Source organism: Ischnura elegans, chromosome 9 (genome assembly GCF_921293095.1).
Source record: "Ischnura elegans chromosome 9, ioIscEleg1.1, whole genome shotgun sequence".
Classification (NCBI taxonomy): Eukaryota; Metazoa; Arthropoda; class Insecta; order Odonata; family Coenagrionidae; genus Ischnura; species Ischnura elegans.
Window position 1 is genome coordinate 40,024,840 of NC_060254.1, and position 72,089 is coordinate 40,096,928.

Below are 72,089 nucleotides of genomic sequence, written 5' to 3' on the forward strand. Positions count from 1 at the left end.
CGCATCAGCGGTTGCTGAACATTATGCCTCCAACCCTGGGCATAAAATGATGTTTAGCTGTACACGGGTAATGGCCAAGACGGAAGGTTACCATTCACGCCTTATACTCGAGGCCGTCGAAATAGCGAAGACGCCAAGCTAATGCCCAAAGGCTATCGCTTTCCGTAGAAATTTCATATGGGACCAACAATGGGAAAGCGAATCCTACATAAGATCGGGATGAGAACGTTTCTCTCTCAGTATCTTGAAAACGCTCCCAGTAGGAGAGTGAGAAGCTGAGCGTAAAATGTTTTCAACGCAGCATTTTCCGAGAGGAACTTACAAGATAGAGAAAAGAAGCTGCGAAAATCTTCAGCTAAAAATCAATGTTAGGATTGTTGAAGCACTGCATGAAACAAGTGACTTTGTGCGCAGCCACCTGTTTCACGCAGTGCTCTGAAATTCGTCGTCGCCGACCAGAGACAAAATAAGGGGCTTTTCTCTCCAACAGTGGCGTAGGAAGCACGACCACATGCGCCAGTGTATGGACTTGTAACGTCAACACCTTGTTCGATTAAACCCATCCCGAAGTTCACTCTGACAAAATGGCTAGGTGGTCTAACTGGCGAACACGCCTGACTGGCAATCGGGAGATCTGGGTTCGGATCCCGGCTAAATTAAATATTTTCACATGTTGAACTTCATCCTTTGATGTATTTAACTTAGTATTGTTGACCCATGATGATGATGAAGTTCGTCTACTCCCCGCACTTAAAATCGGTACAAACTCGACCAGTTTCAAAACTCCATAGTCATTATCAAGAGGAGATAATCCACTTAAATTCCCCCATCCTTCTTTCTGTACCTTCAAAGCCACTTAAAATTCCCTCTTCTTCCTTGGTTTGAAATTCAGCAACATGATTTCGACCACCAACTTGCCAAGTAGGTACTCAGGCTACTCCCCATAACTTTATTCTGTAAAACCGCTACCGGTTTTGTGAAGCTTACTGTGGGAAGATTTACGGATAAAAAAAAGTAAAATAAAGGTGTTATTTCGCACTCGTCTGGCCACAAAGTGAGACGCGTATGACTGCGCCTAGAATACTTGATAGCATATGGTTTCGAGCGCAGAAATATTTATTCCGTTGAAACAATACGATTCGAAAGGAGAGCGGCGCGATTCGACACATACTGCTACAAGTGAAGAAAGAGAATTACAAAACTTTTACAGGTTGGGATCCAATAGAGACACGGTGGCTATGCGCTAGGCTTACATTCCTTAAGCGATTAGGAAAAGATAACTTTCAGAGTAATACGAAGAACATCATCTTAGAATCGCACTATATTTCGAGATCCAGCATAAACGATAAAATGAGAGAGGTACATTGTCTAACTGAGAGGTATAAGAATTCGTTTTCTCTACGAATAATAAAGATTTCAAAAAATTCTAAGTCGAAACCTGGCTTTCTAATCTCTCACAAAGCGCACCTATATTTTTTAGTATTCTAGCTTAGGTTATATCTGGTAACCCTTTACCTCAGACTATAAGCCTACCGAGTCGGCTTCCGTGATAGTAAAATGTATATAATGATTAATACTTCGCTCTTTGTCGATAGATGAGGGTGTCTAGTCTCTTGCTTCAGGAGAACAATATCACGATTTCTAGGTGAAGAAGAAGAACAGTTTACTCCATAGTTTACTTGTGAAGCGAAAATTTGTTTTCGATTAGGGTTTCAAAAGGCTTCATCAAGATATGAACCTATCACCCTTCCATCAGTATTGTCATAACGCTTCCGCTTCATTAAACAGAGTATTCGAGAGCTCTGGAAATATTTAAAAAAATTAATTTATAAAAACAATTTATAAAAAAAGTTAAAAAGTGTTCGATATTTTTACCTAACAAGGTTTTCCAAGGGATTTGATTGTTCATAAGGGTTAAAAATACCTACCGCTTGGCGCAGTGGCGCATCTATTGGAGGTAGTCATGGTACCATGTCATTGAGTCATGATTTACGCATCACAAAATCGAAAGCTTATGAGGATGTCACTTCATAATACTTAATAATTCTATTATTCGGAAAATAAATCTATGAGAATGAATAACAGTAGAAATACATTTTCGAACTTATATATTTTTTATTTTTATAACTTTATTCTTTTATGGTTGGGGCCTATTTTTAATGCATGTAGACACATGTATACAATTATTCTATGTATCATCATAAAAGTTGAAATTCATAAATCTAGGCCAATCATGACCTCTTCAAATCTTTTACTAATGATAAAGCTTTTTTTACACTGTGATCTTTAAACGCATTATTAAATAAAAAATTAGCCTAAAAACAGCAATATCAAACATTTTAAAGGTAAAAAATATTATACAATTAAGAGAAAAAATAGGTGAAAACAAAAGAAAAGAAGCCAGATCCCAAAGCCAAATGGATTTAATAAAACATAAGGCATGGATGATTTTGGCTGTAAAAGCCTATTTGGTTTCCAAACTCGAGCTTAGATTAGTTAGCATTTTTATGTTTCGGCCATTGTTTTCAATGCCTGGGTTATAATTTGTGTACAAGGAAAGAAATAAAGTAATTAACAAAGTTCCATAAGCAACACTTACAGCCCAACAGATTTGTAATCAGTTGATAATTAAAACGTATTAAAATGATTAATTTATGTAACAGGTGTTACTATCAGATTTTACGAAAGGTGATTGATGTTTTTCAACTAAAGTCACATCTCTCTACATGTTGCCTTCAGCCTATTTCTCAAGAAAGAGCCATTTCCTCAGCTTTAACGAAAGAGTGAAACGTTTCCTATCGCTAGAGAGATTACTAACATCCCATGAAATCTCTGACGGAATGAGATATTCTTCCTCTGGGGCAGGAGACCACCTTCAAGATTTCCAATAATTTTTAAGGCCATAATTCGTTTCTCAGATGACTCAAGGTCTTAAGTCCGGCTTAGGAAGTATGTTTTCGGTCCACCCCTTCCAGCAAACTGCACCAGCCCTCTCTCCGTTCCCATGCCTCCGTCAATTCGGGGATGAAATCACTCGCGGACTGTCCTCGGTGGATTTAATGGTTGCCCGGAGAAAGATTTGGGTACGAAAGGGAAAGGGTCCCTTAGATGGCAGATGACTGACCGTGGGAAGGGAACTAGTAAGGTGGATTAGAATCAGAGGAATGAGAGCGGGCGGTAGGGGAAGAAAAGAAATAAATTCCCCAATATTTGTTTCGTTTAATTCGACGATTAGGAATGAAAAAAATGAGTTTCCGAAATGCTGTGCCTTCTAAATACTCTATGGAAATCTTAATGGGTAGAATAGCTAAATAATAATAACTAGGTAACCAGGGTGAAAATTTCACGCTATCACGGAATAATTATGTTAAAGAAACGGCTGTTGGTGACAGACAAGAAGTTGCTGAGATGGCACTCATTAGAATCAAAAGTTTGTGGTATATCTGTTTATGTACGGGAAAGTCCATAATAAAATAATGAGGGATATTTGCGAAATATTGCCTTAAACTGGCAAGGCGGCTGGGAATCTCTCGTACCAACATCGCAAAACGAAAGTCACTACACCGACATCGCCTAACTTACGCAAATATATGTAGTTTCCAGGCTTTTAAATTCATCTTACATGTATTTTGTTTATTAACAAATATATTTATTTAGGATTTACCACTTAGACAGTGAATATTTAAGTGTCGTCAACAGTTCAGTGCGCCACGGTTCGAAGCAGTGTTGAAGCTAGGAAAGTTGACTAATATAAATACCTTTAAAAAATCATTTTTGACGCTTGCATTGTGCTTAGGTGCGAAATTGCACTCACATTTCATTCCTAACTATGTTTTCTTTTAATTTTCTTTTGAAGACTCTTTGACGTAAATAATAGGTAGCCCATGTACATCTCATGACTTCAACCGATGCCTCTCTAAGTACCTTAATGATAACAATAATAATAACTAGGTTTTAACGAAGAGCGCAACTTAAAGGGTACATAATAAGACATTAATCATTCTGTAGGAGCAAGTTAAGGGAATACGGCTCAGAGGAAGATCATGTCTCCAGTTATTAGACCGGATAGTGAATGATACCGGACGCTGGAGCTACGAGGAAATGAAAGTAAAGGCAGAAATACTTCAGGAATGGAAAGTACCAATCAGTTTCGCTCTCGCCAACTAATCTTCAGATTGACTACCACTGAAGGAGACACACGTTATCGTCTTTTTGTCCGATAAATCTAGCCACATTTTTTCTCCAAAAATGTCCGATAATCTTTTAATGATAAGTAGAAGGCTAAAAAAGTCAATATCAAACGAAAAAATTCAGCAAGAAACTTGTAAATATAAAATATCTTGAATAAAAAATGACAATATGGATGATTGTGAAATAATGATGTCTGTATTAATATGTCCTCTGATAATATTCATGATAAAAGATTCTTTGGTTTTGAATCAATTTCTTAATTTTTTACCCCAATACGTTTTTTCATATTGAGTTCCACAGATTCTTCATTAAAGAATGGAGTGGGCTTTGATCTAAACTGTGGTATTGACCAAAATTCATCGGCATCCACCTGAATTGCACAGCTGGCGCCGCGAGCTGATCAGCGACACCGATATGCCTATTACGATTCACACTATTCAAATGCATATCACGCGAATTACTCGATCCAGAATTACGAGATGGGAAAAACTAGGATTAGCCTAGAGAACCGAACGTTTCACGATCCAAATAGCAGCATTGAAATTGCTTTTTTTCGATTAATCGCAAAAGTTGATCGATCTCGTCCAACCCCAAACAACTTCTTCCATCCCTGTATAACGTAGTAGCGCCAATCCGGACCTGGACTGTAAAAAGTGTCTGGACGATCGAGCAATTTACTATCGGGGGTGATTCGGACATAAGACATAGGGGAAGGGGATTTGAGTATAGGGAAGAAAGGACATTGGGGGTGAATCCAAGGGAGGAGGGTCCAAGGGGTTGGGGTTCTTTCTTGGCGGGGGTTGATGATCCAGTCCGATGGGCGAATCGTTAAAGCAGGCGTAAAAAAGCCACCCTTCCCCCGTAAACCCTGCACCGCATTCCGGTTCACTCCACCCTATATCACCCACGTACTCCGCAAAGGACTCTTCCCCGACATTTTTTCGGATCCCCATGATCATAGAATGGGTGCATAGTGGACAGCCAATGGACCAAGAAGGATTCGAACTGAGGATTATATTGAATCTCGAGTTGTTTCCAAAGCAGACAAGATAATTTCCTATATTGTATAAAATATGCAGCAAAAATTATTTATATTTAGCTAATAATAATTGATTACCTTTACCATATAATGTTTTATTTTCAATCATCATCATCATAATTAGTCAACATTCCTAAGATTGATTTGACGCAGCTCTCCATTTAGCTCTCCTATCCGCTAATCTCTTCATAGCTACATATTTATTCTCTTTTACATCCTTTATAACCTGTCCGATATAACTCATTCGGGGCCGTCCCTTGCCCTTTTTCCCTTCCACTTGTCCTTCAACGATTGTCTTCATCAGACATTCGTGCCTCAAAATGTGGCCAACTAAGTTGTCCCTTCTTCTGCTTAATGTTTTTAGGAGGCTTCTCTTTTCTCCCACTCTTCTTTGCACTTTCTCGTTACTCACACGGTCAATCCATTTTATCTTCATCATTCTTCGGTAGCACCACATTTCGAATGCTTCCACTCTCGACTTCTCTGCTGCTGTCAACGTCCAAGCCTCGCTTCCATAGAGAAACATACTCCATATGTAGCATCTGATGAATTGTTTCCTTACTTCTATGCTGGTATTTTCCGCTGTAAGAAGATTCTTCTTTTTGTAGAAAGCCCTCTTAGTTTATTGACTTTACTAACGCAATGCTCTCTACAAAATGCAATTCGTCACCTCTCAAATTGGATCATTCACGAATGTGCCGATTTTAAATTAGATTGGGTTGGCAAATATGGCTAAAACTAGCCGTTATAATAAAATTTCATACGTGAATTAAAATCAGACGATTGGCGACAGTGGCTATGGTTGTAAAGCCTTTATTATGTAGTGAAATGTCGTTATTACAACTAGTTCAGAGCGTCCTGACAGATGACAGCATCATATAGAGGCATGATTCACATATTGTTTCCTAACATTTAATTAACTCGAAAACATGAAATTCGGACCAAAAATAGCGGTAGTCATATCCCGGGACTAAGGAGGTTTAACGAGAGCCACCTACGATGAAGCCATTTTCGCGTTTCGGACCTCGAGATATCCGTGTCGAAGGTCAGGAAGAAGCAAGGGCACCGGAGAAAGAGAATGACGCGGAAGAAAGCGAGGGAGAAGTGGGAGGGATCCAGAAAGAGGAAGAAGGAAGAGAGGGTCCTTAGAAAGGAAGTGGCGGAGGTATAGGATAAGGGGGTGTGGCAGGGATTGCTGTTAGCGTGGATGAGGGGCAGATTGGCGATAACGGAGGTAGGAGGTCGCACGGAGGGTGGCCGCATACTCGGGGAAAACGAGAGAAAACCCTGGAATTAGAAATTGAGAAAATAATTTTCATCTTGGGATATGACTTAACCTTAGGCAGGAAAAACATTTGCAGCATGTCATTTGGTGGTAGGGTGCACTAGGAAGGAGATCACCTTTACAGCGCATTGCGAAAGACAGCACCTCCAAGAAAAATGTAAAAATTGCAAAGGTACCCTTATATCCTTCATAGCCCTCCCAATTTCCCAGAGCCCTTCTGCCATAGAAAGCGAACCAGAGCATTTCATCTATCACAGAAAAAATATAACAGGGAAATTTATCATGATTTTACGGAACGAGACGTGAAATGATAAATTTGTTCTCCGGAAACTTCAAGTTTTACTTTGTTTCCCCCAAATTCTATCACTATTGAGGATAATGTGAGTTAAACACACGAATTTAAATCAGTTGGGGAAAATGGAGGTGAAAATCAGAAATCATAGTAGGCCCGACGGAAGGAAAATTCGAATCCCATATTAGGATGAAAAAAATTCACCAACTCATGTTTAACTACGTGGTATTTCATTTTAAGGTTTCTTGGATGAATATCTATTTCATATACCACCTATTTAAAAAAAGGAACCTGAGTTTCGATGAATATGCATGATTTTCAGGCGTAAATTATTATCCGATTATTAAATAACTGTAATTCACTGACTAATGTTAATTATAAGGTTTATAAACATTTTAAGGTTTCTTGGATGATTATCTATTGCTTATATCACTGTTTTTTTTTTAATAAAAGGATCCGGGTTTCGACATCATCAGTTGTAAATTACTAGCCATTCCTCTTATTATTGTAAACTTATTTACGTAAAGGAAGAAGAAATTAATTTTGAAACGGACGCCAGAATAGGGGAAAAGGATGAGAAAATGTATTCGTTTATGAGATTGTTGACCTGGTTATTATTTTTTTCAAATTTCTTTCTACATTCTAGGATCTAATTAGAGGCGGTTGTGGCATTATTTCAGTACATTCATATTAAAACACTCCTAAGGCAGTTACATATTGAGAGCATAGCAAAATTACACTCATATTTGCGGTTTCTGTAAGCACACAAATGTTCTTTCTTCCCCGCACCGAAGTTTTTTCCTGTCTGATACTTTTTTCCTTCTTCAAGATAGAATAAATGGATCTATCCGAAATCGGTCATTCGATTTACTTAGATACCATCTATAGGCTTAAACCCACTAAGGGATAGGCTGAGAACAAAGGTCTCTTACTCTGGCCCTAGGTAAGTTTACGCTAATTATCATCCTAGTAGCTAATTGCTAACCCACACACGTAAAAATATCCATTGTATGTGTAATGGATATCCATATGTCCACCACATATCCATATCAGTGGGAGAATTTTTTTGTATATATATTGGTTATATATGGCTGGATTTCCACTGTATATACATAAGACAGTTATGTATATCCAATGGATATCATGGATATCTACCATGGACATTAATTGCATGTCAAATGGATATATTTGTGATATGTGGGCAATTCAATCAAAAAATCGAATTCGCAGACATTAACTGACTAATTAACGACAGTTCTTAATATTTCACCCATTTAGGCGAAAAATAGTGCTATAACCGGAGCTGATAAATTAAACTGACGAGAAGTACTACAACTTTGTGAGAGTTAAAACAACAGAAAAAGTCAAAACTTGCGAATATGAATTTGAAAATTTTTCAGTGTAACACGATCCACGGTTTCAATGCTTGGTATCATCTTCAAGTGATTTCAATACGTGTAAAAAAATTAGTCACTTTGTACTGAAACAGGTTGTGATGGAAAAATTTCGGTTGAAATCGATTTTTCGAGCAATCGATTTATAAACAAAATAAAAAGCTTTAGTTTCCAACAAAAATCAAAGTTTGAACCAAAAGATCGATTTGTCGAAACAAGTTACAGGTTATTTAAAAATAAAATTGGACAAAAACATGAATGTGATTCATTCTTAAAACACTAAAAATACACATATGATTACTAGCAAAAAATATACTTGGAGTACATGCTTTGATTTGTAGCAGTAGAAATATAAAAATGCACGCGCATAAAAGTTTTGAGATCACAGCATTGAACCACTCGGCTTTCGTGTTATTTTTAAGAAAGAACAACTGATTGAGATGCATTCTTTATGATTAAGAACAAACCTTTCCAATTTTACCAGCCTTATGGAAAATTGTTGTCATTGAACGGATGACGTTATCATTGGCCGGCAGTGACGCCGCTTAAATCAAACGAAATGGCAAAGATCAAAATTAAAAAATTGAGTTTGGATCGAAACTCGAAGATCATGAATCGATCTCGATTTCTTCGATCTTTAACTATTTAACCTAAGTTTTCGATTTTTATTGAAATCGATATTTTCATAACTAAACCCAGGGCACCTTATTATTTAAAATTTTTTGAGTGAAATTCGCAAGTTTTATTTTATTTTCCCCATGGAAATAGTTCATACATTCACCCTTCAATTTGTTCACCGTGCTAACTTCTAACAGAGGAATTTACACAAAAATGTCTTTGAAATAACCAGAAAAAAATACGAAAACGATCGGGATTTTGGTAAATTTGATATTCCCGAGGTTTTTTTTCGGAAAATTCGGAGAAAAATGTAGGGAACATCTCCGCAGATACTGAGTTGCTACCCTGTAGGCGAAATTCCAGGATGAGACGTAGTAGATGAACCAAGCAGCTCGCAGAATGGGTGCCGGGTGGGGTGGGGAGAAGGGGAAGGTGGTATTGGGGACACCCGATGTAGCAGTGACGGAGGGAAGAAGAGGAAAGGAAGGCCATAAATAGGGGAATAAGATGAAGCTCCAGTTTGTTGCGGGTGATTGCGGGGCCCATGGGTGCCGGGGGCGGTAAATAGCCCATGGGCGTGGCCGGCAGTTTTTTTTTGAGACTTTTCCACAAAAACTCCCCTTTTTTTCTCACAGGAACCACCCCCTCATGAGGAGAAGGAGGTTAGGCGGTGCTTTTTTTTATATCTCCTATAGTATGCGATCTTTGAGGGGGGATGGAATGGACAGTGTTATGGCCTAGGAGTATGCGAAAGTATTAAGGGGTTTTGGGAGGGGTGTGCGGAGGTCACCGGATGCCTAACTACCGGTCATTTGTGCCACTTGCCTCCTCCTTTGGCAGAGAATAGGGGAGGGACAAGATGACTATAGTCGGAGCGCAGTGATATTGCCATGCATCGAGTTGGGTAGGCGATGCGATGTAAGGGAAACCTCAACTGGATAATTAAGTACTGGCTCCTGATCGAGAGGCCCTCTGCGATACTTTTTACCCGAATGCCTTTTGTTTCTTTCCTTGGTTTTCAAAAAACCTGCAAAAATTCAAAACTGACTAATGAATTTTCAATTAATAAAATAATTAAGCAAGAATTTTCCTTTTCGATTATATGTATATATGATCTCTCACAATTCAAATATCGAGTTTCTTTAGTTAACGCTTGCATGCTCATTTATTTATAAACGGCAAGCAGTTACAGCGCAAACGGCGATTGAAAAAAATAACCAAAAAAGAAGACAAGGCATGAAATTTATAGACAAAAAAAAAACGAAATCGACAAAAAAACTACTTAGTATGAATATCAGAAGGATGTATACAAGGGATTCAAAACCAACAAAAATGGCATGCAACTTAACTGTAATAAATATGATTAGTTAAAGGGAAGGGGATTTTGGCTAATTAGAGTAGAAGGGATGGTGTGACTGTAGTCAGGGCCTAATGAGATTGCAATGAATTGAGCTGGGAAGAAGATACACGAAGGAAATTTCGCTTGGCTGAGTGATGTCCACTGATCCAGAGGTCATCTGTATTATTATTTTTCGCAATCATTTAGAGGTCGGCACAGCAATCAAATTCTCTAACTTTAATTTTTACAGAAATTTAACCTTTGTCTTCGGTTGTTTTCTATCAACCTTGAGTTAAAGGTAGTTTTTTGCTTCATTTCGCTGAAGAGGGCCACATTGTGGCTGAAACACGCGTATTCCACGCACTCTCCCATCTGAACTTTCACCTTAGTCTTTTTTACAGGTTGTGATTGGAAATTGTTCCAATCAAACCAAAACAACATATTTGTACGACATAATTTGCTACAAATTATTACGGTTAATGGATAAGTTCAACTGATTCAGGCTTCAATTGGTGTAAGTTAGACATATTTAAATAAATAAAAGATCGTAGCACTTTTCCACAAGAATTTTTAATGCGTACAACGCGTTTCGGCTTATGGTTAATGGATTTACTCCATACCCCTTAAATTTTAGTATAAAAATCAGTTCGCTGAACGGAAAAGTTTTTAGTCGCGCGGAACTTCCTCCTAAGCCTATCGCCACTCATCCTATCAGTGTGTCCGTCCCAGTGGGCGTCTAAGCAGGGGAGGGGAGGGAAAGAGGCCGTCCCCATCCCTCGGTCCGTCCCCAGAATGGCTCGCCCGTTTATTTCTTACTGCGGAAGTGTTCGGAAGCCGACGACGGACCCTCCTCCTCCTTGGATTAAACTTGGAGATGAGATGTTTGGCGTATGCGACGAAAGGGGGCGTGGGAGGGTCTCAGGGTCCGAGGAAGAGAAGAGGGGGTGGGAGGGCTCGTAGTGTGTAGTAGTCACCCCATTCATCTTACCCCACACGTCCTCCCATACTGGCCTCCATGCCAACCCAGTCGATTTATACCAACTGGCAGCGTCGTGAATGCTAGTTATCAACAATATGTCCGAAGATAGGGAATCTTAATGCTAATTAAAGCTGGAAGGAAAAATTTTCTCCTTTGAAGCATGTCTTTCGATTCCCTAAGACAATCGCCAACACGGAGGATAACATAAGGAATGGATCACATTCAAAAATACAGAGTGGGTATTTTCGAAGACAGGAAATTCAAATGGTACTCTTTATTGGAAAAAAATATCAGCTTGGAAAACGGTTTTTCGATTGCCTCTGACAATCATCACCGGGGTCGTTCATATGTGGGATGGATCATTACCAACAATACAGAGTTGATATTTTCGAAGACAGGGTATCCAAATGCCATTTCCAGTTTGAGGAAAAATTATCTCCTTCGAATTCGGTTTTTTTGATTGCCTTAAGAAATCGTCAACGGGGAGGGCAACATGTGGGATGACTCCTTACTAACAATACCGAGTAGAGATGATATTTCCGTATAGAGAGAAAATCTAAATGCCGCATCTAGTCGCTGGAAAAAAATATTACCTTTGGATCCAAGTTTTCGTTTGCCTTAGGCAATCATCAATTGGGAAGATAACTGGTGGAATGGGTACTTACCAACGATACAGATTTGAGATTTTCGAAGACACGAAATCCAAATGCCGCTTCTAATTGGAGGAAAAAATATTACCTTAAGAACCGGTTTTTCGATTGCCTTAGGCAATTGATAATTTCGAAGTCAGGAAATCCAAGTGACATTTCTATTTGGAGGAAAAATATCAACTTTGGACCTGGGTTTTGGAATAAACCCTACGTTATTATCTTCAGCGAAAATTCGGTGCCTCAGTCAGTTCTGTTGTTGCTGTGCTAGCCTGATAAACCGTGAAGATTGCAGTTAAAGGCCTAGATGAGAGTCTCAGAGAATATTTTTTTACTTAGAGTATACCCAAATATAAACACGATCGCTCACGGTGGCTTCGCAGTACCTAAAAGCTGAGGTCGACGCTGAAACCCCTTACTTCAATACTGCTGTCGTAAATGGACAAAGTCATAAAGTGTAATTGTTATAAAAAATTGTGATGATGAGATGTCATTTTCCAAAGATTATAACTTTTTTCGACAGAGGTTTCAACGTTACTATCATGAAGGCCGTGCGATTCAAATAATCCATTTTCAAGTTATCCATACGCTCTGCTCCTTTTATCCCCATTAGCCATTAATCAACACTTCCCTGACCCATTCCCCACTGTTATCACTTCTCTCGGTAAATGCCAAATTAAACCCAATACCGACAATTTTTCTAATTTGGATGCAACGATAGCCAGCAAATTATGAAATTTTTCGACGAAACGCAAACATTACCAAATCAATAAATCATTATAAGCAGTACTATGGTATTATTATCCTCGTTAACATGAAAAATTGCTGGACTGAACAAAAGAGTGCCTCAAACAATGATGAAAAGTGAGCATTTTTTTATTGTTTGTTTTGACTCACAGATTCAACGCTGGAACCCTTACCTGATGAAAAGCAAACAGTGAGCATTCACTATTTGCTCTTCAAGCATGAACAACCGATAACCCGGATACCAGGGTGCCTGAAGCGGAGATCTACGCAGGGAAATAATAATAAAAATACGTATATATATCACGATGTTTTATTTGCTGTTCGGAAATAAAACCGAACGGTATTTTTCGAATGGTATTCTTTTTTTTCTCTCCATTTCACTCCTCCCTTCCCGAATGGAGCCAGTAGATCACGCCTAATTTATCGCGATGTTTACGTCCATTACCGGTCAAACTGACCGTTTCCTCTAATTCATGTAAATAACAACGGAAGCTCCGGCTCCGATTCCCATTCTTTTTTTTTTTCCTTCGCTGCACCCAATCAGATAGGACGGCGTCCCGAGTCGACTACCCCTTCAATCATTGAATCCACACCCCCTCCGTCAACAATCTAACCAGCCTAAAAAAACCTCTAACCACCCTCCCTACTTCCCTCGACGTATATAAGTCACCCAAAATGCCCTCTCTGCCCCTCTTGCCGGCCGTCATTCCTAGGTGACTTTTTAAGTTAAGAAGCTGCTAGAATTACATGTGAATAGTTTCATACTGAGCAGTAAGAAATCCCCCTGTCATAAATAATTATTACCGCTGCGACCACGTGATTCAAAAATAATTGTTAGACTTCATCAAAGTTTTTCGTACATATATTTCTAAAAATAGTTAATTATAATAAAGGCATGAAATCGTGAAAAATTTAAATGATCAGAAATACATTTTATGCATTAAACAAATAATTAAATTTTTCTATTTTCACTACCCTTAAATTTTCATTTTAATTGCGCTCAATATTATGATGATATATCGCATGATCCTAATTGCTTTATAATGTTTGCATTGCCTTTGCATGAACAGCTATTTTCATACAATATGAAAATTTGCTTGGTATTGTAATTCTATACACTAGAGGGTCGTATGGGCGATTGCACTCGTGTATATCTATTGAATGCTCATATAAGGCTAAGCAATCTCCATACATATTTTTAAATTATATATTTAATATCCTCGTATATTTAATTCACTAACCGGTACTGCTTAGTCCTATGTTTGTATTATTTATGAGAAAATAATTCTCGATATCATTTTATTTTAGAATAAAAATTAAATTATTTTAGAGAATGATTCAAGAAATAGCATAAATTCAAGTTTCAACAAAAATACAATTATTTACTTAATTATCGTATTATGGATCAGAAACGATTCACTAGATGAGGTGCGAGGCTAGGAATTAAGGCTGGGGGGGTTTTGGTGCAGCTAATACCGGGGTGTATAGGGGTATGGGATACCCACCAGGATAAGCGGTAGGTGTGAGATTAATAAATTGCGGAATTTAAGATAAATGCCTCAAAATGGTGAGTTTTACGGCTTTCTGATGAGTATTTTATTAATCCTTGCACTATTCTATAAGTAATATCAATCCCATTCAGTAAAATGGATTAAATTTAAAAATTTCTCTGAGCTCTGTGGGGGGGGGGGTTATCCCCCCCACAGAGGGGGGTTATCCCCTAAAACCCCCCTCGCTGCGCCACTGTACTAGATGAAGACTTTTTGTGAAGTAAATGCAGAATACGGTAAATGAAGAGACCCTCGCCAAAAATCTAGACACCGTTGTACAATTCAATCCGGCCCCATTCAACACCCCAAAAAGCCCGATTCAACCCCATACTAACTCGCCTTCTTTCTGCTACATTGCGTCATCGATTTCACAACCCACATGTACACATGCATCGGTCTTCTTCTTTTTTGTGTAATTTCCCAGCATTTCCTCCTCCCTTTCTTTAGCTCTTTCCTATATCCTATAGTCCTTTTTAAATATCTAAACGCAGGTCACGAATTATTACAGAAAACCTTCGATAAAATAACTTTGAAAAAGCGCAATGAAGAAAAGTTGCAGTCCACATATACGCCGTATGTATGGATGGGATCATAGTTAGGATATTTCCACCCACCGTTTCCAGGTCCATGATGAAAGGGATGAAGGGGTAGATATCATTACTACACCCGCGCATCATACGTAGAATCTCCAACGCCTGAAATAGAATTAATAGAATTACATATTCGACCAAAGGGTTGATGAAAATAAAATTGATTATTTTCATAGACAGAGTGAGAACTAAAGATGGAACATTACTCTGGAATACGGCCCTAAGTCATCATCAATAGGTCAAGCTCACAATAAGTCGAGTTACGCTAATTTAAGTTGTGAACGGCGCATCTCAAGTCGTAAACGAATAATTTGTGGCAATGTTATAGCTTTCGAATGAAAATTGTACGTTCTCTATGATGCTTGACACATAAATGGAGTGGACTTAAGGATGAAGTGTAACCCTATCATTTTGCAAGCAAGATGGTGGACAAATTTGGAGAGAGAATTAGCAGAGGAAAAGGGAAATTGTGAAGAAAAAGACGCTCTTGGGTGATTGAAAAATTGTAGGCAGTAGGTATTGACTTATTTAATCACTCACGACTCTTTTTTAGGTTAAGTGACGTTTAGTATGTATCAGCATCAACTTTTGCAGTTTTAAACCCTTTAGTTGGGAATTTTGTAGCCTCTACTCATTAAACTTGACCTCTGTGACATTTCCAGTGATAGTGTTTTGAATATGCCAATTTAAACCAACAAGGGAAAGAGTTGGATTCATAAATTAGTTAGAAATGTTACTTTAAATTGAGAAAAAAGACTAGTGATAAGATTTGTCATGGAGATCAAGTTTGTTTACTAGAGACTAAATGATTCATAATAATAGGACTCGCATATTTTGTTAGCAATATAAAATTTGTTTTTCTCTTTCTGCGAATGATCGCAGCGCTACCAATGGATTTTGGTGGCCATTTTTTGAACTAATGCCCAAATTCCATTTTAAACTAATAGATAGATTTTAAAAATGAAAAATTAGTGTTTTGATACTTTTCCCTAGTGTTTCAGACGATGCGAGGCTACGAGCGCCGATACGATGCAGGCTGCTAGCAGGTAGCGGAGTACCCTGCTGGCAGGTTGCGCTTGGCTTAAATAAGGATTATTTATACCCTATCAAACGAAGGAAACTTTCCGACCCTAGGCAATTTTAACAGGTGGTTATTAAGAAATGTTTCCCTGAGCTTTGTGCCACATGCATACATTGGTAATCTCAGCCAATGTAAAACTCCTGACTGCCCATATAGAATCTAGGTCCCTGTGACGTCACGTGGAGTGGCATATCATAGGCGCCAATCTGCCTCTTTCAAATGAGGTTAAAATTGACCATTGACATTCGTCTAAACTGGGATATCTAAAAATAAATAATTTTTATATTACGAATACACTAATGGTGGGTAACGAATCGCAATCAATGCTTTTCGTTTTCTTTGATGAAGGAAACTACCCTATTGTATGAATTATACACCAAATGCGAATCATGCATACTCAAGCATATCCCAAGGTTATTAAGTCGGTGAAGTTTGGACACGGGCTTGGGTTTTTAGCATGTTCTCTCACTTGGAAATGATGTTCCGTGTTTTCGTCGCAGCAAACCATATAATAACTGTAACTTCAAGAAGAAACAAATTTTTGAGGATTGGGAAAGTAGACGTTGGCTGGTTGATCGAAGTCATTTTCAATATAAAAATAATTTAGAAATAAAAGGCATTGTTTTGTCATTTATGTAATGTCTATTTAGAGTTACCTATGAGCTCTCTGAAATTTATACTGAATGATAAAAAATTCGCTGCGGACAGGATTCGAACCTGCGCGGGTAGAACCCATTGGATTTCAAGTCCAACTCCTTAACCACTCGGACACCACAGCTCGTGTGTTCAGAAGGTCAATTTTAGGGTCAAACTTTACAAAAACTACAGGCAAACAAATGGAAGGGACTTATGAAGGACAGTTTGAAATGTGAAAACGGAGATTTCCGCGTTGGGCGATGGAATTTATTCATTTTCTGGTGAAATGCTATCGGGCTTCCTACCGTATGAGTTGCTTGCAGGCCGATGTGAGTAAACTTCTCTCGGGTTTCCCACCGGGTTAAAGGCTTTTGGCCATTATGAAGCCTTTAACCCGGTGGGAAACCCGAGAGAAGTTTACTCACATCATTCGCCGGGAAAGCATCAAATCTTTCTTTTTGCAGGCCGATGTTTCGATAGCTACATCTGCCATCGCCCCAGTATCGAAGCTTATCTATCGAAACGTCGTCCTACAAGCAACTCACTCGGTGGAAAAACCGAGAAGATTTCACCAGTATCATACGCTAGGAAAGAAAAAAATCATATAATTCATCATTTTCGGCAAGTACCGCGTGGATTACTACTACTGTGACAAGGACAACAGAAGGCTACCTGTTGTCTTCGCTACAGCAACCTACACGGTAGTAACCGAAAATGAAGAATTTGATAGTTTCTAATATAGACAATGGGCAGAAACTTACGCCAGTGGTTGGTTTTATATCTAATGATTTGGCACAATATCTTTGCTTCCGCCATTGAATACAACCATAAAGATTGAAGAATTGCGTAGAAGGTTCTCAGGGTTAAATATATACCAGAGCCGTCAAGGTGACAGCGCAATAATCCAAATCTGAGGGCAAGAGGGTTAATAAATTAGTTGCATGTTTATATATTTTTGCATCTCAAGCTTGAAAATTGACCTTAATATTTTCTTATAGTTAAATATTTCAAGCTCGACAGTGAAAAATTTCAAGCGGTAAATTAGGAGAATGGTACTCCTAGTCCCCTGAAAATTTCAAGGGCCAGCGTTAAGTTTTAAATTAGTAGCACATAAGGAAGTAAGGGGCCAACATTTGAACCCCCAATTTCGGTATAGTTACGGGAAATGGAAAATGTTTGCAAATGAAATATTTGACATAATTTCGTTTTGTTGATGTTGAAATGTTGATCGCTCTCCCTATTGAGTATTAAATTGAATGAGTGCATGTTTATAAGAATGAGTTATTTGAACGCAACATTAATTCGTGTTTTGATATTCATCCACCCATTCATGGAACTAATTTATCAACCCAACATTGTTAATTGAACTGCTATTGAACTAATTTAGTAACCCAACTTGGTAACTTCAACTTGAGGGTTACTTGAACGCAACATTCATTCATATTGACTTAGTAAATTAGTTCCACGAATGGATGAATTTCAAAACATGAATGAATGTTGCGCTGGGTTAATAAATTAGTTCCATGAATGGATGAATTTCAAAAGATGAATGAATGTTGCGTTCAAGTAATTCATTCATGTAAACATACACTATGTCCGTATTTAGATATTTATTTAATGAAATTTACACCGGAGGAAAAAATTCGCTGCGGACAGGATTCGAACCTGCGCGGGTAGAACCCATTGGATTTCGAGTCCAACTCCTTAACCACTCGGACACCACAGCTTGATAATCAAGGGGACTGCATAGAGGAGGCCCAATTCCTTCCCTTAGAAGGCTGATTTCTGTTGCCTCTTCGGTGGAATTTTTATCGGTTCTCAAAAATGAGTGCAATGCGATTCACTTTTTTCCAACATCTTGCAGAATAGCTTTTGCAAATGCAAGCATTGGAGAGTTATGAATTTGATAAATAAAATCATTGTGATCGTAAATTTCTGTTTACACATCTATTCATGCCTTGTTTCTCCGTGAAACTCGGAACAATTTATCCGTCAGCGACGCGAGTGGCGACTTTCTTAAACCTATAAAAATGCGCAGTGGATGAGAAAGCATTTGGAGGCCTATTTGAGGATCCTCTTTTGTAATATTCGTGGTTTTAATATTGTCAATGAGCAGAAAGTTTCGTTAGCTCATTCCACTTAATGGTTTGCATATTTAATGATTGTGCTTAATTTATTTGCTGCTGCCATAGAGTACGACCACAAATATTGAAAAATTGCGGAGTGGGATCTCTGAGTTACGAATACACCGGAATCCTCAAGATGACGCGCCATGGCGGCCATCCTCTTGCGTGCCATGGCGGCGCAATGAGCCAAAGCGGAGACCAAGATGGTATTTTATTCGTTCAATGGTATAAGGTACTTGATAATGACCTCTTTGGCATTTTATGCTCATGGTAAAGGCCAAAATTTGAACACTCAACTTCGGTGTAATTATGGAAAATGGAAAAATTCAGCAAATGAAATATTTACCATAAATTGATTTTTGATAATGGTTATCGTTCCCTTTTTTGTGTATTTTAATTAATGGGAAAAATATCAAAACGAAACATAAGCATGGAAACAAACACTACGGTCGTAGTCAGCCATTCAAGCCCATCGCATGATCTCGGAATATCTCAATTTGGGTTTCTAGTGCAGAATTCGATTTCTCACTCGCTCATATTTGCTCGGAAAGTGATCTAGGACGCATGAAATTTTCGGAAAATAGCCCTATTCGTTGATGGGGATTAACGGAAAGGAATTAGTGTATTTACATGTCATGTAACCCATTATTGGTAGGAGTATGAAGTAGTACACAGCCAACATATTTTTTCTCTATATAACCGCTTTGATTCGGACAGTTAATGTAATGTCAAACTACTCTCTTACCGGACTCCAAGGAGGTCCGATAGGAAAATTTAAAATTGCACTTCATCAAAAGATCCAACAAAAACAATATCATAGGGGCCAATAGATTCAATTTTCAGATGATATACAAAAAAATCTTTTTCCATAAACAACACATGAACATGATAAACACCAGGAAACACTCGCCCAAGGTGCAGATGGGATCAAATGTAATAGCTGCACGAAAGCATAATTTCTTGATTTAAAAAAAAAAATTTCTAAAGTCTCTTAAAATTGGATTTGTGATTGATGCGTTATCCTATCCGTGATTGGAGAAATTGGCCTTGGTTACAATAAGCCATGCTAGGCCAGGTTGAGTAGTTTCGAATGGTACGCCTACGCTACGCATCCGACTCCTAATTCCTCTTTAAACTAAAGCCTACATTAAATCTAAAGGTACAACGTTATACCGCATTCAACATAAAAAATATATGCATGTTCTTACTTATAGCCACACGGTCTTAATCTGGTTGTAATAATATTTCACCAGAATTTATCATAAAAGGATAATAATAATTACCCTAATTCTTCACTTGATTATATCAAATATGCGAATGTTATTTCGCGGCACTGAGTAACCAGCCCCTTTCCTCTTCATATTAAAACTAGATGTGTAAGGAAGTGGGAAAGTTGGGGGAATATCATCGGCTGGCTTAATGGTCTACGCCAAAGATGGTATAACATTTGGAGGAGGCGACTGACAGCTGAGGTCACTTGCTCCATAAAGGGAGGATAAGGAAGGGAGGATATAGGAAGGGTGGAGAGAAACTCGCCGTCGGCATTAGCGGCTCACCCGCACTCCGCACATTTTACCTGTCTCGGTAAATAAGAAATTCCATTTTCCGCAGAATACCCAAAGCTGCCTCGACAGAAACTGTCCGTATTCCATCTAACGATTTGATCGTTGGATTATTCTTCCTCATAGAATGATCCTCCAAAATTGTTAGAACATTAATAGCTTTGCTTTGTTTCGCTATTTAGTGGGCCTTCATCGCTTCTATAGCATTGAAGTGTTTTTCCCCGTCCCATCCCTTCCGAACCTATCCCTTCCCAAAGGCGTCGACGGGCTCCTATCGCGGCGGTGCCTCTTTCCTTTCTCCTTCCTCTCCAGCCCCTCCCCGGGTGTTCGGGCGTATAAGCCACGGGCTTGGTTCCCGGCCCCGGTGTGTTGTATCCCTGAAGGGTTCACCTTGAACCCTCATACTTTCGTGTCCGTATTCCGCTCATAACCAAAAACCCAACTTTCCTGACCGCGAGCATTCAAATTTCTCGCATGGCTGCTTATCCAACGGCTGTAGGCCATCTCTCGGATTTTATGTAGGTCTATGGTGCGGTAAACATATGCAGAAAACATCTTGACTTTTTGCGAAAAAAAGTTAAAAAAGGAAAATAAGAAATATAACTCACCAAAAGCCAAAATTTTCACATTCAAGTTTCAGTGAAATTTTAATGTGTTGCACAGCAATATTACGAAATCTCAACTTCGCACTATGTGATACACCCAGAATACATTGCACCTACCAGGATTATCCCACACACAGCCCTCACACCCGCTCGGCACAACTAGCTACAGGTCTTTTGCGGAATACAGACGTACGCATCAGTGGATCTTTTTTCGAACCTTTTTGACGATCATAAAATGTGCCAATACAGATGTCATCGGCATTAGCCTGCACTTAACGAACGACGGCTTAGCGTCCGTTTCGACGGAAGGACTGCTATATCCACAGAGATCCCATGCAGGGTTCGGGCAGTCTCTGAAAAACCTCTACCATCCCTGGGACTAGAACCCGGACCCAAGGGGTGGGAAGGCGGAACTCTGGCCACCACCCCAACTCGACCCCGATGCACGTTCTAACTGCATGTTTAAAGGCCGTTTTATAAGGGGCACGTCATTACGCAATCTGACATACATACGAAGGCGTAGTGAAAACTACGTCTTGTAAAGAGTTGAATTGCCAGAACGCATGCGAAAATGCATGGATGCGAGATGGCCAGTGCTCTAATTCCGTGCTTGCATTCTCGAAATTTCAAAATTAATTTCAGTGCTCACCAGCGAAATGACATGCCTCGCGTAAAACGGCATTAAGGAATATAGGAAGGTGGGATGAATTCCCTGCCTGCCACACAAGAGGTCGTGGATTCGAGTCCCATCTGGGTAGGTTGCCCCTATCCAGATCATGGATGTTCGTTTGCGCCTGATTGCTAAGTTAAAAACCCAGATGTAAAAGGCCAAGGGTACTTTTTTCGGTGGTGCAGGAATAAATAATTAAATAAATGTCATCGGCTGCCTTGATGATCGAAGCCAAATATTATGCCTTGCGAACTGGAGAGGGTGTGCGCCATTTCTCAGATTTAGTATCTCCTATTGGTGGACATGATCATACAGCGATTTGATCGTTGGATTATTCTTCCTCATAGGATAATCCTCCAAAATCGCAAGAAAAGTAATGGCTTTGCCTGGTTTCGCTATTTAGTCGGGCCCTTTTCGCTTCTTTAGCGTTGAGAGGTTTACCCCGTCCCATCCCTTACGAACCTGTCCTTTTCCCAGAGGCGTCGACGGTCTCCTATCGCGGCGGCGCCTCTTTCCTTTTTCCTTCCTCTCCAGCCCCTCCCCGTGTGATCGGGCGTATACGTCTCTGACTTACTTCCCGGCCCCGGTGTGTTGCATCACTGAAGGGCTCTCCTTGAGCCCTCATTCTCTTTGGTGGACATGATCAGCGACTGATTTTACTGGACAGGCGAAGAAATAAGTGTGGGGGTTCGAGGCACTTTTTCGCACGCCGGTCCCGAAAAAGAAGAATGGGTCACGTGAGATGGGTTTGGACGTCGGCCGCAGAATCAGCCAGGGTATAGGCCGTTCGGACTCTCTTCGTGGAGGGGGTAGGGAGAGACTGTAAAGGGTGTGAGGGATGGGGACGATGGGACTTAAGGGTATGGGAAACTCCTCGTTTGGAGAAGATAAGTCTCCATGTCGGCGATTGGGGGGTGGTTTTTTTTCAGGGGAACTGTGAGGAAAGGGACCGTCAACTGTCCCTCGGTATCTGCGAAAGAAAAAGGATTCCCCCCCCCCATCCCGAGGAGGATGGACCGACCTAAAAAAAGAAATACGCATAAAAATTGCGTCGAGAGAGAATGGTTCCGTGCGTGCATGTGAGGAAGTATGGGGTGTTTCTTGGCTGGGTAAGGGTCGTTTATGCATCTGGGGTGGACAAAGGACAAGGGAGGGGGGGGGGGGAGAAAAAAGGGAATGTTAGGTTTGAAAGGAGGGGTTGACCCTGGCTGTGTTGGTCAGGGTGTCTGGGAAGGGTATGGGAGATGAGAGGAGCATGATAGGCAGGCTGCAGTTTGTTGGGGGAAGGAATTATTCCGCTGCGTGTCGGGGCACTTATTATGTCCGTTTTCTCCTCAGCATCCTCTTTCTTCGTCCCCTTGTCTCCCCTCTCCGGCCTTTCTTTACCGTTTTACGCATCGCGCTCAATCGGAGATCGGGGACCACTGTGATACTTTTCAAATATCTTTGTGACTGGCCCAGTCGTGCAAGCTCGGAATTTTTCGTGCGGCGTCGCGGAAGGAGGTGGGACTTGCGACAATAGGGATTTATAATGGAGGGAGGGAGAAAGAGGTGGGTGTTGCCATTTTTTCTCTAATGACTTAGTCAGTGAGTGGAAGCGAGAGACTTAGTCAAATCAAATACCTTTTTCCCACTTGGCAACACAACAAACTTACTCACGAAGCGTACACCACAGAGGTCTGAAATAGACTGAATTTCCCGGAGGCAAGGCTCCACCTATGTCATTTTGGTTGGTTTTCAGGAAGTCACGTGCCCTCAGCTCTCACCCCTAACAAAATTGGGTCTGCTTCTCAGTCGCAAAGATGTTTGGAATGAACTCTAGTATAGTAGTTTTAGTGGAACATTTGGGGGATTAGGTTAGTAAGGTGGCTTTACACCCCCTTAGACCCGGGTTCGATTTCCGCCGTGCAGTGTGCTGAAATAATAAAAAAAACGCGCCGGGCAAAAGTCATATCTTCTGTGAATTAGTACGTTTTTCAGACTAAACATATGAAAATTTCTCATTTTAATGCTTTTAACATCCAAAATCAAAGATTGCGACACATAGGAGCAATCACAGAGCACTAGAAATCAAGTTGACGACAGCCCGATTCGTTAGGGGTCAAAACCAATGGTAAAACAATACAATGCCTACGAAAAATTAATTTTGAAGAAATGGAGCAATTTTAGGAGCGAAAATTAATATCGATTTTCACAAACTTACCACATAATGGGGTAAATACTGTTCAGAGGTTACTCGCACCCTGCTTGATTCCTTACCTTGAGCGCAAATGATGTTAACTGGGGATGGCTGGTTCGTGTAATTGAGAGTTGATTCCTAGAGAAAAAGGCCATTCTGTTTTTTTCTATTCCGTTTTACAAATTGAAAGAAATATGTAAATTGTTGACGATATTTTAGACAGTTACTTGCGTCACAATATATTTTAAATTACACTTATTATTCTGGGTCGTTATAACCTAAGTTTCGAAAATTTAAGCTTTTGGTGATTTTCCATAAGCGGGGTTTGGAGCATCCAAGGTTTTAAGCATGAAATTTTATTCAGGTTTATAATTCTGGGAAATATCGACGCCGTGAAGAATAGCTTTCTTAGCCTTCGTCTATGTCCCTTTCTCTGGAGTATTTCTCTGTAACGTATTCTCATTTAAAAACCAATGAGGTTACGGGTCCTGAGGAGTTACTGAGAGCTAGAGTTAAACTCAAATGAACGTTGAGATCCAGTAAACCAGCTACGATGCTAGAAATTATTCTGCAGATTTTCGTGACGTTTCGAAATCGTCTGGAAATTCAAGTTTCAAAAAAACTCAATCGTTTTAGAGATTTAAATTCGATAGAATGAAGTGAGTTCTGACGCATATACCATCGGAGAGTTGTACCTACCATGGAAGGAGAGTGGTGAAGGAAGCACCCTGGGGGGGGGGGGGGGGGAAGGGACTCAGGATGGTGCGGATAGATAAGGCACGTCCCTGGCGTCAATTGTGGAACCCTGTCCGAGGGGTGCGAGGCGGGCGACAAGCCAGGAAGGGGACATTCCGTATTCTTAAGGCAAGAGGGGGTGGCTTGCAGATTCTCCCCCTAAACAGTTTTCTATATTTCCGTTCCCGATTCGTCTGTGCTGCGTGAGGACTGGGGAGACTGTGTGTGCATATGAGAGGATATGGCGTTACGGAGCCGTTTCCTTTGGTGGACGGCGTTAACCTTAAAATCCCCATGTTTGTTCGTCCAGGGACGAACTGTTTGCTTTTCATCTCTTGACCTTTTTTGAGGATGAGTGGGGCTTTTCAATTATCTGTATGGGGAACGCGGTTTCATTTCATGGTATACGCTAGTATCAACCATTACTTAATAGTGGTTGATTATGAGACATTCGTACTGAATTAAATTTCGTTAATGATGAGAATAAGTATCGTCAACTAATTATGTGCTGTAAGTTGACGAAAATATTTAGAACTGGTGAAGCTAGTGTTTTAACTTGCAGAGCAGAAAACAGAAAATTGTCTGCTTAAGAATAATATCCTTGATATTGACTTCACTTTATACATCATTATTGTTTACGTCAACACATTGTGTAAATTCTTAATAATGATTGAAAAGAGACAATCAGTAATGTATCTCTTAATAATTTATTTGTCAGTGATTATTCAATTTATTGGAGAATTGTGCGATTTCTTACATAATTAATATTTCATGTTTTGTTGCCTCTCGTCAATCCATTCGTTTTCAGCTAAATTCGTGCTTACGAACAGAACTTATTCTCCTTCCGCCAATACCCCAATTGAACAAGTTTTACCTTTTAGACTGACAGAAAACAAGGGTGTTTCCGTAGTAGTTACTCGCTCAGAATGTCTTACTTCAATGAAAATTCCCTCACTCTCTCTGCTTTTCTAGGATAGATATCTTCGTGAATATCTGAACGATTCTCAAACTATTCATAATAGTTTCTTTTATTTTTGAACCGTGATTGGGTTGCATTTTGCTTCCTCAAACTCATCTCAGAAAGCTTTTTCGTGGGCAGTTATCATTATTCTGGGCAGCCCAGTGCATAAGACGTTGGGTTACGAATCTAAAGGTAACGGGTTCAAATATCGGGTGATTGTTCGAACATTCCCTATCCAAATTCCTTTATGTGCATGATGATAAGCGAAAGGAACTGGCCCTGGATGCACGAAATTCTCAATTCTCTTCATTAGTCTGAGTTCTATACATCTACATTTTTACATTTTTATTGCATTTAAAATCAGTTTTATGTACCTGAGTATTTATTTTATGACAACATATGCTTAGTTATGTAATTTTTTATAACAAAACTTTATATTGTTAGAATCAATTTATTTCCAAATGTCCTTTTTTGACTTCTTTTAAATTTTCATTCTGATTACCAGAATGTTATAATGTTTTAACGTTTTGTGACGAAACCATGCAATGTATATTGCCAGTTCGGTGAATAAAAATTATTATTATTATTATTATAACTTTTAAGCATCTGATTTTTGTTCATGTCCTTCACTGATTGGTGAGAATGCCGCCTATACTTTTATGTATATTCAAGGCATTTGTTTTTTTATATTGATTCAATTAATTATTTATTTATTTTATATACATATCGTATATACTGGATTTCCTGAGATGAACTCGAATGAAGCAAAGAAAAGACTTGAACAGCCCGACATCCAATGACCATTGAATGCCCTCGAAGCTGAACCAAATGAACTAACAATAAATGAAGAAAATAATACATACTTACCGATATCACATTTTGCACTGTAAGAATGAACTTAAATACCTATGTAAATGAGCCCTGGCTCGGGGGAAGAGGGGGCCAGATTGTGGCCTCACCCGAGCCAGGTAAAATAAAACAAAAGTCAAGTCAAGTTGAGATTTATTTTTAGTGATGCCTATCCTGTCGATAACGCCATTACATTGTTTTAGTCGATGAGAGGTTGTCAGTGGCGCGTCGAATCACGGAGATCGTAATGTTTTACTTGGACGAACACTTAAAAAAAACATTCCTCCATGAGATAGAATGGTAGTGCGACAGAAAACATTAATGATGACCATAATCGCCCTCGGTCGATGGTAATTGATGATCTTGTATGCCCTGCTAACTATGATGATTACTCCCTTTCATCTGCTCGATACCGAATTATGTTCGGTCAATTGATTGTAAATATTCGCTCGTCACACTTTCCGCATTTTCTTAGGACCTCCGGGTGATGTTAGGATATGAAATCACTGGTAGATGGCCCGTCATATTCTCAGTCGATAAAACCTCACTGCTCTGGTAACGTCAGTGTAGGAGGATAACCGTAAAGGAGGAGAAAGGGACTAGAAGAATGGGAGGAGACGCCTGTAAATAGCACGTTCCCCGTCGCCTGTCTTTGTATCGAGGAATGACTGCGGGAATAGTTAGTAGGAAGACTTTAATGGAACGATACCGAGTGTGAATAAAAGATATGTCCTCATTGGCGGGGATTATGGGGGAGGGTTCGCGTCTGTACGATTTATAGCCCTTAATATTTGTGAATTTTACTTTATAAATATGTTTGTCTTCATAGGCAATATCCGTATGTTCTGGAAAAATACGAGCATAATAATGGTAGATAATAGCAGAAAATAATCACTAAGAAAACTACGATATTAGTATGAAGAAGAAGTCCAGACTGGCATTAAGAGAAGGAAATTAAAACTGGAAGAAATGGATGAATTCTGTTATTTTGCGACGCAAGAAATACATCCTGAGCAGAAAAGCCAAAATAAAGAGAGCATGCCATGTAGAGATGTAGATTTGGAGAAATGAAATACTTAGACGTGAAAAGATAGGGTGATAGGAGAATTGAGTGGAGATCTGCATCAAACCAATCTTAAGATTGTTGACCAGTGATGAAAATGAGCTAATATCCATAGGGATCAGAAATTAAAATTATGCTGCAGAGTGAGCTGACAATTCAATCCATATATTTTTAAGTGTATACCTTTTCCGCTATTTCAGCTAAAAGTGGAGCCATTTTCATTCAATTAATGCGAGCCGTTAAACATGATATATTCACGCGTAGGTAATGCAAACGACTGCATTTCAGCTTGCATTTCTGATAATCAATAAGTACATCCAATATTCTGATTGAATGTTGATTTATTGATATTTACGCTGGAAATTGTGCGAACTTCCGTAACGCTGATTTTGACCCTTCGCATTGAAGTAACCTATCAAAAAAACATGAAAGTGCTTGCAGTGAAACTAAAATAAATATCTTTATAGATAGCTGTGATCGTAGGTTTAAATTATGAAGTGCCAATTTGTGATAATCCAAGTGCTATTGGAGACATTATTATTATTAAAGTATTCTACCAATTAAGGTTGGTTTGCATGGAGTATTGAAGAAGTATTCTGGCAGCCTCCCCTTCCTTCAACGAGTTCTCTCTTCAATTCATAATAAGGCCTTCTCCCTTTCATTCAATGTAAAAATCTATTCTCTTCTTTCCTCTCCCTTGTTTACTCAACATTCTACCCTCTAATTCCGTTTTCAACATCCTCTCCCCACTCAGTACTCCCTTGATCTATACCTTCTGTCTCCACCATATCTCATCTAGAAGATTCCTCTATTCACCCACCAGGTCCAGCATTTCATTGTTCCTCCTCCTCTCCGTCCAATTTTCCTGCTTCATTCTTATCCACGTACACTCCTAAACGCCTCCAGTCTTCTCTCGTCCTCCTTCCCAAGTGTCCACACTTCCGCACCGTAAAGCGCTCTTCTCCAGATGAAACTCTCCAATAACCTTTTCTTTAAAATTTTTCATAGCCATCCTCTCATAAGCTACTTCTTGTTCATGAACGTCTCCTCCGCTTACGCAGTTCATAGAAGACAAATTTTGAAATTTTCTTTATGATAATGTAGCGGAGCGCTGTCCGCTACTCAGGACATGGTCTCTTGGGGGAAACCCAGGAGGTGGGGGCGTGAAGACCTCGACGGGAGAAGGGCTTTTGGGGCCCGTTGTAAAAGAGAGAGAATAAAGGAGTTGTGGTTTGAACCTCGAAGTGAGCGAACGTTATTTTGAATATCCTTCTCCAGCGAACCGGCGCTACATTGGCGCAGTCGGTAGGATGTGTTCTCGTTCCTGAGATTTTGCGTGCGGTTCGGCGGCGGCAGCCATGGCGGGTATGGTGATGCCGGAGAAGTTTAGTGGTGCGGAGGAGTGGGAAGACTGGGTCTTCCAATTTGAGACAGTGGCGGAAATAAATAAATGGCCTGAGGAGCAGAAGACGCTCTACCTGAGACTCTGCCTCACAGGAAACGCTCTCTCGGCGTTTCGTGATCTGCCGGAGGAAAACAGAGGGAGCTATGAAAAGGCGCGGGAGGCGTTGGGGCGGCGCTTCAACCCAAGGGAAGCGAGCGAGAAGGAGAAGGCGCGATTCGTCCAAAGGGCGCGCAACCCCGGAGAAGACATCGCCGCCTTTGCCACGGACCTCGGGCGCCTTGCTCGGCGCGCATACCCTTCCTGGCCCGAGGATGCGAGAAAGACCGTAGTGCGCGACCGCTTCCTCGATGGGCTCGACGGGAACATTCGGGTGTGGGTGAAGCAGGCGAGACCTGCTAGCCTCGAGGAAGCAATCGGCGTTGCAATCGAGATGGAGGCAATCCATTTCGCCGAGTCATCCACCAGGGGAGTGAATGCGTTGGCGCCGGCGACGCTCGTCAGGTCACAGGATATCGGTGTGGGGAGTCGAGGGTGTGGTCGCGAGGACAGAGTGGAGGCCGCGTTGACTCAGAACTCAGAGACAATGAGAGAGGTGTTGCAATTTCTACGAGGGATGGTTATGTCGAGTGGTGAGGACCACGACCCCGCTCCCGCTCCGGAGAGGCGGCGCCCTAATTCCAGTGTGAGGCGCAGAGATCGGCCGCGCTGTTGGATGTGCGGCGAGGAGGGCCATCTGAGGGCCGAATGCCCACGGCTTTCCTTCTCGGGAAACGATGGGAGGCCGAGGAGACGGTAACCTTCTCGGCCGCAGACGGAAAAGGAAACCGAGACACTACTTCACCGCTCGAGGGCGTCGGAGGACGCGGAGTAAAGGAAATTTGGACAATTTTGTCCGAGTCAGTGCCCCTGGTGCGCGGATCCGTTTCGGGGATCCCCGTCGAGATACTAATAGACACGGGAGCGGCAGTGTCACTGATATCGGAAGAAATATGGAGCCGCACCGAAAATTCGGGGAAAATCATAACAGACAATGTGACACTAATAACGGCGAATGGGGAGCCATTACGGGTGCTTGGGAAGGGTGAAGTGATACTTCAGATCGGAGGGGAAGAGTTCTCTCATGATGTGCTCATCGCCCCGCGCCTATCGAAGGGATGCCTCCTGGGTGCCGATTTTCTGCGAGCACATCAGTGTGACGTGGCTTTTTCCCGGAATTGCATTCTTCTCCGCGGAAAAGCGGTGCCTTTTCTCTCAAGTGAGGGAAAGTGCGAGTGGGGCTGCGCAGTGACGTTGAAGGAGAACGTTGTTCTTCCTCCTCACCACGAAGTGGTAGTGGAGTGTTTGGTGAGCTCGGACCCGGGGTTCAAAGAAAAAGTGGGGATAATCGAGCCAAACCCAAAACTTTTAGAGCGTTATGGCGTTTTCGGTGCGCGGATTTTGCATAACGTGAAGGATACGGTGAATATGCTTTTCCTGAATCCCTTGGGAGAGACAGTGACTCTATACAAAGACACGAAAGTGGGCGTATTGCACGAGTGTTGTGGAGAACAAGTGGAACCATGTCAAAAGCCCGTTTTTAGTCTGGAGAACGCGCATCTCCCCCCAGCATCTTCCCTCTTTGACTTAAACTGTGCCGATATTAGTGAAGCGGAAATAGAGGAACTCAAAACAGTGTTGAATGAGTTTTCAGATGTGTGCTCTCGAGGACCCTACGACTTAGGGCGTACAAACATTCTTAAGCACACAATAGAGACTAGGGATGTGTCCCCGATTCGGCAACCTCCCAGGAGATTGCCAATCCACAGACGCGGAGAAGTGCGACGAATCGTAGAGGAAATGATGAGGGACGATATAATCGAAGAATCATCATCTCCTTGGAGTTCACCGATCGTTCTTGTGACAAAGAAAGACGGATCGACGCGATTTTGTGTTGATTATAGGCGTCTGAATTCCGTGACTCACAAAGATGCTTATCCCCTCCCCCGCATGGACGACATTCTCGATTCGCTCGCCGGCGCAACAGCTTTCTCCACAATAGATATGGCGTCAGGATACTGGCAGTGCGAGGTCGCGGAAGCTGATCGAGAAAAGACAGCCTTTACCACTGGTGACGGTCTATATCAGTTTAAAGTGCTGCCTTTCGGATTGTGCAACGGACCCAGTACATTCCAAAGACTAATGGACCTAGTGCTCGCGGGTGCACAGTGGAGGTCTTGTTTGGTGTACTTGGATGACGTCATAATTTTTGGAAGGGATTTTAGGGAGCACGTAGAAAGGCTAACAGATGTGTTGATACGCCTAAGGAAGGCGGGACTGAAAATTAAGCCTGAGAAGTGCCAAATCATGAAACCATCTGTGAAATTTTTAGGCCATATAGTCTCCAAAAATGGTGTCGCGACGGATCCTAATAAAATTGCCGCGATCACACAATGGCGATCTCCAGCATCCCTTGAGGAGCTTAGGGCGTTCCTAGGAACTGTGTCTTACTACAGGCGGTTCATTAGAGACTTTTCACAGATAGCCTGCCCCCTTCACAGGTTGACCGAAAAGCATGCCTTATTTAAATGGAGTGCAGAATGTGAAGACGCCTTTCAGACTCTTAAGCGAAAGCTAACGTGTTCACCGATTTTGGCCTTCCCGCGGATGGACTGCGAATTTACGCTCGACTGTGACGCTAGCGGGATGGGTATCGGGGCCGTACTCAGCCAGAGACAGGAAGGCGAGGAAAGGGTTGTGGCCTATTATAGTCGGACGCTCTCACGTGCCGAAAAACAATATTGTGTGACGAGGCGTGAACTTTTGGCGGTAGTAAATTCTACCCGCCATTTTCGCCAATATTTATTAGGCAAACGGTTTGTGGTGCGCACCGATCATAATTCCCTACAGTGGTTGAGATCGTTTCGAGAACCGGAAGGACAAGTTGCTCGCTGGCTTGAGCAATTGTCGGAGTATGACTTTTTAGTGGTGCATCGGCCGGGAAACAAACATGGAAATGCCGACGGTTTATCCCGGTCTGTTTGTAAACAGTGCGCTCGGGGAGAGGGGGAGCTGATTTCAGCGGAAATCGACGCCGTCTTAGAGGCCCCCAGTGAAAGCGTGAGAGACAGACAAAGCAAAGACCCCGTGCTGAGAAGGGTAATGGAAGCACTCGAAGCAGGAATTCGGCCGTCCGAGGGAGAGAGGAGGGGTGACTGCCCGAGGGCGAAGGCTTTGTGGACACAATGGGATAGACTAGTGTTTAAGGATGGGGCTCTCTTTCGAAGGTGGGAAGAAGAAGGAAGGGACGCCTTCCGTCTCCAGATAATTGTGCCTGCTGAGGCTAGGGACGAAATTCTTCGGGCTTTGCACGATTCGCCCGTCGGAGGCCATTTAGGGTATGAGAAAACTCTAGGTAAAGTGAGAGAGCGCTACTATTGGCCCGGATACACAAAAGACGTGGAAATTTGGTGCCGCACGTGTGAAGATTGTTCGCGTCGGAAATCCCCGCCTCACCAGCAACGAGCACCACTGGGTCATTGCCCGACGGGAGGACCGATGGAAAGGATTTCCATGGACATTTTAGGACCACTTCCTCAAACAAAGTTGGGAAATAAATATATATTGGTGGTCGCTGATGAGTTCACCAAGTGGACCGAAGCGTATGCCATGCATAACCAAGAGGCGGAAACAGTGGCGCATCATGTTAAGGGCTTCGTGTGCAGGTGGGGAGTGCCACGGGAAATCCATACTGATCAAGGACGCCAATTCGAATCCCGCCTCTTCCAAGAGATGTGTAAAGTGATTGGGGCGGTAAAAACAAGAACATCACCCTACCACCCACAGTCGGACGGCCAAGTCGAGCGGTTCAATAGAACATTATTAGCTATGTTGAGCCAGTGGACGGATATGGAATCCGAATGGGATGAGCATTTGGATTCCGTCATGCTAGCCTATCGGTCGGCCAAACACAGCAGCACAGGATTTACACCTTATTTTCTTATGTTTGGCAGAGAAGTGCGCCTTCCCATTGAGTTAGAGTGGGGGATCCCTGACGTGCAGAGGGGGGTGGCGAAAGAAGGCGACTTTGTGAGACGCTTGCGAGAGAGCCTCGAGAAAGCCCATGATCTCGCACGGCAGAGGCTTGGGTCGGCCCACCTCCGGCAAAAAGAACAATACGACCGCCGTTGTCACGGTGCACCCTTTGAGGAAGGGGAAAGGGTATGGCTCCACGATCCCGCTACGGCAAGAGGGAAGTGTCGCAAATTCCATCGCCCCTGGACGGGTCCTTTCCAAATCATACGGAAATTGTCCGAGGTCACGTACCGAGTGAAGAAGGTGGATAATCCTCGCCGCCGCCTAGTGGTACACTTCAACCGACTCAAAAGGTGGGAGGAAAGACCGGGAGGAGACACGGAAAAGGAATGTGAGAATACGGACGGAGTTGAAGAGACAAAAGATGGGCCAAGAGAGGGCGAGACAGCGAGGGAAAAACCGGTCGTCCGCGGAGGGGGTGGATGGAAGTTTTTCTCCATTCCACCAACACAGGAGGGCCAAGCGACTCCGGCAGCGAGAGAGGAGCCACCAGCTGAAGCGGTTATTGAGCCGACCATGCGATATCCCAGACGGGTGACAAGGGAGCCAGAAAGGTTTCAAGCCGGGCTCTGAGGAAGGAGTAATTCCGGGGGGGTGGTCTCTTTTCTTTTCGTTTCAGAGGTAAGGAGATAAAGGCGCCAACTTTCCGAGATCCGAGGACAGCGAAGGTTCCAGCTATGCTGACCGTCGCGAGGGCGCGACGCCTTTGAAAGGAGGGGGCAGTGTAGCGGAGCGCTGTCCGCTACTCAGGACATGGTCTCTTGGGGGAAACCCAGGAGGTGGGGGCGTGAAGACCTCGACGGGAGAAGGGCTTTTGGGGCCCGTTGTAAAAGAGAGAGAATAAAGGAGTTGTGGTTTGAACCTCGAAGTGAGCGAACGTTATTTTGAATATCCTTCTCCAGCGAACCGGCGCTACAATAACACTTTCCTCGTTTCTCGGGCCAGTGTTCTTAGTTGAGCGATTCCAGATTTGTGTGAAAGAGAACGTTGTATATGAAAAATAAGAGGTCATGGATGTAGGGTGGGGATTAATGGGGAAGGAGCTGTTGGATTGGCTGGAGGTTACGAAGCTGCCTCGCGAAGTATCCAGGGGATGGCGCATAGCTGTTGTGTCCGCTTGACCGGAACCCTGGCGATAACCCGAACCCTACGCAAGGGTGGAACGATGGCGGAGTAATCAAGTGGGGATGGGATTTCTTTGCGAAGATATTGAGCTCGGAACGTGTCAAGGTTAAGACTCATTTAAGGTTAGGCTGTTAATCAGTGATTCAATCCGATGGTTTGTTTGGATAGGTGTGCCTTTTCCGGGGGGGAATAGGGAGGAGGCCCCACCGGCAATATTATAGGAATGTGGGACTATGTGTAAACGTTAAAGAAATATTACTCAATCAACTTTGGTTGAAAAGTTTTTCTAATGTCACCAAAAAGGTGAAAAACGAAAGCGTGTCCTTATCTTATAACATATTTTGAGCCTAGGGTCACCAGTACATTCATGGCATTTAGGCAGTTTTTACGGGGCACTTACTTGCACAATCTGTCGTGCATATGAAGGCGCAGTCAAAATTGCGACGTGTAAGGCGTTGAATTGCTAGAACACATGCGAGAATGCGTGGACGTGAGATGGCAAAATAGTCGTTCGTGCATTCGCGCTATTCTACGACATAAAAGATTGGTAAAGACAGTTCCAACCTGCGCAATTTCGTTCCCCGTGTAAAACGGACTTTATACAAAAGAATGCTCTCTTTTCGAAAGGTTGGATTGATGAGAGAGTGAGGTGAGGTTTGAGAGGAGAGGAGAGCAGGAAGCCTTGACCCTGGATGCCTTTTCACGGCCCTTTTGCAGCTCCCCTTCTCCTCCTTATGAACCCAACTACCCCTTACGCCCTCCTTTTCTCTCCCCATTGTCTGCCTCACGTCCCGAGAGACGGTAATCCGCCAAAGGGAGCACTCTTCCATTGGCGAGATGTGACACGCCTATCTCCTTTTTTTCATTGAACACTTTTCTGTTAAGTTTTCGTTTTAAACTCAATAACTCATTACACCAAAGGATGAAGTTCGCCATGAAAAAATATTTGACTTAGCTGGGGTTTTCATGGCGAACTTTATTCTTTGGTGTATTTAACTTTGCACCCGTGCGCGTGACTGCGTACAAAGTCACTTGTTCCTGCAGTGCTTTAATAACTCAACTCAAGAATCTTATTTAAAACGTTAAAATTTCAGCATTTTTATGCATCGTTTTTCAAATTTCACCGTGAATCACGTGGAAAACGTACGTTGAATGCAACGAAGTCAAAGAATAAGAATTTGCATTTATTTTTCTTTCCAATGATATATGTCTCATTTAAATTTGACCATTATAGCTTATTTAAATATGCAAAGGAAGAAAGGTCTGTAGGCGTAAATAACGAACTTCACATTTTTTTTGTTATGGAAAGGATTCAGGTCCCAAGCCCTGCGGAAGGATAAAAAGTTGTTTACATCCTATTCTCAGACCTACTGAATTTACACACCAAATTTCATAGGAATCGGACCAGCCGTTTTGGAGGAAAAACCGTGACACGAAAATTTAATTATTAGATAATATCCACTTCTGACCACTCACTCACTCATACAAATTTTTGGGGTGAACGAGACGAGATACGACAAAAAGTCATTCAGTACACCACCCGTAAAAATTGAAATCTGATCCAAAATAGTTGCTTTAAAGAGTAGAGGAAAAGTGAAAGAATATAGAGTTAGTCCATAAACTTTGCGAATATTCAGTCGGTCAGAAAAAGTTAGTCATGACGCACTGGAACAAAAATTATGCCCCGGGTGAGGATCGAACTCACGACCTTAAGATTATGAGACTTACGCGCTGCCTACTGCGCTACCGAGGCTTATTGATTGAATGTGTGGAGTAGCAACTGAACACCCTTATCCTATAAGCCATCCTCTGCAAATAACATGATCACTTTTTCGAAGTCAAAATATAAAATAATTTTTTCGAGAAATTATTTTATATTTTGACTTCGAAAAAGAGATCATGTTAATTGCAGAGGATGGCTTATAGGATAAGCGTGTTCAGTTGCTTTTACTCGTGCAACGCACTACCTCGGTTTTCCATTTCATTATATTTAGATTTCTATAATGCCGTATATTATATTAAGGTCATTGATTCAAGTATACCGTGTTAGATATTATTCCACCAGAAAATCAATCGATAATCTTGACTTCATATTTTGTATATATCAAGGCGATAATTTAGTAACACTTCATGCCAACATGCCATCGAACCAACGGGAACAATGAATTGCTAAAATAATATATAGCATAAATAGCAAACTACAAAGAAAAGGGAGAAATTTAGGCATGATTTACAAAACACTCATTTACAATGCATCAAACATTTACATTATTTACAGTTGGTTTAACTAGAGATACGACACAATAATATGCAACAAGAGGTGCATAGATCAAAAGGGGTATATACACTGGTGGAAAGAGACATGCAAGTTCGATCCTCACCCAGGGCACAAGTTTTGTTCCAGCGCGTCATGACTAACTTTTTCTGACCGACTGAATATTAGCAAAGTTCATTTATGGACTCTTAACTCAATATCCTCCTCGGTCTTGGCGTATTGTATACAATACACCGGCGTTTGAATTTTTCATCCCTAGGGTGAGTAAAATGTCACCATTGCATCTAGTTCAGTGAGTCCTTACAGATGACAGCCTCGCACAGAAGTCGCAAATGTTGTTTGTTGACGATTAATTAACCAGAACACATTAAATTCAGGCCAAAAATCACGGTAGATATGTCCCGGGACTGAGGAGGATATTGTTTCACTTTTCCTATAGTCTTTAAATAAACTGTATTGGATCAGATTGCAATTTTCACAGGTGGTGTATTAAATGAATTTTTGTCGTATTTTGTCTCGTTCATCCCAAAAATTTGTATGAGTAAGCGAGTGAGTGAGTGGTCAGAAGTGGATTTTATAATTCTAAAGGCCTGTTTACACGATAAATTAACACGTACGAGTTAATGTACGTTTGCGTGAATGATTTTTGTGGACCGGAACGGAACATGTACGAATGCATGAACCAAATTAGAACAGGTTCTATTTTCTGTGCATGCATTCGCACAAGTTGGGTGGTTACACGGTGCATTTTGGCGTTCATTCTCGCGTTCATACATTTAAACATTAACCCGTATGTGTTAATGTACCGTGTAAACAGGCCTTAAGACATGCAAGGGCGGATAAAGAATTTTTTCAGGGGAGGGCACAAGGTTCTGACAGGCAAACGATCTTTCATATTTAATGCAGAGCGCAATTCGATCCACTCTTTTCCAATATTTTGCAATGCAATGTTTGTAATTGCAAGGGATTGCATTGAAAAGTTATGAATTTGATGGATCACATCATCATGTTTTTATCATGTCATCATCATATAAATTTAGGTTAAAATCGCTATTTGTACCTTATGTATTGAAACTCGGATAAATTTGTCTGTCAGCGACGCCAGTGGCGACTTCTGTAAACCCAATTAAATGCGCGGTGGTTGACAACACATTTAGAGGACGACTTGAGGATCCTCTTTTGCAATATTCGTGTGATGCCTCATTCACATTACGATTGTTCCAGCGATTGTCGGAACTATCGTGCATTAACACGACGATTGTTAAAACCTGAGCTGCCCTCTAGTGCTGACATCGAAAGCGAACGGGAAATCGACGGTTAGCAAAGCTGTTGAGGTATGCAGGGTCAAGATATTTCTTTGTTCAACGTGTATTTACCGAATAATTTTTCTTCCGCCCATATTCTCCTTTCCTAGGACAAATCCATGAAAAAAATAGAGCTTCACGAGCTATTCGTCTTTCTCTTGTCGCTTCCGTTTCCGGTCTCCCAGCGCCTAACCATCGTAAAGTGGCAACCGTGGCAACGTTCGGAACTACGTGAACTATTGTCAGGACATGCATTCAAACGGGTAGTTCGGCCAACTATCGTTAGCACGATCGCTCGGACAATCGTAATGTGAACGAGGCATGAAGGATGCCGCGGGATCGAAGACGGAAGGAGACATGAGAGCATCGACTGGCGCAACTTTTGAGAATGAAGGGTGGAAGCGAGGCGCCAGGGCGATGGGTGGAGGGATTGGCTTTCTGCAGGGGATCGCATCCATACGCAATACGGGGTATAAATGGAGATCCAGTGATAAGCAAGTGCGATGCTCCTCCCCCTCTCTCGGCTGGCTTTCATATATCGCCAAATATCCATTTCCCTGTTTCCTTCCGCTCCCGTTATTCCATCCACAAGCGATAAAATACGGGGGTTCGGGGTGAGGGAGAGGTAGGGTAAAGATTGCTGCAGAGGAATCAGGAAGGGAGCGAGCGATCGAAGACAATTGCATCTGAGGTTCCGCAACTTCCGTAGCCAAACAATAACATCCTTAAGCCCGAATCCGCTACTTAAACAATTTCAAGCTTATTAGTGAAATTGGAAATTGCAATATTTCCGCTGAGTTTTAATTTGACACAACGCCTTTCGTTGTTAAAAACAACATTATAACATTCCAATTACCAATTTTACTAATATTAAGAACTTCCACCACATCATGCCTCACATCAAATAAGAATTTCAAGCTTGGCTGCCGATGACGGAAGGTTAATATCACCATTCTGGTTTCGCTTGTATTACACATGCATTTAATTTACCGACAGTAAGCGTCCATATTGGAATTCCGTTTTAAACTTGTCTTAAGCACGGGGGGACGTGCGCCCCTCTAAATCGACAAAAAATAGGCAATATATTGAATACGGTTATCATCGTGCTCGATTTGTTTTGTGCATTTCGAAGTCTCAATCATTTTATTTCACATTATTAACTTTCGTATTAAAATAAAGAGAATATTTCATTTAGTAATTGATGTATGCTATTTAAATATCCCAATATAAAACGGCCAATATGAGCTGTATTCGGTGGTTCGGGAATAATATAAATAAATAAAAATAAAAAATAAATATGAGAATACCGGTTGCCTGTAAGGACCTTGTACCCTGCCCACATAAAATCCTGGATCCGCCCTAGCGTGTCTCTTTCCACCAATCGGTGTAATTTTTTAAAATCCATACATATCTCGTTGTATATTAATATGTCGTATCTCTAGTTAAACCAACTGTAAATCATGCAAATTTTTATGCATTGTAAATGACCATATTTTAAATCGTGCCTAAATTTCTCAATATTCTTTGTAGTCCACTGTTTATGTTATACACTAATTTGTCAATTCATTTTTCCCGTTGGTTCGATGGCATGATGTGTTACCATATTATTGCCTCGATATATACAAAATATCAAATCAATTTTATCGGTTGATTTTCTGGTGAAATAATATCTAACACGGTATACTTAAATCAATCACCTTCATATAATACACGGCATTATAGAAACTAAATATAATGAAATGGAAAACCCTGGTAGCTCGTTGCTCGACGAAAAGCACCTACTGAACACGAAAATCCAACAACCCAACCACTTCAATTAACATTTGCTCTTTTTTCGAAGTCAAAATACAAAATATAACTCTCCACGTCCTCAGGCCTCGGTAGCGCAGAAGGCAGCGCGTAAGTCTCATAATCTTAAGGTCGTGAGTTCGATCCTCACCCGGGGCACAAGTTTTGTTCCTGTATGTCATAACTAACTTTTTCTGACTGACTTAAATTCGCAAAGTTTATGAACCTAGTTCTTTCCCTTTTCCTCTACTCTTTACATCAACTGTATTGCATCAGATTTCCAATTCCACTGAATGTTAACCGCTGCAATAAATAACATTAAATATATTTCACAAGACATCCCTCTACCAGATAAAAAATATATCTGCTTCCTGGTTTATTGTGAAGTTTTCTTAATATGATGGATCATTCCTTTCGCCTTGAAATAATGGCAAGATATTAAAACAAACGGTTCCGTAGAATAATCGCCGTGAAACCTATCCCCGATGACATGGAAATTCTATAGGAGAGCTCTCTCGGCCGAATTGGAATGCAAGCGTCGATCGTTTTTTCGTAAGCATAGAATTTTTAATTCCAAATTATTAACTAAATTGTATCTATTGCCCCTACTGCGAATCCTAATCTTGGAAACATGTTTTTTTTTTAAGATTCTTCTCATTTGCGATAAAAATGGCGCAAATATTTAAGAGGAGGTACACCGACTGGATTATTACCTTGTCTCTTGCCTGGTGTTTTACGAAGTTTACGTAACGCTAAAATGGATTGACGGACTAAGCAATGTGAAAGTGGTAAAAAAGTAAAAGAAAGGTGAAGTCTTCTTAAAACACTAATGAGGAATCGATTATTTGAAAATATTCATCATTTTTGTCTTTAAAATTATGCAGTAACAGTCGGAACCACAGGAGAGTAATTCCTGAATGTTATTCGTGCATAATTATGCTATCTGGTAATTACCAAAAAAACTCTATGAAATTTAATCTTTAAAGTTCTCATACATCTACTTCGATAAGAAGCTATTTACCAATATAAAAACGTAAACTTTTATTTTTAGCGAATATTTAATAGAGCATAGGGATTCGCAGAAATCACATGCGAAAGGTGAAGGTAGTTCCTAGGATATCAAATTGAATGCCCATTCAAGATTATCGATTACTTTGGTACATGCATTATACGCAAAAAAGTATAATTGATTCAACCACCTTAATCTTAATCTTAATATAATGACATGAAAAACCATGGTAGGGACCAAAACACCTATAGCCTTGCATACACTACGCACATTCTATAATCCATCCACTTAGCATTAGTTCATTTTTGAAGTCAAAATAGAAAAAAGATACCACCCCCTTATAACAAGGCCTCGGTAGCGCAGTAGGCAGCGCGTAAGTCTCATAATCTTAAGGTCGTGAGTTCGATCCTCACCCGGGGCATAATTTTGCTCCCTGCCTGTCATGACTGACCAGGTTCGCCAAGCTTACGAACCTACTCTTTCCATTTTTCTCAACTGAAACCCAGCTTAATATTAACTGCTGTAACAAATAGCTTCCTCGAAAGTGACAGCGAAATTAACCATCACAGAAGATATTTTCGCGGCTATCCTCGAAAATTTTCTCGGTGAAATTCGTCGGCCGTTATGCGGCCTGATGAAGACAGTCAAAGAAGTACAAGTTGAAAGGGCGAAATGCAAAGGGCGGCGCCGAAATAAATACTTAGGAAAGATTAATAAGAATGCAAAAAATAATAAATATGTCACTATGAAAAGGCTGCCTGATAGGAATGCGTAATGTGGAGCTGCTTCAAATCAACTCTCGGATTGCCCATTTATGATGATTACGATGACATAATAATGTGGAGTTTTCCTCCGAAAACGAAATATTTTCAAGATTTAAAAACAAAAGACTTCATGGAATAGCGGCAGGGCTACTTATTCCCACTAGTGAAACGGCTATTTATCAGCGATAATATTCCATTGGATATTTCATAGAAGAATTTTCCAACCATACTGCATTTTATTTTGTGAATATTATTTCTATTCCCTCGTTTTCTTTACTGTAACATTGATGCATAATACTTATGTAGCAACAGCTTCATTAAGAAGACATTTTTTATTCAATAATCCGCACAGTGTTATTTTCCGAAGGTGAACTCACCAACCGTATTTGAATCTATGTCATCGTAAAAATGTTAATGCAGATATATCTATTACATTATTTAATTATATTATAAATATAGAAAAAATTCAATTATACACAAAAATAAAAAAATCACGATGTATCGATTCGATGCATAAAGCAATCTTTCCCGCGGAATCCAAGGTGGCAATGACTACTTACATTACATTACACTTAACTTTTTTGTAAGATACGCCAATTTTTAGAAGTTAAATTGCTTACATCAAATTACTTCTACTACGAATCACCAATTTTGTACACATCAATTTATTATGATTCTCGGCATTCATAAATGAAAATGGCATGAATAAAAAAATACGCCGACAGTCGGAATATATTTACGACGAGATTCTCCTTCTAAATTACAACTGAATCTCATTCCCGCCTTATTATGAATTTTTCGGAACATGGAGCGTTCTCGCTGGAACATGAAATATTTTCAAGATTTCAAAACAAACGACTTCACGGTGGCAGGGCAACTTGTTCCCAATAACAAGGTAATGCTTTCAGAAAGCTCTCCCTACACAGGCTACCAAGTGGGGATGGCTCCATACATTTATGTACACATTTCACGGGCGGCTGCCTCAAACATCTGATACGGGAGAAGGGAGGGGGATCTACTCCTTAGGGTTTCCCCAGATCCTATACTCCCCATACTACCCGTCTCTTGGCATCTCTCATTTAACCGCTGGGAAGTAGAAACACCAAGACGAAGGAGAAGAAGGTATCCTTAACAGCTTGTGTCTTAACGGAGCTGGGGGGAAGGGACCCTGAGGATCCCTTTCTTACCCTACCCTGCATCCCAGGCCAAATTCAGGGTACGCACACATTCCTCACTCCAACTCACCCCCCTCACCCTTTGTCAGGGTACATAAAAGGGACCAGTGTCTTCATCTCCCCCATACTGAGAGAATTCCGTCGCCTTGAAAATTAGCAGATTGTCTCCCCTGGCTCTTTAACGTAAGGGGAGCTGAATCGGAACAATTTCCTCGGGGAAAAAGTAAGAAATAAATTTTTGATCAATTTCCTAAACATTGGCATTTCAATGAAGACGTTTTCTCTTTCCATATTCTCCACACTCAATTTGATTTTTTTTTCGATTGCCAAGGGATACAGCTCATTCGTTTCAGGATAATGATTCCGCAAGGGTACGTAAACCCACAAGTGAACGCTTTGAGCTAAACTTTGAAAAGGAGAGAGAACTCTACGGTACCTGTTGATCCGGTATGGCTTTAAGCGGTAAAAATCTTAGCCAGGGAACGACAAAGGAAATAAAACTGATCTGGATAAATTGATTTCTTGACGCAATATTAGAAATTTCGAAATGAACATTTTTAAACAATACACGGAGATATTTATCGCCGTTAATAATTATACTAGTCAGTACTAGTACCAGTATGGTATTTGAAGTAGGCGACCAACAGCTTAGGTCATTTGCGACATGAGGGAAGGGTATGGAAGGAAAGAAACTCGGCGTCGGCATTAGCCTGCCCTTAGCGAAAGGCGCCAAGGGGACCACGCTTAACGTCCCAACCGACGGACGGACTGTTGCGCTTGAAATGTCATCCAAAGAACGTTCAAGGAGGGATCGGACAGTCTCTGAAAATTCTCTGCCACCGCCGGGATTTGAATCCAAGCCCACGGGGTGGGAAGCGTACACTCTAGCCACCACACCAACCCCATCTCCAGAAATAGTACTGATAAAATATTAGTAGTAAATTTATAATACTTACATTTACTTGAAGTAGACTGGGCCGCAACACTACGAACTTACATAAACTATGCAAATAGCAATAAAATATTGTATCAAAAAAATAATCGATTCAGATTCATAACAGCTAATGGTGTAGCTCTTAAAATTGATTATAAAATTACTACCTAATAACATTTCTATCGCTTCAATTACGTAAATAAAATAGCACAACAAGTTTCCTATTACATGAAGGAATAAATAAAATATTCAAAACATGTATGATCACATTTCATGTTCTCATAAAGCAAAAATGGATTAATGAATTTCGACACCAGAAAGCATAAATATATATCCAGTTCTTACCAACAAATGTATCGGACTGCATATTCGTTCGTGACGTTTTTTCTGAGGCGTGGTATTCAAAATAGTTTAATAGCGTGGTTTCCTATTATTTTTTATTGCTCTAATCGAAAGATTATTACTCCTGTAGTGTGTATTTCACGCTTTTAGATTTTTTAATGATGATATATATTTTTCGCGATTAAGAGAAAATTGAAAATTTTCAAGCGCGTGAAAACTCGACGGCTAAGTATGAATGCTGGGAAAAGCCCTTTCGACGTCATTCTGGTTCCGTCTGCCGCCGTTTGAGGCCACCTTGGTGCGAGGCTATGAGCGCCGCTACGATGCAGGCTGCTGGCAGGTAGCCGAATACACTGCTAGCAGGTAGCGCTTGGCTTAAATAAGGATTATTGATATCCTATCAAACGAAGGAAACTTTCCGACATAAGGCAATTTTAATTAGCGATTATTAAGAGATGTTTCCCTGAGCTCTGTGCCTCATCCATGCATTGGTAATCTCAGACGATGTAAAACTCCGGACTACTCAGATAGCATCTAGGTCCCTGTGACGTCACGAGGAGTGGCATCGCATGGGCGCCAATCTGGCCTTTTTCAAATGAGGTCAAAATTGACCATTAACATTCGTCTGAACTGGGATTTCTAAAACCAAATAATTTGTATATTATGAATACCCTGATGGTGGGTAAAGAATCGCAATAAATGCCTTTCGTTTTCTTTGATGAAGGATACTACCGTATTAAAAAATTGGACTTAGCTGTCATTTTAAAATTATTTTTCTTAAATTACCGGAGTATATTTCCAGTGGGACGCGGATGACATTATTGCTGACTAGGGGAAATACGAGCATATTGAATGTGAGAGAAAATTTATTTTATAGGCGAATGTTGTCATAAAAATGGACCATAAATTTGCATGCGTTGGCGTTTCACTATAGCCTGAATGTCGAATTAACTGCGCAGTGTTTACTTATCTTTCTGTACACAATATTTATAAACATGAATACGTCAATAAACTATACGTATACGTTTACCAAAAAACAATGAAACGGCTTAACAAAATATTATTCATTCTATTGGTTTTTTTTAATTTTTTACATATCTTGCTGAAGGAGGTGAAACGCTGACCAACAAAAATATTACAGGAGATATTTCATCGAAGTATTTTTAGACCATATTCCTATTCATTCGTTAATTAAATTATAATTTTAGAATTGAACTCTATTTGCGAATGTCCGCAAAAATGAGTCCACGCGGTCTTAATCCGGAAAATATTTATGTATTTTATTATACTTCTCATTTGCTGAACTAAATTACGCGGAAAAAGTTTTTTATTCACGAAATATTCCTTCTGGATTACGAACAAAACCATTATTTGAGATAAGTTTTCAGTTTTAGAGGGCGTAACCTATACAGCCTTCGTCCCTCCGACATCACCCCATCGCAGTGTCTCAAACTGTCCCGCGGAATCCATCAGATTTCATAGCACACTCCCCCATACCCCAATTCATATCGCTCCCCGATCCTTCCCTGCCCCTTCGATCCTATTCCGAGTCCCTTCCACCCACGTCCTCCCCGAATAACGGCTCCACGGGCAATAGACTTGAGAAATGTGTCGCACACATCGAAGGCGACCGAGATTTCATCTCTAGACGATTTCATTTTCCCGAAACACTGCTTCACTCCAGTCTTCCTACTCCTCGCACTCGTGTAGTCATCTTTCAATGCCCTCTCTCGCTTCCCCTACAACAGTGACACGGCCCGGGGATATTTTTCGTTTTAAACACTAAGAGAAATCGAATTTAGTCCAGGCAAATAGAAGTTATCCTATATATTATTATTTTTTCCTGAAATTCCGTATATGCTCCGTTAATACTGCACCTACAGTGATAAATGAGGTATCGTTTTTCAACTTTGACTCACCGGCTTCAGACGAAAAATACAATTTCAATCTCAAATTTCGCCATTTACCTATCAATTTGACTTAAAAGCTATACATGTTAAGTTCGTTATTAATGCCTGCAGGCCTTTTTTCTTTCGTGAAAATCAGTAACATATTATTCAATAACAGACTTCATGAATGCTCTTACTGGAACCAAACTCTCTTGCCTGAATTGTATCCATGTTTTTTTTAAATATTTTTGCAGGAAAACTAGTATAAAGAAAGTACATTATGATACTTTCTTTTCTATGTAAAACCCAATTATACCGTTTCCTTAACATACTTATTCCATTATAGCGTGAAAGTGCGAAATGTTCCCACGGGTTACCTAATTATTTAGATTAAATAGGGGTTGCTAGACACTGGAGAGAAATGCTCATACTCAAGTTGTTGAATATCCCAAATTGCACGAAAAACTTGAAAATATCAATAACAGATACTTCCGCAATCCATTTATTTTTATTTTGACCGGCTTCGGCTGTTACGCCATTACAGGTTATACGTCCTTCAGAAATACAGCTCGAGCTATAGGTTTTCTGGGGCCAAAAGAGTATTCGCTAGAGGCATCATTTTCTGAATCACGGCCATTCCCACCATCCTTTTTTCAATCGCTAATTCACACTGCGTCACTTCAGTTTCACCTCGTCAATTCACTTCTAATTCACCAGTTCAAAACTTTCGTTCAATATAAAGCCAAGCGTAGCGTTAAAATCACTGTTAGCGGTCATGCGCTCAGAATGGTTGACGGAAGGTACTAGCCACGAATATTACAGAAGAGGATCCTTAAGTCGGTCCCTAAACGTGTTGTCACCCACCGTGCATTTCAATGGGTTTACAAAAGTCGCCACTCGCGTCGCCGACAGACAAATTGATCCGAGTTTCACGGGAAAATATGGTATAATTGGAGGTATTTACCGAAATTCATATGCATGATGATGTGATCTATCAATTCGTAAAAGTTCAATGCTTTTCCTCGAAATTACAAACACTATCATGCAAAATACTTGACAAAAAGTGGATCGCATTACACTCATCACCGCGCCGCGGTTATTTTTGAAAACCGATTAAAATGCGACCGAAGTGACAGCAGAAATCAGCCTTCCATGGGATGGAATTGGGCCTCTTCGATGCAGTCCCCTTGGTACCAGCGATTGTTTCAGGGATGGAAAAAGGGAAGTGCCGAGTGATGGAAAAAAAGGATGCGATTTCCATCCCTCGAGCCGTCGTGGAAAATGATCGCGGGAAACGATCAATTTCTCCGCCCCTCATTGGAGCGATGGCTTGAGCTTTCCCTCGGAAGGGATGCAAAAAATGATCGTGCGATTCAGACTTTAATTTAACTGTGTAATTTAGAGTGAGTGAAATTACTGTAACTTTACATTTCATGGTACATGGTATTAGTGGTTTCCACATTATGTTACAGTTGGTGACGATTCTGGTTACATAATTATGCTACTCCACCTTTATTTATTTATTTGATCATTTAAAACATCCGAAGCGGCCTTTACATTGAATTGAAAACTCAAAATCTGTAGCTTCAAACAAATATAAACTATAAAAAAACTACAAAAAGGATATTAAAAAAATATTCAGAAGATGGCTTTTCGAAGCTGAATGTTGAATTATCTGATGGGCATTGAAATATCCAGGGAAGGGTGAGTAGTCGAAATGGTATTTAAAAAGTTAGGGAGTCTGTAAAAAAATGATCTCTGGGAGAGAGACGGAATTATGGTTGATGTAGTGATCTGGTGAAAATAGTTATTTCTATTTGTGTACGTGTATTTTGCTTGGAGTGGATTGTGGTAGTACCTGTTGAGGAGCCTTTGGCCTCGTATAACCTGTGAAATTCCTCTGTATGAAAACGAAAACAATGTATAAGAATATTTTTGTTTCATACAATAATAATTTGAAAATGTTTATGCCAATTAATAACGTAATCAATTAAAATCATTAAAAAATATGACGTACATTGGATATTATTACTTTCAAAATGTACGTAAAGATAATTAGGATGATGAAAACCGCTCTCTTACGGTTTTACTCCACGTGATTGCTGTTTCAGGCGATAGATTCGTAGGACCTCGTGGGGAGACATGGGTCGAAGACAAGAAACGAGGTTATTCACGTGAAACCGTTCTTCTGGTGCATTCCGGTGACAAATATGGCACCAGATAAGAGATAATAGTTTTCGATTTCTTTCCAAGCCAATCCCTTCGCAGTGACGTTCACTCAATGGTTCTTTATCGTTCGTGGGTCCCTTTTCTCACCCTCCTGCGATTGACCAACGTAACGCTGTTTCTTCGTCCACAAAACAGTAAACGGAACGCAGACACGTAGCCGAAAATATTTGTTGAAGTTAATGAATTAATCGATTGCTAATTTAAATTAAAAGAATAAAACCAAAGGGTTGTCAAGGGTTAAAAGTTGTTGACTAGTTACTGGATCATAACTTTCAGTCAAAGACACAACAACGACGTGTATCGTTAAAGATGAATTAGATCATTATTTCTGTTAATAATGTGTCTAATAGTTATTTACGTAGAAAGAGAAGAACTAAATTGAGAATTATCCTTTCACAAACTGAAGATAGTATCGGAAGTAACGATATTGGGCGGTAGTTTGAGACTTCATCTTTAGGGCCATTTTTATGTATGGGAATGATGTTGGCAATTTTCCATTGGGAGGGGAAGGCGAGGGGAGTAATTTGCTTTCCTCCTCAGTAATGAATACCACATTTCCAGAGGATTTTAAAAATTTATGAAGATTACTCACTAGCCAAAATTTTCTGTTTGAAAAAGTTACTATGATTTTTTACTTATGTTGGATGACATTTTCAATGCTCAGGACTGATTGCTCATCAATGCATTATGGGCTTTCATTTTACTCTCCAATTTACAATCCAATAATTTGTTTCGGAGTTTTTATATCCACTGCAAGGGGTAGAGGTAATGGCATATTTATATAAAGTGAAAACTAGTAAAAGAAAGAAAAAAAGTTGAAAAATAAACAAATTTTTTCCAAAACAGTAAAAAAATGAACTAAAAATTACAAAATCCAACATCAGAAAAGGCATTGAGAAGTGCGCTAAAACCAATTACTAGATTCCATCGATAAAACAGATAGACGAAGCAAGTCAAGAAAAGGAGTGTAAAAATAAAATTAATTAATAAACATAAAATCAAAATCTGGCTCGTTCAGCAATTAGCTTGCAAGCCAAGTATTTTGGTTCCTTTACCGAGTAGAATAATCAAATGACTAAGTAAATAAGTCATTATAGCTACACGTTCCAGGCCTCAATTCGTAGAATTTCCTTATGTATCTAAGAGAGAATGAACTAGTTTCAGGGCAGCATCCAGTTAAGTTCTCTATACTGAAATAAAAAGGGCTGGTAATGGGTTCTATCATCAACTTTTTTAACTATGACTTATGAGTTTTAAAATAACAATATTCGTATTTTTCCGTTTCTCCATCCATCGCAGGCTAATCAATTTTATTCGCGGCGAAAAAATCAACGGCCTCAACCTTTAAGTTGATGACGTTAAAAACTCTTTCCCAGCGGGTCATAACTACTCAGCAACTCTTATAGCCTCTCCTTATCGGCCTCGCGTGACTAAAAAAGAATAGAAAGACTGAAAATTCGAAAATATTACATTTTTGATGATATAATGATGAAATAAAAACCTTGCGAGGCGAGTGCCCTTCCATAAGGTTGGCGAAAAGTAAGAAAAGAAGAATGGTAAGTGAATATCCCCAGTAATCCATTAAATTGTGTATAGGGATATTTAGGAGACGATAGAGTGAGATAAAAGGAAGAAAATCGGACATTGAAGGGCCAGATGAATATGAGAAAGGAAGAGATAAAAACTGTGTCAATAGAAGGATAAGAGCTGTGGTAAGGCCAACCCATGGAGTCAAGAGGAAACGACTGCTTAGGTAACCAAGTAAGACGTCGGGTGGTTGTAAGAAGAATAACTTATGTTAACCTCCTCAGTCCTGGGACATATCTACTTTTACTTTTGCTCTGAAAGTCATCTTTTCAGGTTTATTAGATTTTAGGAAACAAAATTAGCGATTTATGTGAATCATGCCTCTGTATGATGCTATCATCTATCAGGAAGGACTGACCAAGTTGCAATAACATCATTTTGCTTAGATAAGCGGTAATATATTAAAAATTTACGATGTATTGCTTATAATACGTCAGGACCAGTGGCGGATACATATGGGGGGCGCAGGAGGCACCCGCCCCCCCCCCCTTTGCGGGGCCGCCCGCATTGACTAACATTACAGAACCACTATTGGAACTTTTTTGTATCATAAGGTAGGATTGTCCTTATAATCAGTTTAAATAAAACTTTCTTAAACTTTGCATGTGACTTATTTTTCATTGGGATAAAAGTAAAGGTAGCTCAAGGTAAAAGTAAAGATCAAGATAAAAACTCAAGATAAAACTAAAGGTATATTTTGCGCCCACTTGCGTTTTTTCTGTATCCGCAACTGATTAGGACAGAAGAGATTAAAGAGGGATAACATTCATGATATGCTGGCGGGCAAAACTCTCTGATATTCTACTAAGTTCAGCTTATTGTGAGTGTGGTCTCCGTGAAGGCTTTTCGTCGTCCTAAACCGAATCGAGCCTTTAGTCGCCTGGCGACCATTTTTTAGGCCTATCAGCAGGGGAATCCACACCTCCCTCATCCTTAGAAGGGGAGGGGGGGTGCTACTTGGGTTGTGCAAGGGTCAAGCGAAAGAAATTCTGGACTGTAGGTTGGGGGAGTGAGGGAATGGGCAACAATAGGTGACGGCCATCCGCGCAACCCCCTCTGGGAGAGGACAGAAAGAATTTGATCAAAGTACGTGGAGTCGGTGACCCATAAAACAGGCCGTATAATCCATCCGGCGCCACGCCCAGCCTCCGCACCATAATCCCTACACTTTGCCCTAGCCTCTTTTTATCCCCTGTGACCATCCCTCGCTCACCCTGCTTGCGAATTCCTGGCGGAGAAGACGCACACCGTGTGTGTGTGTGTCCACTGCATCCGTCCAACACGCCCCCTATCCATATTTATTAGCAGGCCCTCTCCTTCTTAGTGGCGTGTGGCATGGACTGCGACCATCGGTCACTCCATTTCTCCACCCTTACCCCTTATTTTTTATGTTCATTCTTTCTTTTTTTACTTCTTACCCTAACCCAAAAGGAAGACTTCTCCTCCTCCCAAGGTTTTATACCGTTTTATATGTGTATTTTTTCGACTTTTTCTTTCTCTCTTTTAATACGACTGACAAAAAAGGTTATTATGCTTTCGGCGCCTGTGTGCATATGTATGTTTGCAGCATCATTTAGAGGGCTAAAAAAATTCAAATAATCTGAACACGATAACATTATGTACAAGGTGCCTTTTGCTTGTGATTAGGGAGCGAGGTAGCCTACCGAATATAACGTATGGCTGGCGACCAACGGGTCCCGGGATCGAATACTGGGCGAAGTCTCCGGACATCTCAAAATGAAAACCATTAAAGCTTGAGGTGACCAAGGGAAAGGAACTAGCCCCACTACCCTGAATGTGTGAAGTTCACACGCCTGTAGCCAAGTCCAGGGTGAGCTCTACATTCCCCTTACCAAACAAACCTTCGGGTTAAAGCAACGTGCAGTAAGTAATAATTTGCTTATGCTTCATGTCATACCATTTCATCGCAACATTTCAAGGGCTAAATTGATTACTTACGACTTCATGTTTTTTAGTTCATACATTGTCGAAGTTTACATCTAACTGGAAGTAAATATTATATATTATCGGTCACCCTATTTCATTCCGTTTCCTCTTATTTTTTTAAAATTAATGTTCTTTCTATTATTACTTTTCTACCAAACCCTATGGAAGACCTCTTTCCTCACAAGGTATTATTTCATTTTTATGCCATGAAATATGTGATTTTTTCGACTCTGCTGTCTTTGTTAACATAAATTCAAAAATATATAATTTTACTCTCAGCTCGCGTTTTTCTATTTTTTCTGAAAAGTTTATGAATTGCACATTTACGCAAGAAAATGAGAAACACTAAAAAAATGCATGATTTTTTTACTGTAGACCATAGAGTACTGTCTATACATGACTGTCAAAATTTAATATTATTTCTTCTGCGCCATTGTGCACAAGTATTTTAATTCTATTGCAAGGTTTCAACGTCTTCACGTAATGTAATAACCTGAATAAGAAATCATATTCGGTGTTTCTTCAAGTGTCGTAGGTTAAATAATACCGAAACACAATCGTGAGTGCTTATGCCTTCAGCGATTTATGTAGGTGATTTGTTCACCTCTAAAAGCAAACATCATTTAGCTACTTCTATATCTGTGATCATAGATCTGCCTCTGGTCTGAATGAATATTTGGCCAGAACTGCGTTAGGCACGTATGCAGAGAGGGGACTTTGAAGTCTGTAACACCCCAGGCATTTCTTCTCGTCTTTCAGTTACGTTGAAATGCATTAGGAGAGACATGGAGGAGTAACACGATTATATCACTAAATAAAATGTTAGCACTGCCCACATCTCCATTGCAAATTTTTATATTTACGACATGTTTCAAATAAAAAAATATTTAAATTTATTTAAGTATACCGGGACTAGCCACGGTGATAACTTTTACGGAGTCACCCGCAATGCACAAATTGTGCGAAAAATCCACAGAGGAAAAATCATTCGCCTTGACCGAGGCGTCATTCTCCCCTGTGGAAATGGGAGAATGACAACTCGGTAGCTTAACTGGCTAAAGCACTCGGCCGGAAATCGAGGGATCCAGGTCCGAATCCCGGTCAAGGCGAATGATTTTTCCTCTGTGGAGTTTTCGCAAAATATTTAAAACTATAGTTTTGACGTATATAAAATCGTAATGTAACCTTTTAATGAAACCCAAATTTTAAGTGCCAAAATTATGTAAAATGCATTTCCAGGCATGCTATTTTTCCAAAACTTTTCCGAACTGGGAGGATCGCCCCCCGGCCCCCATGCCCCCTCATCTCCCCCCAAAGCATATTTCTAGTTACGCCACTGGGTGGGGACATATAAAAAGAAGGTGTGGAGGGCGAAGGACTGGAATCGAATAAAGGAGGATGCCCAGGCGAACATAAATAAACCTCGGGCGTTCCTGCGGAATGGACTGACCAGATGGCCGGCCCTTGTACCACTCGGGTTATGACCGCGTGTTCCCCCGCGCACGAAGACACGGATGGAAATGAGAGGCGAGAAGACGGAGGGAGAGGTAGACACGCGAGGGTGTGATAGTGGAATAGAATGTATTGCGCGAAAAGAAAAATTCCTTAACACGACAATGTACCATTACTCCACAATACAGCTCGCGAAAGTGAGACCTGTTTTCAGCCACCACCTCGATATGATTCAAGGTATCCATCATGGTGAGTAATTTTACACCAAATTTTAAATTTTGGTCCAACAAGTTTCACCGCTTAGCGGTACTTACATTTACATAAATAAGTAACTAAGTAAATATGTACCCGATGATGCCGCACTGCGGTGAAACAGGTTTTCCTGAAATTAAAATTTTAGCGGAAATAATAAAAAAGCCTTGCCTCATTTCGACATTTACTCATCATTGTATGTTCGAATTTTTCCCCAAAATTTTTATTTTAGTGACACATGTATAACCGATGTGCGGCATCAACAGGCACATTTACTTATTTACCTATTTATGTAAATGTAAGTACCGCCAAGCGGCGAAATATGTAGCACTAAAATTTAAAATTTAGGGTAAAATATTATATAATTACCTATATTTAATTATGAATACAATTTGCTTCCACAGAGTGATGTTGATGAAGTTAAACATAATATGAGACTTGATATATAAATATATATTCCAACACCTTTTTAATACTATTTCATGATACATAAGGTAGAGAAATCCCTTAGCTTTAGGTCTAAAAATGAGAAAATAACGGAACCTTGGACTCGGCATTTTCTGAATCCCTGCTGCATTTCAACATCGGTGGCATACGGCTTACTAACAATTGAAGCGTTGTCATAACAAAGGTAGTAGGTCACTAAATATGAATTTTACAGGAGACGAAAGAAAGAGGTTTACCAACATTGCGAAGTTAATATTAGTGTACAAACTGCGTCAATCGTATCAACTGATATATTGTACCAATCGACTTTCTACCTTGTCCATGCCATTAGCATGTGCATTAATATACTACCTCCTCCATGAATGTACAAAATTTCCATTTCTTCGGAGTTGCTACATTTCCCATTTCAACTCTTCAATTGAGGCCTAGAGTATGCACTTATGAGAGTAGGTTACTTCTCGCCATAGTTTATGCTCAATAAGTTAAAAAAGATAGGGTGAAAACTGTATTAAGAGACCAGAGATGGTTCCACTGAAAAGTGGTCAAAATGAGGGATGCTGAGGTATGGTTAGGTTACTTCTTTGAATAACTCTAATTAAAAATGACTGGGTGGCTAGATTTGAAGGAATGGGAAAACTACTGCGCTCACAAATCCTTAAAAGTGGTAAGAATCGAGTTTTAATATTCTTCCATATTCGCCGGCAGTTGTGTAATTTATGGTATTCGATATTTTGACACTGAACTACACAAAACTACAAAATAATGTAAAAATATGTCGCACTGGAAATGGATTGCGAATGAAAATATCATCATCATCATCACTATCAGTCAACAATCCTAGGATTGGTTTGACGCAGCTCTCCTGTCCGCGTGCCTTTTTATAGCTACGCATTTCTTCTCTTCGACATCCTTTATAACCTGTCCTATATTACTCATTCGCGGCCGTCCCTTACACTTCTTCCCATCCACCTGTCCTTCTACGTATATTCACCTGGCCATCATTTCTCATAATGTGGCCAACTATGTTGTCCCGTCTTCTCCTATATATGTTGGAAAAATGCGGGAAAAACCTTACAAATTCATGCATAATGACGTCTATTTGTCAGAAATTTATAATTTATTGCACGCTTACGCTAACCTGATTGATGCGACTTGAAAATATCTGCTCCAGGCCTATGAATTTCTGTTTTTTGTTTTTGTTGCTGAGTTAAATACACCAAAGATCCGGGTTCGAATCCCAGCTAAGTCAAATATTTTTTCGTGGCGAACTTCATCCTTTGGTGTATTTATCTTTGCACCCGTGCGCGTGACTGCGTACAAAGCCACTTGTTCCTGCAGTGCTTTGAAATTCGTCGTCGCAGACCAGCGGCAAAATAAGGGTTTTTCACCCCGACAGTGGCTTAGTAAGCACGACCCTCGCCACATGTGCCACAGTGTGGACTTGTGACGTCAACATCTTGTTCGGTAAAACCCATCCTGAAGTTCATTCTGAGAAAATGGCTTGGTGGTGTAACTGGTTAGCACGCCTGACCGGCAATCGGGATGATTCGGGGTTCGAATCCTGGCTATGTCAAATATTTTTTCATGGCGAACTTTATCCTTTGGTGTATTTATCTTTACACCCGTGCGCGTGACTGCATACAAAGTCACTTGTTCCTGCAGTGCTTTTGTTGCTGCTTTATTTATTTCATTGACCTGTGCTCTATTCGTACTCCGTAATGTTTTATACACAGTACAAGAGAAACTTTACTTCGAAGTAACGGTCTCTGGTCGAAAATAGGGATGAACGCGGATGACCATTGAATAGGGGAATTAAATACCGTGTATCAAATAGCATTACAATCGGTTCCGTAAAATGCTGGTATTTAGTAGGGATGCTTGCTAAATTGTGAGAGTCGCGTCATTCTGCTCACATTCTTTTCCATGAAATTTTCGGTGTGACCGATATTTCGGCCCCTGACAGCGCAGCATTTTTCTTATATTTATACTAAACGAGCGTGCTTCGCCCGCTCCCAGCGGGCTTTCCCCGCTCTTTTCAATGCAGGTCCACAGAGGGATAGGCGCGTTTCTAATTTTAAAATGTAGAAAAAAAGGCAGGATATTATTTACAAATTTAATTGCAATGTTCATGTACAAATTGAGGTCAAAGGACCTCTTTAAACACAACATTGGAAGTAATTACACTATCCTCTGTTAAACGCACATGATGACTCATACTTACGTATCAACAGGAGACTTGAATGTGGAATCAGCCGCATTTTGATAAAAGTTATTTAAAGAGTGCGAGATATTGTTGCAAATGAACAAATGTATCAGTTTATGCGCCGTTAACGTCAGGAATATTTAGTTTTTTTTGTTTAGTTTTTTCTTAATTATTTAAAAACCAATTTTAGGAAACAATAGCAATATTTAGGAAGTAAGATATGCCGTCGAATATTCTCTGATAAATTCTGTGCATTTTGGTACCTCATTTGTAGAGTTTGGTTGCGTATAAGTTGAAAAAAAGGTATCTATACAGAAGAAATAATATACAAGACTAGATTCAACATTCAAGCGCCGTGCGGGACCGTTATAACAGGCATGGACGCATACACTAGTTTCTCACGTACGTAAAAAAATTACCGAGGACAGTTAATGTTAGTAACAGCAACATTTGGCTGCCGGGGAAAAAATCTATTCAAGACAATAGGACTAGAGGGAAGTTTTTTTTCAGACCGGAAGGGCGGATGAGGTAAGTCCCTCTCCCCACCACAGAACGCCAATAGCAGAGGACCCTGCCATTCCGATTGCACCGAAGGGACATCAATCTCATAACGGACGTGGAATATGTTACCCGACGGAATTTAATCATCCCGTCCAATACAAGGAGATATATATATTTTTTATGGGCACGCGTAGCCATGTCATCTCCTTCGCCCTCAGAACTTCCGAGAAAAGCCCACTCGAGGCGTTTCTTTCGGGACACTTTTTTTTTACAAGCGAGCCGGTCGCAAAAAAAGGGAAGGGGTGTGAGGCATAGAAATAATGCCCAGTGCATTTTTTGACGAAGTTACGTAATTCTCCTGTCTCTGAGTTACTCAGGAAAAAAACTTTCTTGTTTTCATGCACCAAGGTCATTTATTCCGGAATAATTTACCTAGGAAAAAGAAACGCACCTTCCCCTTGCAGTGATACCAATTGAAAAGACAATATTTTTGTATGCTATTAAATTATATCATAACTGTACGGAATATACACTCAATCATGACTTTATAAATGTACCTATATGAATGTTTCCTTAAAAGTGACGCCGAAAATATATTTTATTAAATGCCACGATAAATGAGGATGATTTATAAAAAATGAAAAAATGTAGAAAGGTTAAAGGTTAGAGTATATGGATTAGCATACTTTATATCCATTATATACACCAAGGATAAAATTTCCCATTGTAAAAATCATTTGGCTTCATCGGGATTTGAGCACGGATCTCCCAATACACCAACAAGATATCATGTTCCAATGCGCATCTCCGCCACCACTGGAGCGATCGCTAGAGCTGTCCCTCAAAAGGGATAGAGAAAAATGATCACCCGTTTGAGCGACTGTTCATTGAATAAAAGCCTCACACACACACATGTACTAAAAAATCTGGCGAGCGTTACGTACTAATCTTAAGGGCGGGAGAGGGAGGTTGTGTTTGAAGGGTTGCGTCAGTCAGGGATAGAGAAGACCGGGCGCGAAGCCTCCGCAGTTCGCGGCCGGTGAGGGCGGTAGGAGGGAGTAAAAGGATTGGCCACTATATAACCTCCGCGGGACGGTAATAAGGAGGGGTTCGTGGAGGAGTAGAAGTGTGTAGGGGGTAAGGGGAAGCAATAGGGGAGCGAGGGAATGCGAGGGAATGAGTCTGAACAGGGGTTGTGAAGGACTCGGTCAAAAAATTTTCACCGCGGCGGAAATGGGGCAAGAGCGAGGTGAGAGATCGATGGGAAAAGGAAATTCCTCGTCTTTTTTGTCAATGAAAATACATCTACATCTGCAGGAATATTTCTAGGATTTCCCATCGGGTATTGTTTTGGGTGCCGGGTCCATTTCAAGGTTTCAACGGCTAAGTCTGCCATCACTTCCAGGGGTTGAATATGGACTAAAGTTTTTGTCGGTATTTATGGTAATATTGAATTGAACCGTATAACTCCAATCGGGAATCGAATAATAAAAAAAATGCAATATTATAATTTATCTTAAATTGTAAAAGAAAAAGTAAACGTTAAAAAATATTAAAAAGTAAAATTATCACAAAAAATGTTGAAAACGGTCGTTTTAAGTTTCTCAAAATCCCAGCCTAATTTGTGGAAAAGCTTCGTACACATTTGCAGCAGCTTAGAATTGAATACCAGCCTTCCAGCTTTCCTTTCATCATACGTTTATTATTTTAATAATAAACGTATGATGAAAGGAAAGCTGGAAGCCGTTCATATACGTGAACAATATGGGTAGTATAAGCAGTAGCTCTCAAAGTGAGAGCTATCGTCCCTACGAAGCGTTACATCAATATAAGAAAGAAGTGGCAAAAATAAACACACGGAATGGGGTCGCTAGAAGAAAAGGAGAGACGAAGTACTGGGAATGGGTGGTGGTTATTCGTTGAAGTATTACTACAAAACTATCCGTTTTTGGCTTATCGGAAATATTTAACTTGAGGCTAACTCTTATGAAAAGGTTTTAGCCAACTCATAATGAAACGCATGCAAGAAAAAGAGATTTTTAGCATGAAAAAAGTTTTCCTTTCTCATGGGCATAATTAATTCCGTGCAACCCGACAAAACCACGATCTAGCCCTGAAAAGAGTGCAGTTTTCGATCAAGGGAGGCTGAAACTTGTCAAAACGATCGTCCGTGTTAAATGTTGAGCGATCAGTTTTATTTTTTCAGCGATTTGTTAACGAATGAGATAACACCAAATAATTCAAACATCCTTTTTTTTTAAACTTTCTCGGTCCACTCTCTTTATCAATGATGGTATGGAAGAAGCGAATTAATGGGTAGCAGTCTGGCACCAATTACCAATAGTAGCAGTCTGGCACCAATCAGATACACATATACTATTCTCCCATTGATGGTTTCCTGAGTCAAGCGAAAAAACCCTGATTTGGAGATTTCATTTCCTACTTAATTCGGGATTCAGATTTCAACTTTTTTCTGTAAAATATCAATTCCGTAATGCCTTCGAAGCCGTCTCGTCATTACCAAGTAACCATAGCGTGTGGAGTTTGATGAGAACGTTACTCGGGACTCCTATTAATGAGTCAGTCAACCCGTACATCCCTGTCCACCACCACAGTGCATGTTCCTCAAGCCCCTCTCACCTTGTTTACTTATTCCAGCTGGCTTCTTCTATCCCCCTTGCCTTTTTCTTCGCGCGTATTATTTTTTACGCCGTCTGACACATTTCCGCGGACCACATTCCTAGGCGACTCGTTCGCGACTCCCGCATGCGATCGAAGCGGTTGCGAGAATGGCATAGAGCAAGCAATCCTGCCATCCACGGCAACTGTTCATCACGAGCAAAATTTACCTACTCACTATTAACTTTGTGGTATTCCATTATAAGTTTTCTTGGATATTACACTATTACTTATACCACTGCTTTTTCACATAATGCGACCCGGGTTTCGATGGATTATCATCATCTTCAGGCTTAAATTATGATCTATTTATCTTATTATTGTTATCTGGTGACGGAGGAAGGGATGAATTTTAAAACGGACGCCAGAATAGGGGGGAAGGATGGGTAAAGATATTCGTTTATCTGACTGCTGTCCTTACTTTTAATAATTTGTAAAATTACCAACTGCTCTCTAGAGTCCAAGGAAACTTGTTCATCACGAGCTAACCGTGATGAGGAGCAAGCGTGTTTTTGGAAAAAGCGTGATTTTTAAAATCAATTTTTACTTCATTTTTATTTGTTAATGAAAATGCACGCAACCCCGAAAGCGGTTTTAATAGGAATATGGTAGGAGGAGTTAGAACCCCAGCCATTTATTTGTAAGAGCACACAAAAAAATAAGAAATAGATTAGGTGCATGTTATGGGTAGTGATACGTGAAAATCGCACATGCGATGAATGCGACGTTGATGAGATAGACGCGAATAAATGCGATATGGGCGCGATGACAGGACTTTTCTGAAATTAAAATCGCAATTTTGCCTCTTCGATGGCAAAATTACTAAATTTAGTGCCGAGCCCGCCTCTCGCCACACTACTGGAAGTTGAGCCTTACTGCTTCGTGCATAGTTACATGTATCGTATTTTCAACGGCAGCTAATAGAGAGGTTGAGAGAGAAACCTGGTAGCTTCTTAATATTTCTTCATTTAAAATGGATGGTGTAGCTCCTAAATAGGGAGAACTAGAGAGTTGCAATATCACTTTATTATAAAGCTCTTGACAACTGAGTGACTGACTGCTTCATAAACACATTTTTGGCATGAACGAGACGAAATACTACAAATTCTTAGAATCGACCCACTCTGCTATCGTCTGAAACCCTTAGAAAAATTGGTGAAATATTAAATTTCCTATTTTCAATCTATCATATTGTTGCCAACTCCAATTTCTGAAGGTATTTTTGGGTAAAAAAATCGATGCTAATGAGGAATTTGAACATTGCGGAGAAGCTTGTTTATGTCACCAAGGTCATTGTGGCATCCATTAGTTCTCACCTTATGGCAGTCAGAAAGCCTGGAAGCCAAACACTGTCTGGCATTCCTAGTAGGTATTTAATTCAAGTAGGTTAGATAATACCAATAAAAAAAGATCGTTAAGGACCAAACGGCAGACAAAAATCGGAAGAACCGGAAGAGGGACCACGAAAGGCCTTGCAAGCTTTTTCCAGGTAGCATCTCCAAGAGCGACAGCGAGTACCACTCTCTGAATTGCAATACCACGATAGAAGTGATTTGCGACTTTTTCGATAGTGTCGTTTTTTTAAACTCAAGGAGGAGATGAGTTGATGGTTGGGTTGAGTTATGAGCGTCGCAATGGGCTCAAAAGCAGGAGGAGAGGCAGCACCCTCCACTTAGCTCTCTCTCCGCCCGTGTCCGTGAGTGCGCTTCGAAAAAGAATCGTTGCTTTTGCAAGCGAAGCCCCGAGAGTGCACAGCGGAGACCATAGGATACGAGAGAAAGGGGTTGGAGAAAGACGGAGGGGTTGGGGAGAGGGGAGAATGGAGAAAAGGGAGGCGGAGAGGGAAAGCATTAAATGCAGTAAATGTAGGAATACCGTTTGAGTAGCCATAGTACCCAGGCCTACACTGTAGGGTGAATCAAAAAAGTTTGAATTTTTATTTCAAAGGTGTCATATCGGTATAATTCGCTGTCCCGAGCGTGACTTAATGGAATCGACTTATCTTAATTATATGTAAAAACTTTATTATTTTGTATTAATGCAATGCTGTAACATCTAATGACATCATCATCATCTAATGACGAGTCACATCGAAATCTAGGTCATAAATTAATGAATCTAAACGGAAATACAAAGCATTTAGTATTTCATTATGCTATTGGTGAAATTAGACCACACATAACTTCAGACGAACGGCTATAACTCTCTTTACAATATATACCACAACAATCACTCACACATTGTTGTAAAGATGATAAATTGAGCATCAAAATTTAATTTGCTGTGGCTCGCTTTTGTGAGTTTTTAAACACAAGATTAATCGTTTTAAATTTTTCTTATGAATATCTCAAAATACAAAATATTAATTTTTTAACTTATATTTCATCGACCTACGTCCACCGGTTTTAAGACGGCTGAGTTGACAACCATAATATGGTTCAATGCTCAGTGGAATGCTTCGAAGATATATAATATAAGCGACTGCTCATCGAATAAAATACTGCAAAATATCAGGCCAGTATTACGGCATAAATAAATAAAACTGCGTAATCAGGCTACATCTTGTACACATTTTCTATGTACCTTTAGATTGTTCAGACGCTAGATAAATCCGATTTGAATAATTTGATTTTCGCTTTTTAAGTATTTGCCAATCACAACTTTCCCGCATTATATCAACTTTGAAATAAAAATCTGATCCTTTTCGCACCACCATACTAAAAAGATTTCAAGTTAAAGAAATAATTGCCCACTGAACGATATGGGCAAACAGAATTAAAATATTATAATTCATCAAACAATTACAATTCCTTTTTGTTTCTAAAAATGCTTCTTGAGACACTTTCTGATTTTTAGATACAACTTACTCGCCCGAAATACCATATTAGAAACATAAAATATGGTGCATATACAACTTTTCGAAAATAATTGGTAGAAAATTTCTAATAATCCTAAAAAAGCACCATTAATAGTTTCATACCTTTCCAAAAAATGAGAATGGCGGAAATTTTGCACATTTATAAACTAATCCTGCGGTTATAATTATCAACAACTGGCACACGATTGAAATGCTCGACAATTATATGAATAGCTATTGAATTTGCGCTGAAGGCCCCCTATTTGTATCTTCCGTCCCTAATATGTCACATCAGGAAAAGATCTCGCCGAATTTGTAATTTTATGCATACAATTTTATTTTGCCATCAATGGCTTAGCTTTAGGCTGTGTATGGATACAAAATATTAGTTTCACAGTGTTTATATCGAAAATCCGCCACCTAATAATTTTCTATTTAAGGTAAAAGTTTGAGTTGGCAGGTTAGCAGAGCAAAATTTATTTCCTGCTTTTTCAACTTAGGCAGAGTTCTCATTTTCTATCATTCGCCTTTCGAAAAGAGTGGAGGAAATATATAAAAAAATTTGGTTTGGAAATCAATTCAAACCCCTAAGTTGAACTTCTCAACTTCCTGAGAGAGACTATAAAAAAAATTCCAACGCTGGAATTGAGAAAGCTAGGGAGCCACAGCGGTTAAGACGACCACCGCGAGAGACAACCTAACCTTTAGCAACTGGCAAAGGGCGTCAAAACAAAGCAAGGGAAGCCCAACAAGGTCCCTTTATTTTGGTGGGGATTTGGCCATCGCTAAATCCTTTCAGTAGGCATAGGCCGGGGGAGGCCCGCAAGGTGGAGAGCGCGACTCGCCGTTCCAAGGGTTTTATTTTGAGTGCGAATGGAAGGGAAACTATTCCTTCCGCCACGGGTCGAACTAGGGCAATCGAGTATGGACAAACAAACCCTATAATTGAATCGAAATTGGAAGCTATGACGTGAACGAAGAGTTCCTTAACAGCAATGAAAATACTTTGTGACTTCCACAGTTTTTTAAAACACAGATCGACCAGTTTCGGCTGTCAAGCCATCTTCAGGAACATTGAAAAACTTAGAGAAGACAGGCTAATACATGGGAAGTTGCTATGGGAGGGTTTTTTTGGGATAAGGGCCTACTATTTTTGAGCTCTATAATCGGGTTAAGGGTCACACAGGTTTGATAAAAGACGTTTTTTTGTGAAATGGAGGTCATGAATTTCTAACATTTCCCTGCGTAAGGGGCAATGGGAAAGGAACCAACTTACAAAAGATTTTTGATCGTAATCATCATCATCTTCACCGGTCAGCAATCCAAAGATTGGTTTAATACAGCTGTCCACTCTATTCTTTTATCAGCTAATCTTTTCACACCTACGCATTTCTTCTCTTCCAAGTCATTCTTCACTTGTTCCATACATTTTGCTCGAGGTCTTCCTTTTTCGTTCTTGCCATCCACTTGTTCCTCGATGATTTTCTTCGTCAGTCCGTCATGTTTCAATATATGGCCTGTAAGTCTTCGTGTCAAGGTTTTCATGTGGTTTATCTTCTCTCCTATTCGTCTTTGGACTTCCTCATTCCCTACTCGGTCGATATTTTGATATTACATATTTTGATCCTCGTAGGAAAATATTTTAGAAATTTTGAATAAATTATTGCAATAAGAATTCATACAATGAGTAACAACTCCATATGATAATTGCTTCAAAGCTGATAAGTTCTAGGCTACTCACTAGGTATTTCTTGCTCGACCAGAACCAAGAATAGAACAATATAGTTCAGGAATAGTAATGGGGTGCAACATAAGTGTAATTAAGTGGAAATGTATCAACCGAGTAGGTACTGAGTAAAGTATGGTATTAGAAGGAGGCGACCTACAGCTTAGGTCATTTGCGCCATGAGGGAAGGGTAGGTATGTAAGGGTGGAGAGAAACCCGAAGCCTTCTTGTTCTTCTTTCCTCCAGGATTAGGCTACTAAGCCAGTTCCGGCTCCAAATTATCATCTTTTTCTTGGTCTTCCAATACTTCTCTTGCCAATTGGCTGATATTCCATTGCTTGTCTTGGAATTCTTTCATTTGCCATAAGGATGTTAAAGAGAAGAAATACGTTGCTAGAAAAAGGCTAGCAGAAAGGTGAGTGGAATGGAGAGCTGCGTCAAACCAATCCCGGGATTCTTGGCTTATGATGATTATAATGGAAGTATTTTTACATCACTCAGGAATAGCAGCCATTTGATTCAGCGGCGAGGTTTCCGGGATGTGCACCGCGTGTATCCATCATCGTAGACGACAGTTTCGCCGGCATTGCGGATGCCTTCTTCAGGTCGACGAAGTGACCTGATGAAGCAAACTGCAATGCCGGTGAAACTATCGTCTACGATGATGGACACAGGCAGAGCATAATCCCGCAAAGCTATTCGCTCAATCTTCAACACATCGCAAAAGCCAACACAATGTATTCATTAGCGTAAATAATTGAGGGATATCAGCGGCGAAAGTATGGAACAAATTGAGGAAAAGGCAGAGAGTAATTTTATCTCACTTTTCTCGTCAACCCTTAACACGAATACGCAGTGACGAAAGAATACCCGGCTTAATTAACTCGTTGGCGGTGATTTCTGCACTTACCAGAGAGATAGAGAGATGTTGTTGGCGTGAACATTTAGCAGGGGTACACTATCACGAGGGTCAAGTTTTGGATCCGGGAGGCCAACGGCGCTTTCCCCCGAGCAAGTGTGAGGGTTCAAACCCTGGGGGTCGAGGGTGCAGGGGAACACAGTTGTAGCTCCGCAATGGACAGCCCCCCCCAGCGCTATCTGGACCTTACTCGACGACCCCACGAACCCCTGTCCATCAGTCTCCCTCTGACCGCTAACCCTTATCGTTTAACTCCCTTCCCTCTACTCCATTTGCCCCAGGCCCCCCTGAAATAGGTGATCTCCCCTCCATTATCCTTCCTCGCCATTTCCTCCGTTGCATGCACGGATGAAAGTGATGAAACAAATGCGCGCTTAACGTATTTACTTCCACACGGAGCTTGATGCGGTGTTGCCACATCTTTTTTCCCAGCTTTTAAATACAATGATGCCAGTATAATTTAAATGGCTCTATTTTTGTTCCGCGCCAAAGGTAATTAGTTTTAATAACCATTTTAATTGTGAAAAAAATGAAAACATTACGCTTTTAACACGTTTACTCCCACACGAAACTTAATACGCTGTTGCCACAAAATACAGCACTAAATTACAGTATAGGGCTACCAAATTTCCACGATTATTATGTTCCAATGAATGCACAATAGTGGAAATTCCAAGCCTATATTTCAAAAAAGAAAAATTCCAATCCACCACGCTAGAATCTTGAATTTTCGAATTTTAGTTAAAATACAGAGTTGCCAGCATACTTTTAATGGTAATGTATATGTAAAAATCCTCATTAGTTATAAGTTTCTGCTCACACAAACAAAACACTACCCACACAACACAGACAATTGCGCTAAAATATAATCATCTATAACCTGGCTGGTTAGGGTGAATTAATTCACCGGTACAGCGGGAAAGCGCCTTCGGCGCATTAATTAATGAAAGTGATACTTTTAATGGTACTATTTGTTCCGCGCCAAAGCTCAGTAGTATATAAAACCATTTTCACGATGAAAATGATGACATAATTTCGCGTTTAACACATTTACTTCCACAAAGAGCGTATCACGGTGTTGCCACATAATACAGCTTTAAAATAGTATTGAAATAAATACTTTCAATTTTTCACGACTATTATAACGCAATAATGGTATAATCGTAGAAAATTACAATTATTTATTAGAAATAAGAAAAATTCCATTCCATCACGCCTGAATCTTCGGATTTTATTTAAAATAGTGTTCATTCCATAATTATAATGGCAATATTTGTTCCGCGCTATGCTCATATCACCTATAAAGAGCATACTTGCCGCTGATAACACCAATCATGTAATCAGATTTCCTTTTATCAACTTATAATTTCAATAATATTAGTCGTTCATCCATGTAAACCATATAGGTAAGGCAGTAGCTCCCGAAGTGAGAGATTAATACGAATTAATAACATTTTTCATGATGTTACATGCACGGATGAAAGTAATGAAACAATTGCGCGCTAAAAACATTTACTTCCTCACGGAGGATGATAAGGTGCTGCCACATATTGACAACATTAAAATAGAGAGTTGTTAGCATAATTATAACGGAACTATTTGTTCCGCGCAAGAGATCATTAATAACCATTTTCTTACTGAAAGCGATCAAACAATTATGCGTTTAATAAATTTACTTCCACACTGAGCTTGATATGGTGCTGAACATAATCACAGGTTAAAGTTTTGACAGCATAGATTGGATGGCACTATTTATTTAGCGCTAGGGCTCATTAATATTTTTATAACAATTTTCATTAAGCTTTCATGTATAATTAGTGAAAAAATAAAAGGTAAAGGATGAGCATGGATTTAAAGTTTTTATATTTCCCCGAGTGACGCAAGTTTGCAAATGCCCTTCAAAAGGAAGACTTCACAGGTGATTAGCGCAAAATTGGCGCATAGAATTTGGGTAAAGCATTGCTACCGAAAATAAAGCCGGCAAATTGTTTCACCATAGGACAGGAAAGATGAAAGCCGTGATTAACCACATTATTATTAAAGGAAGCGTAGACTGAATTCAATATTTTCACGTGTAACTTTGTGGAAGAACACCATGGAATAATGATGAAAGCATCTTTGTTTAAATATGTAGAATTATTTTTCTTCGGCACTACAAGTATCGACGCCACCGTGTACCTGACGATGACGCAGTAGCTTCGATACTAGGAGTAGCGGACAAAAAAATTCAGTGGATTTTTAAATACAGCGTTGGTTTATAATTTTTCATAAATTGAAACATAGTTGCTTTCATCGTAATTTTAAATGTTTAATTTTCGGTCAGAAATGAACACTTTTGAATTGACGAACGCTCGGACGGCAGTTGAACATATTTTCATTTAGAGTTTTTCCGGCGAATTATATACAGGAATAGTTCAATACTCATAATTTTGTGAGCATTAGGCTATCATAGCGTCGTAAGAAGTGGTGGATCTATGGAGAGGGGGTTCTAAGTGGGGAATCTAAGTGGGATTCCTGCATGTTTTCATATTTCTATGACGATTACTGTTTCGATGGTATTGTGAACTGCCTAATTTGCTTTTTCCTCATGACCGATGTGTCAGTCACTTGTCCTTTTTCAAATAAAGCATAATATTACCATTATCTTTACCAAGGCCGGATCCAGGATTTTGTTCTGGAAGGGGGGGTACATGGTACGGGGTACAAGGATACCCCGTGATACAAAATGAACGCAATAATAACTGGACTGTATTAAAAATCTTGCCTATTTTTTTAAGTTCTGGAAGGGCCACGTGCCACTCCCTCCCTAAATCCGTCTATGATCTTTACGGTACCTCTCATATTGGAGCTGTTACTAACTGCGGTTTACGCTCCTGGCATTCCATCAGGTTATACCGCCACGGAAGTAATCGCGAGACACCCAACGGATACTTCAGTCACCAACTCATATCTCAACTATTCAATTTATCGCACCGTGCCGTGATAAATTTTTAACTTGTTTGCTCATGCTCACTGGATATAATATACGTTTCAGTAATTTTCTTAGGAATTCATATGAGAAATCAGATATAATTAGGGGACAAAACAAATAAGTAAAACGCCTTCATTCTCGTTGTGACAAGGCATTACTGCGAATACGCATAAAACAATAAACTTAAATATGAATGCATAAAATACATTACTTACAACCAGTGGCGGATCAAGGATAGGGACAAGGGGGGAGGGTAAGATTACCATTCTATCCAGTGTAAATTAAATACCCTAGGGGGGGATAATGGCCCCCCCCTAACCCCTCTACCAGTGGATTGTAGCATACCAAAAGCATGTAAAATAGTTCCTAAGTTTAGAGCTTATTTTTATTTCAATTCGTCAAGGAAGGTAAGTATGTATGAAAATATAACTAAAAACTTTTGTACAAAGTGGTAACCCCCAAATACTTCGATTTTGCCCAGTGTGTGTTTCGACCCAACGGGGGCTATAGCTCCGCCGCGCCGCCCCTATAGAGCGGCCACTGCTTACGGCGCTATGATAGCCTAATACCCACAAAATTACGAGAGAAATCAGAAAATACACATCAATGCAAATGATTTGTGTACGTGGATTCCTAAGGTAACTGCTTGGTATTCTCGAAGATCTACTTCCGAATTTAACCGATAGTTGGCGCCTCATTTGTTTTAAATCTGGAATTAATTGAAATGAGAAATAAATTCCACAAATTCACGCAGAAGACAACTGAATAACTAAAGTGACAAAAGCTTAGGATTAGCTGCAGAAAGATGGAGGAGAAGGTAGCGGTAGAAAAAAAAACCGTTCGCCCCTGTTACATCGTTCGCTTTCATGACCATACTACCCCAAAAACCACTGTGGTCCATCGCGTGGAAATATCTGCGGTGATACCCACGTCCCATGGTGCAAGGGGACCAACGGCGGCAGCCCTTCCCCACCCTCCCCCTCGGTTGCTTGCACCGCACCACCCCCCTAAACGTTAACCCTCACAGGGGTGCGGAAAGTCTGCGGGGGAGTAATACTACCCGCGAACAAAATTAACATAGGACTCAGATTTATTAAGTTCTCTCAAGCTTGATCACGCCGTGCAATTGGGATTATTCATTCCAACGTTTCAGTGGTTGGGTCTGCCATCGACTTCAGGGCTAAGAACGATTTTTCGAAGCTCGTAAATTAGTTATTGTCACGTAGACTGTTGCTAGGCGTATTTTTTGCAAGCCTTTTCACTGCGTCGTTTGTTTGCCTGTTTTATGACGACAATCATGCATTGATTTTAACCCACTTTCCATCGTTTAGAGCTTATTTAACGATGACGCAGAACGATGTAACAGGGGCGAACGGTTTTTTTTTCTAAAACTATTTCTTCATAAATTCAGCTCTAAAAATTCATAAATAATTTCGATATCTGTAAAAGCATAATGCCTCAGGATCTCGCAATTGATAGTATAAAAGTATTAATTTTATTATTGAATTATTTAGTTTCATTGTTAATTAGATAGTTAGATTTTCTTTTTTCTCTTTTGTTAACCTGTTTTAATTAATGATAACAAAATTCCTGGAAAATAAGTCATATATTGCAAAAAGTTTTTTGCCTTCGTTTCGATTTATTTTGAAACCTTCCTTAAGGCTATGAAAGAAAAAGTGAGAGTACAATAAACAGTTTTTTATAATAATATAATTAAAAAAATGAGAAGAGAATACACAAGAATTTTGACATACCTCAGTTTTGCACATATTTGTTTATTGAACAAAGGCCACGGCCATATTTGTTTTTTAAACAATGGTCATGTTTTCGATTTTGACAACGCCGAAATTATATATCATGAGGTTAATTTGAGAAAAAGACTATTCAAAGAAATGGTTCACATATTTAGATAAATTAATAGCTGTAATAAAAAAACAGACATTGAAAACCTTAGCAAATTTTTTTAAATTTAATTAATCGAAATTAATGGTAACTAAGTTAGGTAATAGCCTAGTTACCTACTATCAATAAACAAATATGCGCCAAACTCAGGCATGTCAAAATTCTTGTGTATTCCCTTCCCATTTTTAAAATTATATTATTATAAAAAACTGTTTTATATATTTACTAGCTGACCCGGCGAACTTCGTATCGCCTAACAATTAATGAACTTACAGTTTACTTACACCATTTATAAATCAAGAGCGGCTGTATCGTTTTTAATCATTTTTAATTTATTATAATGAAATAAGGATACAAATTCAATAAAACTACGTAAATGAGTACCAAAATTGCTTGTCAGAAAGACATTTTCTTTATTGAATCTACATAGGGTGGATCGGAGCACGTTTACGCGGATTTTTTCCAACAAATTTTCTTACGTTTTAGCTTAAGAAATTTTGGGCATTGTGGTTTAATAAAGCAGTTCATGAAATAAAAATTATACGAATTCAGTGGTTGGCTATTTGCGTTATTAGCTGTAAAAAAAATGTTTTTAGGTCCAAGTCCGTTGCATACACTTGGCCCATTCAGGGGGGAGGTTGACACAACCCCAGACCGACGCTTGACTGATGCTCAAAATCGTGCAAGAAAAGCCCATATGAGGCAGCATTTGAATTAAATGACTTAAGGCGCGCCAGTTTTAGTATCTCTGTTTGGTAAAAATGCACTGCGTAAACGTACTGCATGCGTAAACGCACCACGGAGAGCCCTACACATTCGGGTTTAATGTCTTGTGTCAAGCACCTTCTGATAAACAACAGTTTTTGTTTTGCTATCAGGCGCAAGATGAAGAAGATGAAGCTAAATAAATATAGCGAAGCAAAGCAGTGACGCAGCGAGGGGAGGTTTTGGGGAATAGCCCCCACCCCCCCCCCCCCAAGAGCTTAGAGAATTTTTTATGAAAGATTTTGTTATTAATATTAGGGGGACGGATGACTAACAAACAAAACATATTTAACTATTCACACAGCCGCTAAACCCACTATTTTGAACTGTTTATCTATTTTGTAAAATGTCTGAGGGAAGTGCCCCCACACTTCCCGCTTACCTTAGCGAGTTTTCTATACCCTACAGACCCGTGGTATTAGCTGCGCCCAAAACCCCCTATCCTAGCTACGCAATTGAAGGGAAGGAAGAAATACAGAGGATGGTTTATCGACTCGTGAACATAGCACGTTAAATTGACCATGAGAAAATCATGGGTTTTCATTAGCACATGAGCACAAACAACACAAAAACTGAAAGACTGACCATGCGATTTTTTTAATCGTTATCACGAATGCAACACGAATTGGAAATTGAATAAGTTTAAGCTCAAAAGGGCATATGAGTTGAGATAATGGAATCTACGGAATAAGGACTTCCTCACCTTTGAATTTTCCTTTGAGTGAAGTTGCGTGAATCACATTCATTACCAATTATTTTAATCACCAAACACGTTCCGTTGGATAGTTATGGTTGGTTTAGGCTTCGAAAGATCATGAACACAGAAACTACATTTTTCTGTAAATCGTGCCTTGGTAAGCCAGGTATGTCCAAGGACTTAAAATATTCAGATAGATAGTTGGTGATTTCTTCTTCGTTTGTTACACATTTAAAAGATTCGAATTCATGCAGAGTACGAACTATTTGAATTTACCTCGTTTTAGTCATCCGCATCTTAGTTCTTGCTCGCTAAATCAACCATCTTTGATTCTTTTGGAGATCAATCATATTCTGGAACTCTTTGTTGATGAGCTCACTGAAACTAATTTGAAATCATTCCAAGGAAATGAGTTAAAACTACTCGATTCCTCGACAGGAACACGGACATTACCGTTTGTCAACAATTGCTTGGAGATTTGTTTACAAACACGGTAGTGAAGTGTCAACTCGAGCTGGGCCACGGCAGGGCTTACAATTAGCTCGAATTAAATTTTTTTAAATGTAATTTCAATTTAATTAATATTTTGAATATATTTAGTAATTAAAATGTTATATTGTTACTAAATTCAGTTATTAAAGTGGTAAAAACAAAACAAATTATTTAATTTGTAGTTTTGACCGACTTATCAATTGTTGTGTTACTATAACTCCTAAAAGCATGTCCATAGGAAAGAGATGAATTTTTTTTTGTGAAATTATCCTTTTTTTAATAGCCTATATGTTAACCCCGCCTGAGACGAATCCAATGAACCAAATCTCATTGAAATCGGTGCAGCCGTTCTCGAGTTATAAGTGTTCTAACTAACACGATTTTCGACTTTCTTTTATATATATAGATACCTATATTTATCTATCAATATTGTATATTATTGTACTCTCACTTTTTCATTCATAGCCCTGAGGAGGGTTTTAAAATAAACCGAAACGTTCGCAAAAAACGTTTTGCATTAAATGACCTATACTACAGGCTTTTTGGTCATTATTAATTAGTAGATTTCTTACCCAGCGAGAAATAGCAATTACGGAAATGCAATGGAAGGAAAATTTGATGAAGATGTCCCCAAAGGAAGAGCAAAGGACCAGTATTTCGGGCAAATGATGAAGGATACTGGGAAGAAGAGCCTACAGAAAGTAAAAGAACTGATCTACCTCTATACATACTACCCCACAAGCAGCCTAAAAGGCGTGCGGAAGGGATGTTAGGACACCAACCATTTGAACATAAAAAGGAAATGATCTAACGAAATTACTACTTTAATTATTTAATTTATTTAAGTCCTTTATGGCTCGGGGGAAATCCGTATTCCCTTATCTTTACGTTCGGCAAAATATCTCTCTTAATTTATCGCTTCTGTCGGACCTGAAAATATAGTGAGGCTCTAATATTATGTTCTCCGTGTCGCTCTTATAGATATCCATTCTAAATTGTTCAAGCAATCTAAGCCTAACGCGCATCCTCTGATGATGAATAAGGAGAATTGTAGGACAGCAGAATGCCAATCTTAGAATCACAGTACTATGAGTGATATTAGTCAAGTGAACTGATATTAGTAATATAAGAAGATTAATCTTACCGTTACGCCTTGGACTCCAGCCCGCTGCCCGACGCCGCTGGAATGATACGTGGACGCAGCCGCCAACGGGTGGATCATAAATATAACATAGCGCAAATAA

The 72,089-nt window shown here is 40.1% G+C and overlaps 5 non-coding genes across 5 annotated transcripts; 2 read left to right on the forward strand and 3 right to left on the reverse strand.

Moving 5' to 3' along the window:
• Positions 1 to 16,448: 16,448 nt before the first annotated feature.
• Positions 16,449 to 16,530, reverse strand: Trnas-uga. The gene has a single exon. It is a non-coding gene; the product is annotated as a tRNA-Ser (tRNA).
• Positions 16,531 to 18,032: 1,502 nt separating this feature from the next.
• On the reverse strand, positions 18,033 to 18,114 carry Trnas-cga. Its single transcript has one exon. It is a non-coding gene; the product is annotated as a tRNA-Ser (tRNA).
• A 17,305-nt stretch (positions 18,115 to 35,419) lies between these two features.
• On the reverse strand, positions 35,420 to 35,492 carry Trnam-cau. Its single transcript has one exon. It is a non-coding gene; the product is annotated as a tRNA-Met (tRNA).
• A 3,700-nt stretch (positions 35,493 to 39,192) lies between these two features.
• Trnam-cau lies at positions 39,193 to 39,265 on the forward strand. The gene has a single exon. It is a non-coding gene; the product is annotated as a tRNA-Met (tRNA).
• Positions 39,266 to 40,463: 1,198 nt separating this feature from the next.
• Trnam-cau lies at positions 40,464 to 40,536 on the forward strand. Its single transcript has one exon. It is a non-coding gene; the product is annotated as a tRNA-Met (tRNA).
• Positions 40,537 to 72,089: the final 31,553 nt, after the last annotated feature.